General features: G+C 40.4%; 1 protein-coding gene across 1 annotated transcript; it reads left to right on the top strand.

The window, feature by feature from the left end:
* Nucleotides 1-10,502: 10,502 nt before the first annotated feature.
* SUSD1 (sushi domain containing 1) lies at nt 10,503-55,656 on the top strand. The gene is made up of 16 exons (XM_032206338.1): nt 10,503-10,641; nt 13,052-13,180; nt 14,393-14,548; nt 15,202-15,354; nt 15,901-16,077; nt 18,277-18,456; nt 20,484-20,663; nt 29,259-29,353; nt 31,413-31,602; nt 32,582-32,676; nt 33,843-34,029; nt 43,175-43,268; nt 44,382-44,637; nt 49,933-49,972; nt 52,813-52,906; nt 55,361-55,656. Exons 1-16 carry the CDS (start codon nt 10,503-10,505, stop codon nt 55,497-55,499), a joined length of 2,304 nt encoding a protein of 767 aa, XP_032062229.1. The 3' UTR covers nt 55,500-55,656.
* Nucleotides 55,657-70,531: the final 14,875 nt, after the last annotated feature.

The following is a 70,531-nucleotide window of genomic DNA, read 5'->3' as shown; positions in this document are numbered from 1 at the left end:
TAAGCATCTACCTTGGAAAATGGAAAGTTACTTTTAAACAGTATGTTTTTAAACTTTTCAGTACCAGAATTTATTCTTTTACTAACAAGCTGAAACAGAAGTGGCAGTAACTCATGAATATGCAAACTGGTAAGATCTTATACTACTGGGACCTTTCCCAAATGTCTACTCTACAGCCCCAGACATTTACAGAGTTGGGAACAAGACAATGTATGTTTAAAAAAAAACGAACACACAGTAAAAATAATAGAGCACCACACCCACCCACCTTGTATTTTGTTAAGTTCAGATATATTTGGCCAGTTCCAGAGCAATGCCTTTGCTGTCAACCATGGATTCTGCTTGGGTGATACAATCAATCAATCAATCAATCAATAAATAAATAAATAAATAAAATGTAAAATTGTCCACTCACAAAAAGGACAGACTTTTTTAAGGTAGCAACTTCAAAACTTACACGATTGAGACCCCTTGTCCTGTCTTTGACAAGTCTGTGTTTAAAAAGTTTGCGCACTTAGACCAAATTTCCTTTCTAATGGTCAAGAGATAATCTAAACTTTTTCTGAAAAGTTTGATCTGCCTGAAGAGTGACATTTGATCTATTACAGCTTTCAAGAACTCAGAGGTTTTGGACCTAGAAACAGAAGAAAGCTGGAGATGCAATTTCCCTTAAACCCAAGTCTACATTGGCCATACATCGACAGATAAGACTCAAACAATGATACCAGTAGGAGAGGTACGTTCCCAAATATCTTGAGTGGGAGACATCTGTTGTCCAGTTCTAGTTGGGTTCTTTTCTAATTGAAAACTTCCAGTTTAGCGTAGAGAAAAGGTGGAAATTAAGGTATTTAGATCTTATAAAAGAACACTGGAATGTCACTAGCTGATTTCTCAGCACTTCTCACCTGTCCTCTCCCCTCTTATTTCCAATTCTTTCCTATGGCCAAGTTGCCCAATAGCAATATGAGATTGAGTAGCTACAACGCAGTGCATTCAGCAAAATGCCATTCCTGTCTATGTAGAATTTAACTCATCTGGTCAACAAATTTGGAAATACCTTCTAAGTTCCGCAATTAAGGTTCCTCATTTACAAATGAAAGTAGTTTTTCAGCTGAAGAGCACATGAAGTTTTTGAGAAGGATTTGTTACCTGAGTACTCTATCATATGCATTGACCAGAAGTTGCTCTACAATTTCCTTACTATACAAAGTTTGGTTGCGTTATGTATCGTTTTCCTTTTGGCGTGTATTCTCAGAGTGACTGGATAGCTTCAAATTCTCTCTAGCTGAGGCTCTAGTCATCTTGACAAGCGCATAAATGGTCTCATTGTTCATGTTTTTTTCTTTGTGTGTTTCAACACATTTACAGCTTTTCTCAGAGACTTCAGTGGTCTAACAGGTACTAAACTAGTTAAATATTTTGATAGGAGATGGATCCCAATTTCAACCGTGTTGAAGTTCAGTTTCTAAGTTTGATGATACATGAGTGTCTTCAGTTTCAAGAGTAACCAGTAGTGGGTTATGCTGTTTGAGTACTTACCTTTAAGCTTCTCCCAGAATAAAAGATTTTGATGTTAATTCAACCACAGGAATATCAAGCTTAATACACAACACCATACTTCTTGATGCTAAGAGTTTTAATGGCATAAATATCTTTTTTTTCTCTTCTTGCACTGGATTGACACTTTTACAGTCTGTCTGCCAAAAGATGGCCTGGGTCAATTTCACCTCCAGGACGTCCTATAAATGCTTAAATACACAGAAAGGTTCATAAAGAACTTCCTTTATGGAGCCCTGTATTTAGCATTTGGTGCAGGACCATGGTTGCTGCTGGTGCAAGTTGTTTTTCTTTGAGGAAGCTGCTTGACTACCACCTATCTTTATCATTAGCTGTTATACAAGCTGCTTGTTGCTCAGTGGGACTTAGATTCTCCCAATTTTATTTTATAGGAAGGGTTGACATCAGATGGGAAGGGTGTGTTTATCAATCTTTATTGTGATGCACCAGATTTTAGTCAAGGTCCCTGAAAAATATTTTTACAGTAATTATGGCCACTTGTCATATGGAAAATAAAAAGATAAGCACAAAACTATTTCTGAAAGGTCTGGTACAACCATCAGACGTTAGCAACAACATCCTGTCTTGCCTGGGATATCTTTCTCACTTACTGTCTCATGTAATCTAACAGGAAAAATGCCGATAACTTTGCAGATCAATTGCATAGAAACAATGGGCTTGACGAAGATGCTGAATGTATGTTGAGAAATTCTGCTGAGTAATCTTGATTTTTTTTTCCCCCTCCCAAGTCCAGGATCCAATCTAAAAAACCACACTGCTAACCTTAAATATACATACCTAATCACTTACGCTCCCAATAACGGGTGATAACATCCGCCTTACTTTAAAACACTCCCTGGTTTTGACTAGGGAGACTGAAAGGAAGATCTAAATACTATGTCACATAACACACTGTTATATTAAGGCAGTTATAAACAGGGATGTTTGATTTATGTGTCTCTATAATGTTACAGATTAAATAGCTGTACTTCAAATGGGTCTGAACTAAAAAAAAAAAAATGTAACTGTAATTAGACAATTAGGTGGTTTAATAAAAACAAAACAAAACAATCGGTCTAGTGCAGGACTAAATAGGGAGTCATTATTTAGTTACTACAGACATCCATTATTTGAATCTCAAGTTCTTCTGGTGCACAGAAAGTTCTCCACGAAGGCAAAAAGAATATCAAGTGACAGCAGCTCATTAACAGAGCTGCACAGTAGCCATATCTTACCCCCATCAAGGTCTCTTTTACAGAGAGAGGGTGTTTTTGTTTGTCGGTTTCTGTTTATTTTTCTAGTTAAGGCTTATATTTATGGACTTTTTTTGCCTACAAAGTTAAAGGCTATGACAGTGCATTGTAGGACAGACCCTGATTTCTTGCTTATGTTTTTTAAAGGTTTAACAAGTCTCATTTGTCTAATTTTCCCTCTGTAATACCATTATAGGAGTTTTGAGATGAATTTTATACATGGTAAAAAAAAAATAAAAAGTATTTGCCTCTTCTGTAACTCTAAAGTACAATGTAATAACAAGGACAGAAAAGTAATCTAAGAACACAGTAGTTGTGGATGTATCATATTTTTATGTCTGCCTTTTCCAGTTAATTTGGGGGAAATGTTCTAGAATGTAAGCTGGCCATGCATTCCTCAGGAAGATAAGCTACAAAAAGTTTAAAACATGCCAAAGATTTTGATTTCAGTTATTAAATATTTACTATGGGTCAAAGTGTTCACTTTATGCATAATTATATTTACAATCATCAGTGAGAAGGATCACCAAGTGAAAGCTGAATTTCTGGGTTATATATATACATATTCAAAAAAATATATATTTAAATATATAATATTTATATAACAATAGAATCATAATGATGATTCAACCAAAAATGGTTGTAGTTTGGAGTAAAAAAAATATGCTCAGAAGGCTGTATTCCTAAGGTTTTGAAGAGCTGCTGTCTGAGATGAGCTGTGCTGGACAAATATATAATTCAGAGACCTTTAGAAAAGCAGAGTTGTTATGCACTATATTTCCATCACATAGTAACCTGCAATGAAACATTTCCACTGTCATTAGGGGACACTTTACTTGTACAAAGAGCTACAAAAAGAACCATAAAGGCTGGTAGGATGCTTCTAAGTTCATGATTTCCAAGATATAGCTGTTTGTCTTCGGACACAAGATAGGTTAATAATGCCTCTGTGTGTTTCTGTGCTTCCAATACACAGACGTCTCTGAGCGTCTTCCTGACAACAATGGTTTTTTTTGTTTGTTTGTTTTTGTTTTGTTTTGTTTTGTTTTTTCTTCAAACATTTCACCATTCATTGATCAAAATTAAGCAATAGCATACACACATTAATTTTTTTTCTTCTTCTATTCAACTCCTTGCAGTGCTTCTGCATTGAACTTTTTATCACAGGCAGGACTCCACACAGTAAGTTATTTAAAAAAACAAAATCAAAAACACCTTTGTTTAGCAGTTTTTTCAGAAAACTGTCATCTGTGATGATTCCCCGATTTTTTTCTCCTGCAGAAAGAACTAGGTAGGAATTTGCCCTGTTATAATTCTGTGGGGGAAAAAAAGAAGGCTTGATAAAGATATGGATGGACACCTCAGGGGTTCATTGTGGGACCAGTACTTTTTATAATCTTTAACAGTGACACAGACAGTGGGATCAAGCACTCCCTCAGCAAGTTTGCAGGTGACACCAAGCTGAGCAGTGCAGTCACACACCAGAAGGAAGGGATGCCATCCAGAGGGACCTGAACAGGCTGGAGAAGTGGGCCCACGTGAACCTAATGAGGTCCAACAAGTCCCAGTGCCAGGGGCTGCACCTGGGCCGGGGCAATGCCAGCCATGAGCACAGACTGGGAGAAGAGCTCCTGGAGAGCAGCCCTGCAGGGAAGGGCTTGGGGGCTCTGGTGGACAAAAGGCTCGACACGAGCCAGCAGTGGGTGCCTGCAGCCAGAAGGCCGACTGCGTCCTGGGCTGCACCAACAGAGGGGTGGGCAGCAGGGGAAGGAGGGAGGGGATTGTGCCCCTCTGCTCTGCCCTGGGGAGGCCCCACCTGGAGTGCTGCGTCCTCCTCTGGGGCCCCCAGCACCAGAAGGGTGTGGGGCTGTTGGGGCAGGCCCAGAGGAGGGCCATGAGGATGATCAGAGGGCTGGAGCTCCTCGTCTGCGAAGAAAGGCTGAGAGAGCTGGGGGTGTTCAGCCTGGGAAAGAGAAGGCTCTGGGGTGTCCTCATTGCAGCCTTGTCCAGAACAGGGCTATGAAGCTGGTGAAGGGCCTGCAACACATGTCCCATGAGGGGCGGCTGAGGGAGATGGGGTTGTTTGGTCTGGAGAAGAGGAGGCTGTGGGGAGACCTCATTGCTCTCTGCAACTGCCTGAAAGGAAGGTGTGGGGAGCTGGGGGTTGGCCTCTTCTCACAGGTAACTAATGATAGGACCAGAGGGAATGGCCTCAAGTTGCACCAGGGGAGGTTCAGGTTGGCAATGAGGAGACATTTCTGCTCAGAAGGAGCAGTCAGGTGTTGGGACAGGTTGCCCAGGGAGGTGGTGGAGTCACCGCCCCTGGGGGTGTTCAAGGAAAGGCTGGACGTGGTGCTCGGGGACGTGGTGGTAGTGGCATGGTTGGGCCAGATGGTCTTGGAGGTCTCTTCCAACCTTAATGATTCCGTGATTCTGAAGGGGGCTTATTTAAAAAAAAAAGATGGATAATGACTCTTCGCTAATCGGATAATAACAGAACAAGGAGGAATGGTTTTAAACTAAATGAGGGAACATTTAGATTAGAGGTTAGATGGAAATTCTTTACTCAGGGGGTGGTGAGGCCCTGGCACAGGCTGCCCAGAGAGGCTGTGGATGCCCCATCCCTGGAGGTGCTCAGGGCCAAGCTGGATGGGGCATGGCCAGCTTGATCTAGTGGGTGGCATCCCTGCCTGTGGCAGGGGGGTGGAACTGCGTGATCTTTATGGTCCCTTCCAACCCAAGACTTTCTATGATTCTATGATTTTTCATAAAGGTATGAGGTTCAAATACATTTTATGGTTTTCCTAGCTATTATGCCGTCTACTGTGACACTTACTAGCCTAATTTTTGAGATTGTGCCAGGAACAATTAAAGAATGGTTTCATTTTGGTACTATCTTCATATTTTAATCCTCGGCAATGCTTTAAAAAAATCACTCTGAAAGCCAACAAATACTTGTATTAAATGCTTATGTTCTGGTAATTTTATAAGCAGTACATTAAAATGTATTTTGACACAAATTTATCAGCAGTGATGTACAATAATCTCCATAATCTCAGGTCTGTAAAAAATAACTGACCAGTGTCGTTGTGTTTGTCTTCTCTTCAAAACTTTTAGGGCCATTTAGACTGATAACACCTATCTCCAAAATACTTTCTTCTGCTTCCATACAGACCTTTCCATCCTCTTTAAGCATATCTCTGTTCACTAGCTTTTATTTAGGTAATACTGATTAATACATACTTTTCCTGGTGGGAAGAAGCAGGTAGTAGGCAAAATCTCAATAAAGATCAATGATTTTCTCATTTAGCTATCGTATTTTTGTGGTCCAATAACAAATGTTCACTACTAGATAGAATTCAACCTTTAATATTGTGATAAATGGTATCTTATTGCCAATTTCTGGATAGCTGCATTGCTGATAGACTTGAAGAGTCTTGTGGGAATATCATAAAGTATTTGAAACAAGGATCTCAGTTTTGCAATTAATATCAAAAAAAGACTAGGTGACCTTTTATTTCCCTAGAAACGTCAATTTTATATCTTTATTACAATTTATGACAACACATGAATGTCCTCACCCAGGGTCTCTTTCTCTTCTGACTGCCAGTAAATGTAGAAATAATAGAGTTATACCTAATTGAATTTTGAAAGACCAAAGAGCAGAGCTCATGTTGTTGTTTTAACCAAACAAAAGCGCTCTCTCTTTGTATGCCAAAAAAGAATCCATAATATTATGAATCTGAGGCTCCAAGTCATCCTGTTGACTTTGTGTTGCCAGAGTCTAAAAATACAGTGACTTTGAGGTGCTTTCTAATTGAGATAACAAAGGTTTCTTTACAATGGATAAGGAGTATCTGAAAGCTGAATTGCTTATGAAACAACTCTGAGAGCAAAGGCCAATGTATTTACTATGAAAGCTTTGGTTATCAAATTCTTCCCTCTTTCTTCCATTGTACAAAGTGTTGATGCAAATAAACTACCTGGTGACAAAATATAGTTGGTCTGTTGGGAAAGAAGCAGCTGTAGGAAAGGAATCCTTAGATACCTGAAGAGAACTGTTTGGTTTATAGGATTTCATCAATATTTGTCTTCCTTTCTCATAATCAAAAATCCCATATGCATGTCTTTTCATGGATAACATAGTTTGGTAATTTGCCATATACCCCATCTAACGACTGTAGCACTTACACACTGATCTTGCCTTTAAATGCAGCAAAGCTAATGCTAAGAGAGAAGGATAGTACTTATGATGAAAGGGTCTTGGTTTTCTTCCTGTACCCGTCAAAGAAATTACCATGAATTGCTGCCATAACTAGAAGTTGTTACCAAGTTTTGCACAGCTGCATAACAAAGCAAAACTCTTCTGGGTGAACTCAGGAAATGTGGCAAAAGGAGCACTAAGATCATTGCTCCGTTCTTTCTCTTCCAATATTACCTGGTATTCCAGGATCAGAAAGGAAAAGATGTCTGTACATCTATCTGGAACTCTAGAAATCACAACCATGTTTTTTAATTTTGAAACGACACACGAAGGGAGTGCCATTTTGCATGGTACTCTGTTCTTTACTTTTACTTTTTGGCTCTCCATCTCTCCTCCTAACTATTAACCTTCAGTCAGCATAGCTGTCAAAATGACACAACTCACATACAACCACATGGAACAATCAGCAGCAGTGTCATGTCAGCAGCCTTCTTGCATGATTTTCCTAGACCCAGCAACACTAGTGTGCTTACACATAAACTGATTGAGCCTAAGTCTTTCTATCTGTCCTTATAGGTTAAAAATTGGGGCAGACTGTAGTAATATCAAAGCTTCTGTCAGAATAGCTTACATTCTACTACCCCAGACCTACTTTTAGGATATTAACCCTGGGGACACCCCTGTAGGAATATTTTCCCAGTTTCACAGCAGAGGCGGGAGGGAGAAGCCAAGACAGGCAGAAAGGGGTTATCTTATCTGAGGTCACAGTGAGCTTGTGGCAAAGCTCAGTTTGGGCTCCAACTTCTATGCTAAAACCCACAGATAGCAGCCCTTTTGCTCTGTAAAACTGCTTTTCTGATTAGCAGCAACGGTCAGCAGGCTTTATCACTAACATGCTCTTGCTATGAGATGTATATGGCATGCTCTGATGTCTATTTCATCCAAGGCCTATCCTCCAGGGAAGTGTTGCAGCAGTGTTCAATAATTAAGGTTTAATAAGGTTTGATCGAATTCAGGTATCTTGCACTTGAATTCTTTCACAAAGATCCCATTTCTGTGGGTTTTTTTTTTTTTTTTTTTTTTTTTTTTTTTGGTCTTGGCTTCATTCATCAGGACTTGAGACAATGGCAAAGATAATGGCATTAAATGGCACCTGAGAGTGCACACAGATACACTGCAAACAACTTGAGTGGTAATACTTGCTTTGTAGCAAAATGCATTACAGGACAATGCTTTTCCTCCATGCAATATTTACTAAAGCATTTCCATTATAAGCTGAAGGGGGACGGCCAATTTTTCAGTTATTTCCATTTCAACAACTGCAGTTGCCTATTCTGGAAATAAAGTGGATAACCAGAAAACAGTTATTAATCTGACTCATTTTTAAATAGGCTGGGAAGGCAGAACAAAACTCCTGTCAAGTTACCATTGCTCTCTTCTTTGCCAGCTGGAAAGAAGTGCTAGAAAGCAAGCTGTTAGAGAATGCAACTGCTTTATGAAAAGCTAAGTAATCTGTTAGCAAGGATGAATTATATTTATTTAGTCTGGCTGAAGATGTTTGCCGTGTTTTTTGAAATCTGATTGATGAAAGAGACATTACTATCGAATATTTTGTCTTTATATGTCAGAATAAGTAGTGTAATCTATGCTAAACATCCTTACAAAACGAATGTGATTTAAATGACATAGTGACATTCACTGTCTGAAAAGAAGACAGAACAAATACAGACAACTGAGAAGGTGTTTAATCCTGCTTGCCTTTTTTGATTTTTGATTATCTCCATTTAGACAGCTGCAAGGAAAAAGCCGCACGGGAAACTTCCATGTGTCTCTGGATGAATTCAATTACATTGACCATCACAAATGTTTTCTTATCACAAAGAGAAATGGAAGCAAATACTGGTATAGTTGCCTGCCGGGTAGTAAGATGTAATGCTGTTAGGGTCAAGAGAAATATTAACATTACAAACTAGATCTTTTAACTTTGACAGGGAAAAGATTAAAAATCTTATGCTCTCTGGAGCAGAAATTATGTATCTTCTCCTGTACTTTTATGAGACAGATTTTTGTACTAAATATGCTAAATTTGCCCAAGCTGTATGGATCAGCATATTGTGACACTGATCTACCTTACTCTCCTGAATCTTTGTCTTTGTAAATAAAGTAACTCAGCACCTTGGCAGGTGACCACAGACCAAATGTGATCTGCGATTTTTTTCAGTATCTGATTCACTTCTGGATCCAGATTAAAAAGACTGTTGGGAGTCTGTTGTGGACAGGACAGAGACTTACCATTTTAACTACAGGCTAAATTGAAACTTGGATTCCCATTTTCAGATTACAAACAGAGCAAAGTACTGGAATAGATTGCATGTGAATGCTGTGAATCCAACATCACCGTCATGGTAAAGATCAGGATAGACAAGAATGTCAAGAATCATTTCATATAGTCCAGCTTGTGTTAGAGCAGAAAAATGGATTAGATGACCTAACATCCTTTTGACCCTTATTTCTTATGATTGTGCTTTGAATGTAAATATATAAACAACATAGATGTAATTAAAGTAGCCTTGATTATTTTGTTCTGAAGTGTCTTAAACTAATCAGCAAACAAGTTTTTTTTTTCCAGTCTAGGTCTTGTATTTTCTTCAACCAATACATTTCCTTGTAACTTTCTTCAGAGAATGTTTATATGTTATATTTTTAATTTATTCTCTTTGTTAATATAATAATACTTCCCTCTTTACTGCGTAAAGTGTTTATAATTCTTAGAGGTTGCTGCTACTACTCTTTATGAAAGGAACGGTAGAAACTGAAGTGCCAGAGGATTTGTATCTTGGTCAGCTACTAAGGGAGAGGAAAAAATGTCATTTGCAAAACGTTTCCAATACACTGAGCAGAACATCTCCTCTCCGAATCACTTCTTATAGTGATAAACTACTTACCACCACTGCAAATGTGTGCCTTCAGCTCTAGTATCTTACGAAATGTGTGGTACCAGCATCTATAGCATGTTGTTCTAAAAGCAGGATCACTTGTAAGGCCTTTGGCCAATGCCAGGAAATCAAGTCACTTTGTGTCCTGGTTGAGATAACTAAGGGTAGCAGAAACTGGTTAAAAATGTATGCATACTTAAGCTGACAGAACAGTAACTGGGGATATAGGAAGTGATCACCTTATATAAATAAAAACAAAATAATAAAACTGGTAGTTTTATGAAACTGGATTTTATTTCCATTGAAATCAGATGCACAGTTTGGTCTCCGTTGTTGTAACACAGCAGATGCAGCAGTGAAAGATGAGTTTATGTTACTTAAACTCAGTCTTGATGGCGGGCCTGACTGCCTTAGTGGCATCAATGCAAAGCCAACACAGTGCATGAGGAAACTCCTTCAGGAAGCTCATTAGAGTGTATAAATGTTGCCTAAACCTGTCTTTGTAAGGCTCCCCCCATCTTCTCCTTGGCACTGGTGAAGTGCCAAGCGGTGATGAGCGTTAGGAGAATTATTGGTCATACACCAGAAACTGCTTCAGGCAGCATGGCTGGTGTTGATTACAAACATCATCTGGGGACAGTGCTGTACGCCGAGGAAGGCCTACAAGGGGAAAAGCTCTCCTCAATTCCAAGTACAGGTGTATCCTTCACAATAAATTTATGGCACCTGATGTGCCGGTGCCCCAAGAGCTGTTGCAGCCACCGCTCCCCACAGGCCGCCATCACCCAGGGCGCGGTGCCGCCATTTTGTGCCCCCTTGTGTGGGGCTCGCAAGGGGGCTCCATGGCAGGCGGGGGCATGGCGGGGCTGGCAGCCGGGGCGAGCTGTGAGCATCCCGAGGCGTTGCACCCCATTCCCCCTAGCCATAAACAACCCCTTCCCTGCGCTTCCCCGAAGGCTGGCCACCACCACGCAGCCCTTATCAGCGCTGCCACCTGCCCGCCTGGGGCAGAGGCGGCGTCCTGGGGAAGGAAGGGGTTGTGCCAGCGAAGAGAAAAAATAAATAAATAAATATATATATAATAAAAAGAAGAAGAAAAAAAAAAAAAAAAAAAAAAAGTTTTGTGGGCAAGGGCTCTTCGGCGGGAGGGAGGAAAGGGGCCTGCCCGAGGGGAAGGCCGGGGGCGGCGATAAGGGTCGGCCGCCCCGGGGGCAGGCGCTAGGGGCAGCGCGGCGGCGGCCGGCGGGGGGGATGCGGAGGCGCCGGGGCCGCGCCGCACTGAGGGGCTCGGAGGCGGCGGGGACATGAGCCTGGGGGGCGGCCGAGCCCCGGGGCTGCTGCTGGTGGTCCTGGCGCTGCTCCTGGTGCTGGTCCTGGCTCCCTGTGCGGGGCGGCGGCGGGGTAAGTGCGGCCCGGCTCCCTGTGCCGCCGTCCCGCAGCCGAAGCCGCCGGGAAGGGCGAGGAGGGGACGGGAGGGGAGGGTTTGGGGACCCGCGGTGGTGTCCCCGCGGTGTCCCCGGGGTGCTGGCACTCTCCGAGGGGCCGTGGCGTCGAGCAGGTGCCGTGCTGTGGGTTTGGGGCTCGGGTCCTGCGGGGACGGTGCCCTCAGGAGGGCTCCCGGGGGTTGTGGTGCCCCACAGAGAGACCCTGGGGGCTGCGGAGGGGAGTGGGGCTGAGGCTTCGTCTCTTAGAGGTAAGGAGGTGGAAACACCAAAAAAAAAAAACAACAAAAAAAAAAGCTTTTTTTTTTTTTTTTTTTTATCTCCCGGAGCAGCAATCTGAGGAAGACACTCCCATTTCTTATCAGAAGATTGAAGCGCCACGAGGGAGTTCTTGCCGTGGCTGTTTTTGAGGGTGGCTTTCCTAATCGATGTTGGCTGCCCTGAGGTGCTGACAGGTTTTTGTTTTCTGTTCTCGCCAGGAGCACAAACAGAAAAGTGCCTGCAGGAGCTGGGAAACGAAAACACTGCGCACGTGGACAGGGCAGCTGCCCTTCTGATAAATTTGGGGCAGAAAGAAAGCTAGCTAAGAGACTTCAGCTGCCTTCTCCTTCCAGTCATGCTTATGTATTTGGAAACTATGTAGAAACACACGGTTTCTTGTCAGAGGTGTAACATATGCTGGGAGATTTGTGTTTTGTAACAACCACACCATCCGTCTCAGTCCTGGCTGTCTTAGAAAAGTAAAAGGTCCCTATTGCTGCGACCAGCGTGCTGAGACGGTATCAACCTCTGCACCGTGTGTTACTGTTAAGAAACGTAAAACAGGTATAAACACATATAGACTTTCTGTTTGCGCTCAAACCAGCCGTTCTGAGGTTTGTTGCTTGGAAAGTGAGTGCAGGTCTGAAGATAACGGGAACAACTTAGCAAAAACAAAACAAACAAACAAAAACAACAAAAAGCAGAAATTCACATAATGCACAAAAAGTGTGAATAGAAATTGGGGAGTATGTTCTTATATTATGCTAGTTTCATGAATGTTTACAGCCTTATCAAAGTATGTAACTTAGGTATTGTGTGATAAGCTGCTAAATTACTAGTAAGATAAATTAATTTCTAAGATGATTTTAATAAAGTCACTGCTGTGCTAGCAGCATTCTCAACATCATTTTTATGAATAGCTTATATAACATATACATATGGATGATGTAAGTAGGCCAACAGGTAGCCCAAACATCCATGTGTAAGTAAGAGAAAAAAAAAAAAACAACGATGGAACAAACGAGGAAAAAGAAAAGAAAACCAAAAAAGGGGAATGAATAGAGCTATTCGTTACATGTCACATAAGCTCTGCTAACAACTGTCATGAAAAGCTGGTTGGTTTGTTGTGAAAGAATAGATGGAGAAAACTGTCTAGTATAGATATTTTGTTTATATATATATATATGTTTGTTTGTTTGTTTTTGGTGAGGCTCAATAATATGGCTATGGTTTTCCTGCCTGTTAGAAAGTGAGGTAGAAGGAGATAGGATTTTGTTCTATGTCTTCTGATCAGGATTTTACCTCCACTTCAAATTCTGTACCACTTACTCACAGCAGACCAACTTTATGTTTTGGTTTTTTGTTTGTTTTAACTGTTTATTTTTGTTCTTAAAGCAGTTGTGAACCGATCAGTTCCAGATGTTTGCGCGACTTGCCACATTCATGCTACATGTCATCAAGTTGAAGGAAAAAGTGTCTGTATCTGTAACTATGGATTTGTGGGGAATGGAAGAACCCATTGTCAAGGTAGGCTGTGTGTTAGTAAAATGGTAGGAAATTGTATATTCTTAAAATGTCCTTTCTTGGGCAGTATCACTGAATTCTTCAAAACACAATAAGAAATTTCTGATTTCGTGACAGAAATTCCAAAACATGGAATATGTGTGGATTGTTTTTTTTGTGTGCACGTGTTTTCTTTTTCTTTTTAATGGCCAGCCGTGAGCAGTACTTCACACGTACTGAATGTAAGTATTGTTTTGTACTCAGCTTTTGAGTTATTATTCAGTTTCTAGTCTATAATGAAGAATTGTAAATTCATTTTGTCTCAGAAAATGTGGGCTTTTATCAAACATTTGCTTTCAATATGCAGTGTATTGGAATGGGTTATTTAATAATCTTTTATCCAAGCTTCTAAACAAAAAAAAAAGTTGGTTCCACTTCAATATTCTTCTCAATCATTGTTTCAATCATTGTGAACTGAGAACTAGACAATAAAGCTGACAATTAAAATTAGCATTCTTCACTGATTTTTTTCCAGTTATTGCAGGTTACAGAACAAATAAAAATTAGCTTTATAAGCTGAAGGTCTATTCGTAATAACAGTGTGCCTATATACACAGATTTCTTAATTGTAAATACCTTACATGAAGAGTGTTGTTTAGCACTTTTCCATGGCTGTAATTTATATCCTCCTTTTAGTACTATCTCATACATGCCAAATCAGCGTGTGAATCAGAGGCTGACATCAAATAATGTGTCTGAGTGAATGTAATATCTTACCACTGCTTAGAGGGGAAGGTCCTCAACCTCTGATACCTTCCACTCTGTCTCTTCCCCTTCTCCACAAGCACTGACACCCACTGGGCCCAGTTCCCTCATTAAGCTGCTTATTTTGCCATGTTAATTCTCTGCCCATTTTGTGAGTGGAGGAAGGTCAGCCCAAGTTCCACAAGTGCTGCAGACAGCGCATGCTGGAAGGAAGCAGAGAGAAGAGCAGTCCTTCTGATTTCAACAGCCCTTAGGTCAATTTGAGCTGTGTCCCGAAACGTCATTCACAGTTTCAATCAGGGACAACAACCTCTATTGGTCTAAATACTCCATTTTTCAAGCGGTGTTCACCTCACAATTAACCCTGAAAGAAAAACAACAAGGGGAAGTCTGATTGCATAAGGATGAGCGAGATGAGGTGGGTATTCTAATTCTGAATATCTCTCTGATGTGTTTTAAATCTGCTTGTAGATAAAGACGAATGCCAGATAGGAGCCAACAAGATCTGTGGAAATCACACACTGTGTCATAACACGCATGGAAGTTTTTACTGTGTTTGCCTCGATGGATACCGGGCCTCTAACAACAACAAGACATTTATTCCCAACGATGGCACAAACTGTACAGGTAGACACACAAGGAATCCTGATCACCAGGAATCCAGAACTTCACTTCCTACTGCACAAGACTTTCTTGTCATTTCAGAACTTACTTCCTGACAGAGTACTTTCGGCTGTGTGATGCAAACACTTACTTGACATCTAACAGCTATGAATTGGTTCAGTTGTTCATTCTTTATTCTGCTACTCTAAATTACTGCTTCAAAGTCACACTCAGTCAATAATATCTCCAGAAAAAGAATCTAGGATTAAGAAAATAAGATGATACTTATCTTTCCCTCTGGAATGTCCTTGTCTTGTTTAATGCAGGATATTAGTCTGCTCCTTGTTAAGTTCATGGGCTGTTGTGATTAAGATATTTGCAGCAATTGAATTTTTCTGGAAAGAAAAATGTATTTGAAAGAAATGTATTTGAAACTATTTTTCAGGTGAAAAAAAAACATTTAAAAAACAGCTAGCTACAAAATTCTGAGAGTCTCCTCCTTCCAGATGCTTGAGCACCAGGCATGATAAGCTCCTTTGTTTCCTGGAAGAGCAAACAGGAGTTACGTAGAACTCTTCAGGGAATGCTGTAGTTGTGTTGTTTTGAAGTTGGGTACTATGGTAATTACTTTTTAAAAATCTGGCGTGACGTGCATATATTTTTCTCTGAACTTTTAGATATAGATGAATGTGAGGAGTCTGGGCTGTGTGGTCACAACGCAAGATGTGTAAATACTGAAGGAAGCTACAAGTGTTATTGCAATGATGGTTATAAATTAGAAAGTGGAGCACACTCCTTTCATCCAGATGGGAACAAAGATTCCTGCCAAGGTGAGAGTCCTCAGATGCTGTGTGTGCAAGCAGATAACACTGAATCTGACTTGATCTGGTAGTACCTGCCATGACTGTGCTTTTAAGCAGCAGGACAGAAGCCCTCTCCACTGTCGTGTGATTATGTTTTTCTTCTTCTTGTGTTCAACTTTCTCCAGTAATACCGAGATGTTAGAGTCACCATGGGATGTGATTGCTGCAGACTCTCGGCAGTCATTCAGAGGTGCAGCGTCAGAGAAGTTTAATAGTGCCATAAAGGTGACATAGTTAGTTTCTGAGCAGGGAGGCAATGTGGCATAATCCACTTGCCTGTGTAATCACACTGCTTGAAGGGAAAGGAAGAGAGGATAAATAGCTTGAGAGAAAGGTCAAGTGAGTAAAACAAGCCTAGGGGAGAGGAATAATAAAATAATAATTTACCCATCTGTTACATACTTGCCACCTGCATGAATAAACTGCACTGTTTATCTTGCTGTATGATGCTCTTACAGTGGCTGTCTGTTGTGATTTTTGTGCTGTGAAGGCTCTTAACCCAATCTTTTGCAGAAATTAGATGTGGCTCCCCTCCTGAAATGGAGCACGGCTACATTGTAGGAAACTACAGCTTGGTACCAGGCAGTACGGTTCATTATGAATGTGAAGAAGGGTTTTACAGCGATGAGGGAAAGCTCTCATACTGCACTGCAAACGAAGCTTGGGAACCTGCCACTTTGCGCTGTAAAGGTGAGAGGAGCTTTTGTCGTTTTAAATCTTTCATAAATTCTCTGCTAGAGGGGTATGTGGATGGCAAAGTGTGTTTGTGAAAGGCAGTAGAGATAGTTTAAATAAAAAAGGGGGGGAAGGTTATTGAACCTATTTTCATATTCAGTAGATTCTGAATTTGAGTGTACTTCAAAGTCAATATACCATTTGCAGCATCAACAATGAACTACTGTTTCTGTCAGTATTATTTACAAAGGTCTTTTACAAGAGCAGGTTTGTTTTCTAGTAATTGTACAGTAAAATCATGCCACCTCTTTTTGTTACTGTAAGGACATTTTCAATACTGGCCCTTGCATTTTTACAGCATGTTCTTGTGTCTGTGAGCTGAGGCCTAGCAAACATCTAGACTGCTCTAGCAATTTGTGGGAAAGGCCACCGAGTTGGAAGGTGTCAGTGACCTTTCAGGCAAAGACACGATTTCTCTGACAGCTTCTACAGGGGAGAGGAAGATTGTCATCCTGAAAATGATCAATTAGAGAAGAGAGTGGTCTACAGGTCTTCCCTGCTTGCTTTATTTTTTCAGAGTGGACAGAATGTAGTATTTATGCAACTGTGCATGAATAAGGAAAAGGAGGGTGTCTGGAAAAAGTGAAATATTAAACAGCACTAGAAAATTCATGAGAGAGAAAAGGTTAAAGGATTTAATATTAAATTATTAGTAGCCCTTACTGCTAAGTAACAAAATGCATTGACATGGAAAATAAATTAATTGAAATGATATTTTCCCCCAAATAAGGACAATGAATTAAAAAACAAAAAGGAAGTGCCCAAAGTCTCGAAAGGTCCCTAAATGAAGCTTGTGGAATATAGCTCTTGTGAATTATTGATAATGTGTTTTTTTTTTTTTTTTTATAAATATTTTTCATTGGTATTCTGATCACGTTATTTTTTGAATTCCTGCAGTCAAACAGTAGGTCAGGCTGGAGTTTCTGAGCACACTTCCAGTTGTTAAATGAAATAAAACACCTCAAAACCCAGGAAACAACCCATGGGTCTGAAATGACAAACTATTTCCCCTTTGTATTGCAAGCTCTTTTCCTGCATTTCAAGTAGAACTTCTCTTTTTGTAAAACCAGCATGCCTGATTTTTTTTTCTTTTCTTTATATCAGCACCTTAAGCTCTGACAGTTTCTCTGATGCGTCTTTATCACAGCTAACTGAAGATTTCTCCTGGCCAGGTGTAATGCTGTCTTGTTCAGCAAAATCAAGAAGTTTGTCTTCTGTCCTCCTTCCTATGCTAATTTAGGAGTTTATTTTAGGTGATGATAAAATTCATCATTGATGCTAGGCCAAACTTGGTAAGGTGTCTGACCTCACATTAAGACAATGAAAGTGGCACATACCCCTTTTTTGATTTAAATATATGTAAAATGTGTCTTCTAAGAGCACAGCTTCCCTCAAATATTAATAACATAAATTTGAGGTGAAAGGTTAGTTTTCTGGGAAGTTGTGTTGTGTGTGGAGAGGCGTAGTTAAACTGTTGAATAATGGTGTTTTGTCACGCTAACATGAAAGCCTTTTAGACAGTTGCTTACTGAAGAAAAATGGGCATGGTAGCAAACGTACTGCTTTTGACTTCTTGTTTTGTGCATTTGTAAATGCCAACTTACTGTGTTTGTGAACAGAGCAGCTGTTAATTGCAGTGTTTTGAACATCATGTAGACTCTTGCTTTAAGAAGAAGCTTCTGTCTCACGTGTTGCAACCTTTTTATGGCTTTGCATTTCTCTGGTCTCTGTGCACTTTTAAAAATTTCAGTTCCTAAAGAGTTTCTGCTTGTCTGCCCCCCTCTGACTCACTGCAAATGGTGTCGAATCAGAAGACCACCCTTAATCTGGTTGGCAACAGCAGGAGATTCATAAGTATAGTAAAAACCCAGGGCATTATCTTTGTATTAGCAGCCAGGTTGAGGAAAGAGTCAGAGACTTGCATGCCATACTGAGGGGAACAGCAAACAGAACTCACTCAGTTTGGAAGCAGCTCCAGAGTAGATGCAGTTTTGTCAGCTGCAGTGGGAGTGGCGCAGAGGACTTGAGGGAGATTTGGATGACTGCAGGAGAAGAGAATTAATGGATAACAGCAAAATAACCTGATAAACATGACTGCAGCCATCGTTACTTCTGGACAGAACAGTTCATTTTCCTCTTATGTCTTCTCCATAGGTGTGGATTGTGGGGATCCACCTTCTATCCTAAATGCACGTCCAGCATCTGCAAGCAAGACCATGTATGGAAGTAAAGTTACTTACAATTGTGTTCATGGTTATTTTATTGCAAGTGGCAATCAGACTGCAGTCTGCAATGCCAACGGACGGTGGGATGGTGCTGATTTGGTATGCAAAGGTAAATCAAATCTGCCTATGTATTAATTAGGATAGATGCTGTTTCAGCCATCACTATAAATAGGAGTCACACAGTCATCAGTTAGAGACACCTTCTGTGGGAGTATGGTTTATATGGTCTTGTGGCATATGAAGTACAATCACAAAGCAACAGCCATATTTTAAGCAGTTTTTAATCTGTGTTGTTAATGAAGTTGCAATAATTCTTGAATATTAACATTCTCAGGACAAAAGCTACATTTTCAGTATTGTTTGCATGTTAGACATTGGGATTTCCATGAGATGAAAATTCAGCCAAAACTGCTGCTATTTTCCTAGCTTAGTATCTATTCTGTGGTCAAAGCCACTCCTCAGAAATGGAATCATTATTAGCAGCTAGCCTCTCCTTAAAATTCCAGTACATCTTCCAGTTGCTGACTAAGATTACTGAACCGTGCTGTTGTTACTTGACATAACTCATAAATCCCTTCTGTTTTTGAAATTTGGAAGAATGTAGCCTAACAAGTTCCTTGTTAAGAAAGAAAAGTAACAGAAAGTAACATTAAAAAAAAAAAAAAAAAAAAAAAAAAAGTGCTTTACCCAGCAAAATTTCTAGTGATTGGTTACTATTGAGCTAATATTAATGACTATGTGACCTGGGGTTAAGTACAGTCTTTAGTCAGTTTTCACACTGACACGACTTCAGCATTCCATTTGCAGGACAATTAATGTCTCATCAGCTCAGTCTCATGAGGCCAAGTCTTCTGTTCATTGCAATTAAATATAGTCTTTTTTTTTTTTTTTTTTTTTTAAATGATGTTTCAGCCACTCTCTACTATTAAAATCTTCTTAATATTCTGGTTTAGGGTTACCACTTCAAATAAAAGGTCGTCTGTGTTACACATATACGTACTTCTGCATTTCTGCTTTTCAGTCTTGATTACTGGATAGCTATAGGCAGAGAGCTGTAGTTAAGGAGCAGTCATTTTTGTATCTCATCACATACTGTTCTTCTATATGTTAAGCATTCTACACATGTAAATTAGTTATTCTAAAGCTTTTTTCTGATGTTTAGTAAACTGATACACATATTCAGACACATTGACATATGGAAAGGTACGTAGTCATTATGGTAGATGTATTCCACACTGCAATACATACGATTAACTTTTACTCTACAGTCTTCATTTTTTACTTCATTTTCCTTTTTTCTGAAGTAGAATTTCAGAATCGCTTAAGGTCAGTGATTGAAGATGTTTAAAAGCCTTGTGTTCTGTGTTTAAGCTCTAGTGAAGATAAGATTTTAATTCTTACATAGTTTACTTTTCATAAATGAAGCAATGCAGAACTAGGATTTAAGGTTCCTTATTAATTAGAAAGGGAATTTTAACCCCAAATAATATTCTTCCATTGATTTGATATTCTTTTTTTTTATTATTCTTATAGTTCCCTGAAAACAGTCAAGTAAATGAAGTAATTTTGAAGCAGGTTACTATATCTTTCTAGTTACCTCTCAAGAGGTCTGAACAAGCCAGATTTTCTCCCAGAAGAACTATTTCTGCTTGTCTTTAGCAGCCTCTTTTTTTTTTCTTTTTTTTCTTTTTTTCCAAAGCTCAAGTTAAATCCACTGGCAAGGGGATATAAGCCTCTTGATGCTGTTCTTCCATGTCTCTCCTTGGACCATGTACCATTTTTCAGCTCTATTGTTACTCATGATTGGAAAAATTAAGAAACAAATAATGTGGTGGAGTGTTGTGGGAAGGTGGCTCCGTTTCTAAAAATTTGCTTAGAGATCCTTGTTCTCCATTTCAAAAACAGGATGATGCTTTATTTTACTGTTAATCTTGAAGGATAAATGCTTCACCTTTTTATAAATTTTCAAGTCATGAAATGCCAGGTTCTGAAACACTGACCTGACTGCTAGAAGTCATTAGGAAGTGAAAAAATGTGGTGGTGTTTTCTGGGACTATCCACATCTCCTTGAATTCTTTGATAGGCCATCCTTGTTTCCATTTTCAGGTTTTGTTATAATGTTTTTTTCTGTTCCAGAAATAGACTGTGGCAGACCTTCGCTGATTCCACACACAGAAATGATCTGGGATAACTCTACCCGTCTGTGGAGCAGAGTGTACTATCAGTGTAAAGAAGGATATTATTTTGATGGAGACAGGAATTTTTCAGAATGCACAATGGACCAAGAGTGGGAGAATATTACTTACGTGTGCAAAGGTAAGTATTACGGTAGGAAATTTTTGTAGGGGTGTGCTATTTAAATAGTTTCTAATTCCTGTTCTGAAGGTAGGGTAGATGAAAAGCAAGAAATGCCTTTTTAATCTGCAGTGTAGAGAACATGATATTACTTTCAGACAGAAAAGGCAAGGAAGAGAATGGTAAACATACAGTGATTTCTAAGGGATGTCATGGTTAGAGCTTGCTGTATCTGCCTTGCTTTTTATTTCAAACAGAAAAGGACTAATGCAAATGGAATTTGATTCCTGCACTGAGAACATCATGCTCTGAAGGACAGGGGAACATCATTGGTCAAGGAGGTGGCATTTAACAATATTCTCTTCTGGGCCTGATACACTAGTTGTGCTCAATCTTATAGTAGGGGCAGTGGACTTGAAAACTCCTTTCTTTCCTTCTCTCCTGATACATAGAGTAAAATTTGTTTGGAGCTTGTCTGGGGACCTTTCCAGCCTGGATCTCTGGCTTCTCAGAATTTCAATCCAGGAGGATTGTCCTACAAAAGAACAAATCCTGAGAAGGGAGATCTGTAAGGGAGGTGCTGTCATGCCGTGGGCTTGAAAACAGGTTGTAATGACATTTTAATAATAGCTAGGAATTAGCAGATGTTTTGGGCTGTGGCCGCTGTGCTCCTCAGTATTGTTTTGTGTGAAAGAGCTATCTCGATGACCGTCCATCTCTCGATTTTAAGTAGCATTGCTGTCTTCTGCAGGTGATAATGCTCCCATGGTTTTGTAGCAGCCATATGTTTTCCAGAGGGTCTGGAAGTGTCCCTTTGACCGCTTTGTCTGCTACCACCTCACAGACCAAACCTTTACGCAGAGCGTGGCCTCTCTTGCCTCACTTGATGCCTTGGGTACTCACTGCAAATGTAAACCATGCAACATCACTTAAAATGAGCACACAGACAAACAGGTCTCTCACTTCTTATCGTGCCCTAATAAAAATGGAATTGCTGATGTTAGAAGTCATGATTCATACTTTATTTGCATTGCTCTTCTTTCTGAACGCACTGAGCACTGCAAAGCTTTGAAGGGCCTGAACCTGCAGACTGCACTTGCAGGTTTACTCTGGATTTCAGCAGGGGGTTTGTGAGAGGCCAAAGGGTGAACTCCAGCTCTAGCTGTTGGATCAGACAGCAAAAAAAAGGTCATAGCTATGGACAAGTAGAATGGAAATGCTTTAAAATAAAATAGCTTAACTAGTCCAGACATATTTGAAAAAAATCATAAATAAGAAATTAGTACAAAAATTAATACAAAAGTCTCCAACTTCTCAAACTACTATCTTTTTAACACATTAGCAGTAACAAGTGTCTTCCAAATGAAATAAAATTGCTGATTTCCTCTGTAGAGTAGGAATGCATGGTTTCACCTATTTTTGTAGAAGAAAATTCCTTGGTAAATCTGGGAATTTTTTTATAGAGTGAAAATAAGATGCTCTTGTGAGAATAATGATTCTGCTTGTGTAACAGAAGGGCTTTGGCTATAAAGCATGAGAGCATGCAGCAGTGGAGTAAAAGATAGTCTAAAACAAGAAGCTTCATTTTCATCTTGTGACTTTCAGAGAAGAAATTGTCAAACCTGAGCTTTCTTGGTAGTAATATTTCTACGACCTGCAGAGGTTGCTCTGGGTATGTGCAGGAAATGTTACACAAGGTAACATTAGATTTACAGTTGCATTTTTTGTAAAAGGGAAATGTGTAAAATGAAACCTTCCCACTCTGTTCTTACTTGTTAGGTAGATTGATTGTAGCTGTGAGAAGGCTTGAAAAAAAAAAAAAAAGGTCAGTCGTGCCTTGTTCATGCATCTGGGATGCTTACTCCTAAATATTCACTTGCAAATGCAGTGTATGTTGTTAACAAGTCTGTAAGGGTATCTGTTTGAGAAAGCAGGGAGAGGAAACGGGGTTATTTGACATGCAAGTGTAAAAGGAGTTGTTTCTGTCTTTTAGTGAGCTTTGATGCAAATGTTTGACCACATATGTTGGGTTAGTTGCTCTTCATTATTCTGATCCCAGAAAACTCCTTCTCTCTGTCTGTTTTCTGTGGAGGTTGTTAATATTCAGTGCTATGTTTAGCAACTTTTGGTGTGGGTAGTGACAAGATAGTGCCTAAGAAAGGAAGACAGTTTACCCAATTTCATTATTTTTATCCAAAGAAAAGAAAACACAAGTGTGCCTTAAAGAATAGCTTCTCAGTATTTAAATATGTTTCCAGTAACCCCATTCTCTATATTTTTAGAAATGTATTGACTAAAACTTCTTGGATGTGTTAAGTGAAATACCGTCCTTGCACTAGAAGCAACTGCTGTACATGGGTGGGAAAAATACTTGGGTATGTAAAAAGAGTGGATTGGCCTGTGTGGGAAGGTGATGCACATTACTGGTGAAGTATTCAAACCTCCCACAGTACGAGAGAGCTTCTGGTAGTCATAAGGGAAATGTGGCCTCTGTGTCACTGTGATGCTAAGTCTGACAGCACAGGTTTCTCACTGATCAGCTGTGAGCTGCCTTCCAAAGCAGTGATAAGCAGTAAGGGCTGACAGCAGTTTGTAGGATTCTGATGCACAGAGGATGAGATGATTCAGTCCCAAGATGTTGTGATCCAGGAACTCAAATAGGAGCCTCCCCTGTTCTCTAGGCAAGTACACACTGCATCTGATCCTGATCTTGGAGCTTCTTCAGTGTCTTAACTGTATGTGCATGCTCTTTTTCACAGTGCTTTTTACTCAATGCAATACTGACCGTCTCTCTTTCACTGAAGGTTAATTTTCTGTTTCATTTCTCTGTATTGTGGCTCTCCATCTACAAACAGAGTTTAGCTGCATGTCTTCACCTCTGGTAATCGTGTTGAGATAATAACGTGGAACTTGAATATTACGATAATAATGAATATCTTAAAAGCATCAAGGGAATAAGTGTTGTTTTTGAGCCAGGTCCTATTAAATGTATGTTGTATACCAACGCTGAAAGTCCTAATGGATGGTGGATACTTGCTACATACCTGCAGATTTCTTATAAATGCTTCTTCTGACTTCTGAAGGCTTAGAAGGAGGAGCAGTTTGATGAATCAGTTCAGAGAAGGGACAAGAGATTGTCCATACCGTGCACTTTAAAATGTTGCAAAAGAGGAAATGAATACTTTTATACTGTGAAACATATTGAAAGAAATCAAAAGCAAAATCTGAACCTGGAATAAACAGGGCAGGACCATCTTCTGAGGTGTAAACTGCAGACCCAAAACAAAGATAATTTCCATGCAACTGAGAGGGTCTACTTACTCTCCTTTTTAATCAGAGATGTTTTTCATTTGCTTACAGTTTCCCTTTTTCTCCTATGCTTTGTCCTTAATCTCAATGGCTATTTTCCCCTCTAGCTAGATGTCAGGTTTTACACTTTCAGTTGTACAATGTAGGGATGATACGGAAAAATAGCTGGGATGTTTCTGTGGTGGCAGTGTCAGTAATTTCCATGCATCAGTGAATGGGTTAATTATCACTGTCCTACTAATTTCTGTTTCCAGCCATGTGTAAATAATTCATGTCAACAGTTGCAGGCTTAATAGAAAAGGTGTCACTCACATCTGTGGGCATTGATTCAAAACCCAGAAGGAATAAGGACCCCATCAAACAATTGGGATAACTGTAGTCATCAGTGAAAAGGACCTGATTGGCCTGAGTTGTTGTAAAGGGCTAATTTGATATGTTAAATCCAGATATATGGTAATCTGATAATTTTTTTAATTGCCTGGAAAAAGCACATGTGGAATCGGTGTTTTAGTAGGTGCTGCTCCTTACAACAAAGCGATGGAACCCCAATGATGTTAAAAAAATAATAAAATAAAATAAAATAATGCAGCTTTTTGCTCAGTAGGGCTATTTAGTCTTTTTGTTTGTTTGAAACCAAATTAGCTATTTCTCAGTTTGTGATGGTAAATAGCAGTCCTCAGAACCTCTTTCACCTAGGGAGTAAATTGTGTGGGACATCTAATTTGTCTAAAATTGTGTGGTGACATCTAATCTGTCACCGTTGACTAATACATTTTTCCTTTACACATGCTTACAGTTGTATCTCTGTATGTTTTTGTCAATCTGGTTCAATTACTGTACTCCTAATTGTCTCCTGGTAACATTTTTAGGTGAAGGAAGTAGTAAATCATCTGTCTGCTTCTTCCTAAATGATTGTCCCTGCCTGCAGCTTTGATGTTTTGTTTCTTTTCTTTTTTTTTTTTTTTTTTTTTTTTTTGTGAGTTTCCTCTATGTAAACTTAGGAGCAGAAGGTGGAAACCTGCTGAAGTTTTCAATGTTAAATAAACTGGAAGCAAGTGTGTTACCAAAAGTGACAGAACACCTTAAAAAAACTATGCTGTCCTAAAACGTACAAACACTGAAGATACCTCTTTGTAAAATAAATTGTAAAAATGCCTGCAAAAGGTACCATGCAAGATGAATTTGCCTGTTTGCCATGGAACAGGTGCCTTGAAACAGTCTGGGTGGAAGTTCCCTTTGAAATACACTTGCAGACATTTCATTTCTGTGTCTGAACATATGTGTACTGCATGTTAGTAGCAGATGGCATTTGCAGCATTATTCACAGCTTTTACAGGATTGAAAACACAAAACATACAAAAAAAGACAACATTTTTTTTTCTTTCCTCTAAATTGTGTGTATGTGCAAGGACGGGTGGGAAAAGCTCTGCACATGAATTCGCCTGTGTGGATGTTCTTTTAGCTACTTGCAAAAGATGAGATGACAGATGAGAGCTGGTTCTTTGTGCTTTCTGTTAAATAGCATTTTTCCATGCAAGTTCAGAATACTTCACTGGTAAAACATATCTCGAGCTCAGGTCAAGGGCAGTCAAGTGCTCTTCCAGCTGAGGACTAATGAATGAATGGTGTATGTGAAAGAATCACAGAATTGCAGGGGTTGGAAGGGACCTCAGGAGATCATCGGGTCCAACCCCCCTGCCAAAGCAGGTTCCTTAGAGCAGGCTGCCCAGGGAGGCGTCCAGACGGGCCTTGAATATCTCCAGAGAAGGAGACTCCACAGCCTCCCTGGGCAGCCTGTCCCAGTGCTCCATCACTCACCCCCTTAAGAGGTTCTTTGGCATGTTGGTGCGGAACTGCCTGGGCTCCATTTTGTGGCCATTGCCCCTTGTCCTGTCCCCACAAACCACTGAAAAGAGGTTGGCCAAATCCCTCTGTCTCCCACACCTCAGATATTTATATACACTGAGGAAATCCCTCTCAGTCTTCTTTTCTCCAGGCTGAACAGCCCCAGGTCTCTCAGCCTTTCCTCATAGGGAAGATGCTCCAGGCCCCATATCATCTGTGTGGCCCTCTGCTGGACTCTTTCCAGAAAGAAGTTGTGCTTCTAGTGACTGTTTGGACATACAGTCATCCGAGTGTTAATTTTTATTCTGATTCAGCATATAATAGTCCTGAGTACTGGCACCCAAACTTGCAAAAGCTGAAGACGAAGGTTGATCCATGCAGCACAGGGCAAGGGCAGGACAGCACCACAGTGCAGGTGATTATGCACTGGCTGTAATTAATCTGAACATTTTTCCATGCACTCGAGCACACAAAGGGGCCCTTCTTCCTAGCAGGGCTTTTAAGAATGGAGCAAAGAAGACATTAATCTTCTTTTCTTCTTAGAGTTAGTTTCTCTTGTCTTCTAGCGTGATTCCTCCCCCTCTAGTGCTCACTGCGCTGAGAAATCACTTCGTTGCTTGCTGTTTTCCCACTTGTGTTCTGCTTAACAGCACCTGCCTTGCCTGGAAGCTGGCAGCCAGGTGTTATTTGTGTCTCAGCCCTCTCCCAAATTTGTCTTTCAGTGTCTCATCCAGGATCTTTTCCCACCCTGCTGCTCTGATCCCCGTCCATTTGCACGCTGCTTTTAGGACCCTTTCGCTTGAGATGGGATGAGGGTTGTGCAGGTAACCTGAAGGTCAGTTGAGCAACAGTGGCATCCAGCGGCCTTCTTGGTTAATCGCAAGTTGAAATTTCTGAGTGCTGAATGAAGCACGGCAAAATTGAGGCTCTCCGTTCTCACATCTCACTTGTGAGTCTGAGTGAAAGACGTGGATTAAAATGGGATGTGCTGAGGACGAGGATGCCATCGCCTGCTAAGATATCTCACAGAGTTTAGGCAGGTATAGTGCTTCTCTCTCTAGGTGAGAGAATATTTTTTTATAACTACCTTGGTGCTGTTACTAAATACTGTGTTTATTTTAAAGTTTAATCAAGGCATTGTTGTCTATCTGACAATCCAACCTAAGAGTGTGTGATCAGAGTAAAGGAGGAGGATTAGTCTCTTCAGAAGGCCCAGGGCTTCTTTGTGCTGGGCTTTCTGTGCATGTTACAGCGTTCCTTGTTCTCTCACTCCTACCCACTCAGAGCATGAACTTTTTGGGAAAAATCTGCCGTCTATGCTGGGGATGTGTGGTAAATGTATGGTGACTTTCTCCTTGGGAAGGTGCAGAAAGCAAGGCAGAACAGAGAGATGTCATTACAGAACAAATGCTAACAACTCTGTTATCTCCCTTCCAAGAAGGCCATTGTATAAGGTTTGTTTATGCCTGAATACCTAGCAAAGTCACTTTTCTGTTCTTTAGCTCATTAATTTTTTATTTTTACAGAATATTTTATAAACTTGTGAATCAAATGCTTGATTTTCTTGCTGAGTGATCTCAGAGATTAAATATTTTTTTAAGTTGTTTTACATTTTAATTCAAATTTAATGTATATGTAAATATTTTCCCTTGGGCTGCTCTCTAACGAGGCACTGTTGCCATCCAGTCCTTTAATGAAAGTGTGTCTGATTTAAAGAATACAATAACTGAACATATTCTTTTGTTCTGTGTTGATACAACAGTCTTAATACTGTGGAGTTTCTAGTCATTGCTGTGAAACAAGTAATAGGAGTAAGCATTTAAATGCAATGAATCACACAGCCAACTGCAAGGGAAATGGTTTGAGAGGGCGTGCAGATCCTTTTTTTGTTGTTGTTCTGCAGAAGAGGGACGTTTATGAAAACACAATTATGAAATGGTAATGAAGTGTACTTATGGAGGACGGGGGCCCAGAGCTGTGTCTGCCTTTACTCCAGGGCATTACATCAACTTCTGTGTTGATAGTGATACTTCTGTGATACTTTCAAAGTATCAGCCCAGGCTGTTATATAAATTCCCTTCATATTTTCAGTGGCTAGTAAGGGCTTTTTAGTTTAGAATCTGTATGAGCTTGGATTTGTATGACCTTGGCCATGTGGTGAATGAGATCAGAAAATACAGCAGCAGGACAAAGAAATGGTGTATCTGAAGGACAGCAAAGGCAAGGAGAGGAGCAAATACCTTTGCTGTCAATCTAAATTGTGACCAGAAGGAGCTGGGCTCTTAGCTATGAGAGGATATTTGATTATCTTGTCATGTGAAGGCAACTGCTCCGTGTCTGATGACAGCAGTGAGAGAGCTGCCTAAAAAAAGAATGGATGAGTAGATCTTTCTGGCTGTTTTCTTTCTCTGAGACACAAACCAAATCTCAAACAGTTTGTAAATTAACACAGGTATGTTGAGGATTCTGTTGCTGGTCATTACAACTGTAGTCACTGCATGCTTAGTTCTGTGGGTTTCATTCCTTTAATCTAGTGTCTGGTGTGAAAAGTTTTCATGTAGCTATGCCATTTAATTTTTTTTTATTATAAGACAAGAAAAAATGTAGACAGCTTTTTAAAACAGAGGCCCAAGCAATGAACTAAAATGTTCATTCAGCTAAAACAAACAAACAAACAAAAACCTCTTTTCCAGTCTAGTACAGGTTTCCTAAAATGCTTTAATGCAGGTTATTGTATTCAGAGGAGTGATTTGCTTTGTCTTGTTTTCAGTTGGCTTATTGGTAGTCTCTTTTTCTTATGGACAGATCTTTCAAAAACAGTTTGAGTTTTTGTCTGCAGTTTAACATGACTTCTAATCCATGAAATTCAATGGTCTACAAAGTCTTGTTCATTTGTGAATGGCTTGTTCTTAAAAAGGCAGACTGTTGCATCTCACGGGGTCAAGATGCTGGCACCGAAATTCAAGGAGAGCACAGAACAAGTGGCAGCAGTATTGGAACTGGGGCATTGCTTCTTTACACGTACTTTGATATGCAGAAACGTATCAGAGGTCTGCTGGAGTGAATGAGCTTGTTCCTTTGCTTTCAGGATACTGTAATTCAGTTTTAACATCCTCTTCAAGATCTATCAAGCTGCTAGGATTAAAATAGTTCTAATTAAAATGCAGACCAAGCGAAGTCTTTTGGTTTTGTTTTTCATGTTACTTCATGTAATGTTGGCTCTGTTTAAGCAGCTTGCAGCCATTAGCTCAGAATATGCTTCTTTGCTTAGCTTTGTATTTTAATTTTAGGAGGCGCAATAGTTAAGGGAAGACTTGCTACAGAACTCCCACCTACGTGGTTTTATTTATCCTTTGTGAAAGGAACAGGGAAAAGGAGTAAATAAACTGTTACTCCAAATATAGTAAAATTTGTATGAGAAATAATCACTGTGTTTATTCTGTGTTTGTGTTTTGGTCACAGAGGAGGAATTATTCAGTAATTTGTCCATTTTCAACGAAACCTGCGTGAAATGGCAAAGAAAAACTGGAAGACGAGGAGTGCAGGAAACTTACACAGTAAGTGGGGCAGCCTTTGAGTCTGGGAGTAGTTTTGTCCTGGTTAGTTTTGGTGTGAGTCATTAGTGGAAGTAATTTCTGTGGGTTTGGTTTGTATTGTAAGCGTTTAGCTCACTCTTCCAGTGCACCTCCCTGAACCCTAACGGTGACTGGGTTAGGAAAGAAACATCTACTTGTCTGAATGTTACTTGAAAGACTCAAAAGCTGTTGGGAACTGATTCCAACTACTAAAGTATCTAAATATCTCCTTGAAACTACAAGAAGTGTTTCAGCACAAGTTTGTGTTTTAGTGAAATTCCGTCGTAGAGTTGGAGGTCACATTGACATAGAAAACATTGCACAACGTGGTCTCTGTCCCTATCCGTGAGGCAAACATTTCAAGTAAACAGCCTATCACTTACAGATACTGGATGTAGCTTGTTTTAGAGATGCAGGGTACGTATATAGACTGTGCCTTGCTCAACAGATTCAACCATCCTATATTTCAACATTTTTAGAACTGTTTTTCTTAGAAGTTGAAAGCAACCTTTATGATTACTATTTTTGTTGTCTGTAAAAGTAAGAATAAAAGTTAAGATACACATTCTTAGAAACAAATAGTTCGGTTATTGTAACCCAAAACAATGCAAGAAGAGTTCCCATGTTTTGGGAATAACAACAGCCCAGAGGCAGACTGTTTTTCTGAGCATGTCCAAATATCATAGATTCATAGACTAGTTTGGGTTGGAAGGGACCTTAAAGCCCATCTAATTCTAACCCCCTGACCCCTCCCACCAGCCCAGGCTTCCCAAAGCCCCATCCAGCCTGGCCTTGAGCACCTCCAGGGATGGGGCATCCACAGCTTCTCTGGGCAGCCTGTGCCAGGGCCTCACCACCCTCTGAGCGAAGAATTTCCTGCTTACATCTAATCTAAATCTACCACTTTTCGGTTTAAAGCCACGACTCCTTGTCCTATCACTACACTGCCTGACAAAGAGTCCTTCCCCATCTTTCTTGTAGGCCCCCTTTAGGCACTGGAAGGTCTCCCGGGAGCCTTTTCTTCCCCAGGCTGAACATCCCTAGCTCCCTTGGCCTGTCTTCACAGGAGAGGTGCTCCAGCCCCTTGATCATTCATCCTCATGGCGCTCCTCTGGACTCATTCTAATAGGTCCAGGTCCTTCTTGCGCTGAGGCCAAATATGAAAAAAATAAAAAGGGGATTACTTAGGATCTCCAGGGCTGAAAGATTAATATGGAAACTGTGTTCTGAAGTTGGGTGATGATTTTGGAAAACAACCTCTCTTCCTCCTGCTGTGTGATAAACCAATGTGGCTGTAGTTGGAGGGCTTTTATTGAGCACCAGTGAGATGGAAAAGACAAGCTCCAAATTATCTTAACGGTTCAAAACCAATGCTTTTCGTTGTACCCAGTGGTAAATGTCAAACTGTGGATCTCTGTTGTAATATGATCTGTGTACCAGCTTCTGCCTGAAATCAGTCAAAACTGTGGATGATGCACGCACAGATGCATGCCGTGAAGTTCAGAACACAGTCTGGACTGGACTGCCCCCAGCTCATCTAGATAAGCTTTGTCTGTCCCTTCACCTCGTACAAATACCAGGTTTCTAAATTCACAGTACTGAGAAGATCAGAGGCTTTTATCGTTGCTTGGCACTCAGTCTTAATGCTGCTCTGTAAAGCAAGGGTGAAAAAAAAAACAGAACAAAGAACAGGAAATGGTGAGCAAATGTAGTGTCCAGCTGTATTGCTGTACACAAGAATGTTTGCTTACAGCTTGCTTCGCATGTTGGAGGTGTCCATGTTTTAGATCCGTTCTATTTGTTGTAGAAGTAAACAAAACATACTCATTGCTTTAACATCCAGAGGAAATTAACAATCTAATTTACGAACCCATCTTGTTGCACCGGAACAGTGGGTCACAATCCTATTTTTTCAGTTGAGCTGATATTCTAAAGCAGGTGTTACCCAGATTCTCAAGGCTTTATTGAACTAGTGTTCTGAATTTTGGGGAGCTACAAACAATTGCAATATTACTTTTTTTTATTTTTAATCCTTTAATAGTTCCATATACTTGGCCAAAGATGGGATGAGGAGACATTCCCAGAGGATGTGATATTTAACATCACTACAAGTGAAGATAACCCAAAGGTGTGTTTAGATCTCAACTCTGGCAGTAACTACGTGGTGAATATCACTACCATCTCTTCCACAAACACCAGTGTCTCAGTTACAGTAGCAGTTCAAACAAAGGGTAGGTTTTGTTTTGTGTTCGCTGTGCTTGTAGAGCTTGCTGTGGGGCAGAGTTGTTTGGAGCCGTGCAGACCAGATCACAGGCTGTTTCCTAGAGTGTGTCTTTCTTTATACTCAGTACACAAATGTAGCTGCCACCACCATCCTCTTTTTTCTCAAGAGAGATGCTTTTTCTTCTCCTCACCGTGGTCATTTAATCTATGATCAAACAAAGCTGTGGCCGTAAGTGCCCTTGGCAGACTGCTTCAGGATTTGTCTTTTGACTAAAGCAGGAGGTGGTGCCACTGCTGGCTACGTGCCAGAACTTCAGCCCGTGGCACAGTGCTCACTGTTTTCCATTCCTTGCCTCCATAACCAGTTCTGTGGGAGAGGTCGCTGTTCCTGAGCTGTGTGATACCGATCTAAGTGACGCGAGCATTATAGATAATGCTCCTACGTTTAGCACTGATGAGCAGTGCTCTGGCAGGTTTTCAGTAACTGTAGAGAAGGCATGTTCTAACTGCAGGGTTCTGTAATATTTTGGTCATGGAAATTCAGGGCTTGCCTTCTGACACACTAATGAGACAGACCTTGAGAAATAATCGTCTTTGGAATCCACAAAATTTATAATTTTTTTTTTTCCTCAAGAGCTTTTTCCTAAAGGGCATCAGCTGTGACCAATGATTCTGTGATAACTGAATTTTCATCAGAGGGTCTGAACCACTGGATGTTTGTCATTACATCCTCCCTCAGTCTGAAACAAATAAGTCCTGCCTCGATTTTCCAAATAGCATGCTTGTTCTTTTCCCAAAAGCCATTTTCTTGGGAAAAAAAATATTTGCTTTATTTACTGTATTCATTTTAAAAGATAAGAGGTTCTGCCTCCTCCTCAGGATAGAATTAAAATAAAAATCTTCCTTTATTCTCATCTACTCGCATTTGATTTGTTGTAGAGGGTGAAGTCTTTGTAATAATTGTTCCCTTTTTTATTGTTTCTACAGTAAAGGAAGCTTTCAATAATGTGTTAATTTTTAATGACACCTGCTTGAGATGGTGGAGAAATATAAGGGGAGCTGAAACAGAAGACAGATACTCTGTAAGTGATAATCCATATTTTTGAATGAAAAATTCTTTTACCTTTCTAGAAAACAACTTGGTATAAATGGTGTATGTGAATAATCTGTAATTTCTGAGGCACTTACTGTCATCAGTCTTCCTCACTCTAATACTCTCATAAAAAGCCAGGGAATAAGCTTCATAGCAGCCTTCAAAAATAAATATTCTACCATGTTCTTTTCTAGTCTCCTACTTACTCTTTCCCCTATTGTACTGTTACCTGTCTGTACCTTCCCTATCAGTACTTTTTGCCTCCCCATCTGTACCTTCAGCTTCGTCACATTCAGGCCCCAGACAAGTCTGTTCCAATTCCACAGAGTCAGCACACTCTGCCTTGTGATATGCCTCCAACCTTCCCTTAGCCCAGCAGGTCCTTTCTGTGTGAACTACCTCTGCCTGGACTCTGACCACCTGCTGTTATCTCACATCTCCATGGGCTCAGAGTGCTCAGAGGTTATCTAAAGGCATGGGATCCATTTAAAGGAAAATAATCATGGCTGAAACACAGAAATCAGGTTAGTTTTAATTAACAGAAGAATGATCAGGAAAGGCCTTAAGTTAATAACTTTGTGATTGTTTTGGATGCCAACAACAAAACAAACACACCAAAAATCCAACTGAAACAAAAAAGTAATGGGTCTGTAAGTTTCCCTGGAACCATATCAGCAGAAACCTGAGGTTATGTGGCATTTTGACGTAGATCAAAATGGCTTGATTTTCACTTACTTTTCATAGTCAAACCAGAGATGTATGTATCTCTGGTTTGACTTACTGAGCTTACTTTCGTAGCTCATCGCCTTGCACCATGAGGATATGCTATGATGAAAGTGCGCCATTACTGGAAATCCGTGTGTTAGGAAGCAAGCAAGACTTGGGGAAAATTGTGGTTTTAACAGACAAGAAGATAGACTCTGAGGAGGACAGGTGAAAGAACTTGCATGCTGTCAGAGCTGATCAACAAGAAGGAGACTGCACTTGTAAAATTTTGGAAGCATTTGAATCAGAATAACTGTCAGTGCCAGTAGTTTTGGCAGTCTGTATGCAATGATGTGTTTTTCTGCTGTTTCCTCTGATTTAGAGATATGAACGAATGCAAGTGATCTATTAACCCATTACGATTTCCATGCTGTGATTGTTTGGTTTCAGTTCCATGTGCAAGGCCAGCGTTGGTATCAGAAGGGATTCTTGCATGAAATGACCTTCAACCTTACCACATACAAGCAGGCTCCAGAAGTTTGTTTTGATTTGCAGCCAGGCACCAATTACTCTGTTAACATTTCCATGGTAGCTTTGAATTTTTCACTGATGGTTTCCATGACAACGCGAATCACAGGTAGGTCCTGCCGTTTATGTTTTGTGTTTACTAAAGAACCCATGTTAAGTATCAAAAGGGCTGTTTCTGTGCTTGCAATTCTTCATCATTGTTCGCTTTCATGGATTTAACACGTTGACAATCCAGTGGTTGACAGAGGAGTGAAATAGGGTGCAGTGTTTCTGAAGCGTTGTTTTTACACAGTAGGGAAAAGATAGGTTGGTGGGCTAGACACAAAGTTAGTATCTAGGGGAGCGGGGTTCAGTTCCCTGCCCTAAGTGAGTTACTCTTTCAGTGCCAGTTGTTTCCACCATGGAGATAAAAGCAGAATAGATGTCACTGAAGTCTACAAGGGTCCAAAGTACAGAGTCCTGCAGACAGATCCCTTCATCTATAATTAGTAGAGTACAAAACATAAAAGGCATTTGATCAAAAAGCACACTGCAGGGAGATAGTCAGCTTCAGTATTTTGCAAGGTATGTGTATGGTACTAAAATGTTGTGATTAAAAAAAATTATCCTCAACTCATTGTTCAGAACAGTTTTGCACCATCCCTATACTGTCAGACTTCCTGTATTAGGTTATGATTGTTACACTGTGAAATGCAGTGCTGGGTGCTGGTGCCTATCCTTCCTGCTTGGTTGGAACAGGTAGGTAAGAAACCGTAAAGCTCTCTGCGTGTATGTATCCCTTTCAACCTGTAGGTGGAACCAGTTCTCTTCCGGCTGCAGATGAAGAACTAGCAATACAGTTTTTGAAATTCATAGTATTACGATATTTTCAAAAGTAAATCTAAAGTTTTTAATCTTGATTGACAGGCAGAACATCATGTTTCCTAAAGGTGCTGTGTAGGGTATACAATGATGTGGATTTTCTTTTCAATGAAGTTGCAGTAATGATTTGGTAATTGGTTTTTGTAAGTTGCCTAGCTGTGACTCAGAGCTAGCATCCATGAGTACATGTAGCTTTGTAAAAACTAATAAGCTGTCTCAAGAGTTTGGCTGACTGAGGTAATTATGAATACACACTCAGAGTAAAGGCGTTCCTCTTTTCTCTGTCATCCTGTCACATTTCCTAAACTCTACGTGATTGCATCAGGTCACTTACTGGAAAGAGCTCTAGAGAACACTTTGCAGGAGGTGCTGCATGGAGCAGTGTTTGTGGCTTGGCAGCTGGCACGTTTTCCCTCTTCCACTGAGTGCTTAACAAACACACTTGTGTACCCCCAGAAAAGATCTTCGCATAAAAGTTAGGTCATTTCCATTTCAAAGGGAGATCCTGCCACAAGCTATGTTACATCTGATGGTTACTTCTTCCAGTGAGCAATAAAAGGTGGGCATTGCTCTGCCATCTCTTCCTGAAGTGTGCCACACACACACACTTTATATCGTGCTTTTTCTTTTTTTTTTTTAATGAAAGCCATAAAGTCAAAATGGGTCTTTTTGTGGTTGAAATTGAGTGAAAATTACAAAGCCAACAGCGATCAGGCTGTTCACAAAACACACGCAAAAAAGTTCACGAAACAATGAGAATCTAACTAATTTTTTTTTTTCCTATTTCATCTGGTTTAAGATGAAAAGGAAACAGTTAAAATAGCTCTTTCAGCAATATCCCTTTGACTTCCGTGCCTTCTGCATGGGAGGGGAATTGCATTATCTTTACAAGCAACTTAATTTGTATAATAACTACTTACAATTTTAGAGTAGGTGTATAATTTGCTTCTTCATTTGTCCAGTTATTTTGTAATTATGTCCATTGTTGGACCAGATGGTTGTGTTTCTGTACTGGGTGGAATGATCTCAGTTTTTCTGCCAGCTTAGGGTTGAAAAGTGTCGTCTGTCTCTTGTGGTTTTCTGGCTAAACAGTACCGTGTAAATGCGAGATATGCCTTAAGCACAGAAGCATGAAAGAAGCTGAGACTTGCACAGATGTTTTACTGTTAATATGTTGGAAGTGGCCTGGTTTATTGTCTAAAGTTTCATGTAGCATCTGTTAACAAATGCACATTCAGTTGGTCTGTTTCCCCAGCTGGGGGCAAATCCACAGTCTGGTAGGTGTTGCATCTCCTTGACTTCCACATGTCTCTTGTATTTTGAGTGTTTGGGGAATCATACCTGCAGAGTTTCTAGTACTGTGAAGAAAAATATCACAGCTGGATGAAGATTTAATTTTCTGACAATGTGTATAAACTCTTGGGAGTGTTGCAAAATACAGTAAGTATGTAAATGCTAGCAAGAAGTGATTTTTTTTTTTTTCCAAAGAGGACTTGAAAATGCGTGAGAAACCTACTTCATATATCTGAAGCCAGGATGTATTATATTCGTAGTGTTTCTTAAGAGGAAGAAAAAACCCCAGAGTTTGGGACTCAGAAGCCTGCTTCTCATGCTGGCAAGTAGCATCCTTTAAAAATAGTTCTGTGCTGAGCACATAGTTGTTTTTGCCAATCATCTTGTGGATGGTAAATATAGTCTACCAAATGCTTGGTGGATCATTGAAATTCTGCTCCTTTCATACTTCCAGTGACAGACATCTCACCCAGTCTTTTATTTCTTCTTAGCTTATTTTAGACAAGCTCTCAACACCTGTCTACTCAAGATAAGAAATTAAGTCAATTATAAAAAGTAGTTAGGCGGCAATTACATTGTAGATGTGAAAAGATGGTAACAAGATTGTCTTTTAAACCAGAAGGGAGTTTATTTTTTCTATTTCCAAGGAAAAGGAGTATGTCTTCCGGGTGTACCTCGTCTTTCATAATTTCTGTCAGGGTTACTATAATTACAAGCAGTTATGTTGCTCTTCTTTTTGGTAGATTATTCGTAGGCATGCTGAAACAAGCCATTCTTCTTAGTTTCATTATCTGTTTTCACATAAGAACGAAGGAAAACTGAGTTTTATAACAGCTTTTAAGTGGTTGAAAAAGAGGATAATAGACAAAGAGTTAATGCAAGTGCTTTCACTTCTGATATTCTCAATAAGAGTAACTTCTTCAGTTGAGATATCTTGTAATAATACTGGTACTTGCTTTGGGCTACAGTCTTACCATGGGCATGTGACAAAACTTTGGGATATTTGCTAATGCCTGCTTATTTATGATGTCTGACTAATATTCTTTGATTTAGACATGGTCACTGTGACCCAAGACATGGTATTTGTAAGACAAAGTTTTCTGGACACTAAAAATAACTGTTTTGTGTCTGGATTACTAAATAGGGAAGTCTTGCATTTCGTTCTTGTAAAATTATTCATAATATATTTGGTGACAGTGTCTCATTACCCTTCCTACTCTCAGTTTTTTGCTCAAAATCAAAAGTATGTTTTGAATTTGCAGTACGGTTACTGTTCACACTTGCTGCCACGTCTTACTTATTAGTACACGCACCTTCTGCTGATTTTGGGTAGGTTTGCCATATAGCCTATGTATGCATCTCAGACAGCAGGAGTTCCTTTGGCTCTCAAATACTATTCCCTTCGTTTTAGTCCAGGGTATATCTGCTGGCCACATGCTCTTATAGGTGTATCCTCTCTCTCTTCCTATGAGCGTCTAAGTTGGAATTCACAAGCAGGGAGTCCAGAGAGTGATTTGAATTAGAGGAATGAGGTTCATAATGTACTGAGTGCAGTCTTCTGGAATCCTGCACTTCAGCCTTCATATGTGGAGAAGGTACTAATTCGACTTGACGATCTTGGCAGTCTTCTCCAGCTGAAATGATTCCATTAGAGATCAGGTAGAGGAGGCTGGTTTGTGAGTGTGCCCGTGGGCGTACAGGGATGTACATAAAGGATACGTTGTTGTTCTGCTCTGTTGTGTGATGGGAAAAGATTTATGCCTTCTTTCTGAGTTCTTTAAGGTCTGGAAATGGAGAGGGAAAATCAAATCTGTTTTCCAGTAAGGAAGTAAAAGACTGTTGGAGAAGTAGTGCTTTGACAGCTCTTACTCTGACAGCAAATTATATGCCTCCAGAGAGTCCATCACAGTGAGCTGCTTCACAGCACTAGTATTGCAAAGGAGCTTCTGGCTTTTGTAGCAGGGAAAAGGCAGTGAATACAGCCTGAGCATGAAAATTGTTCTTTTGTAAGGAGGAAATTAGCTACTGGTTCTGTAAACATTTCTATACAAATCCCATGGTGCGTGCTTTGTATTTATGCAAAGACTATTCAAATGCATAAGGTCATATGAAACCTACTTGTATCACAGAACGGCTCGGGCTGGAAGGGACCTTAAAGATCACCCAGGTCCAACCCTCTGCCATAGGCAGGGACGCCACCCGCTAGATCAGGCTGCAAAGGGCCTCATCGTACCCAGTCTTGAGCACCTCCAGGGATGGGGCATCCACAGCTTCTCTGGGCAGCCCATGCCAGGGCCTCACCACCCTCTGAGTGGTGAGAAGAATTCCTCACATCTCATCTAGATCTCCCCTCTTATAGTTTAAGACCATTCCCTCTTCTCCTGTCATTAACTTATATTTTCTAAAATGAATGAAACTGAAAAAGGTTAAAAATCAAGAATAAGCTACATTGAGGAGGAAGGTAGATTTAAGGCCTATCCAGCCATCATCTCATACCAGAAAAGTCCCCACACACACAACCTGCTGTTATTTCTCTTTCTACTATACAATATTTAAAGAAGATTTGTCATCGTTTTCTGTGGATGTAGTCTTGATTTATTTCCCTCCCTTCTTGCCTTCCATCTATTAATGTTTTTTCTCCAAACTAGAAATCTCTTTCTTAAAGCAATTATACTGGAATATATACAATAAACTTAGTTACTCTTCAGACAGCGGTATAAATAGTAACAAAAAAAATATATATATAAAAAAATCCCTTTTCTATTGAATCAGTACTTCTGTCTTATTGCTGTGTACATTTTACAGCAGTGTTTTTGACTTCCTTGTTTTAAAATTCAGTAACAATGTTTTTGGACATACAGCCTTGGAATAACCATTAAAAAAATAAAACCACAAAACCCTTCTTTTGCAATAAATAAGATCACACAAATGGCATAATTTCAGCAGTGGTTGTTTTCAGTTATAACTTGGCCTTAAGAGGGATCTTTGGTTTGACTTCCCTGAACTTGGGAAGAGTTACCATCTGGTTTTGGACTTTGTGATTTAGTTCCATTATTATTTTTAAAGCTGTATCACTAGCAGAAAATTATGAAGGGAAGCAGTAAACAGGACTATGCTGACCCCAAACAAAGCTTTTTTAATAAGAAACAAATTATCCAGCTTCATATGTTTTACACATAGACCTACTTAGCATGGTGTACGGATGGATTTGTGCATTCATTTTTGAAATGTCTGTAGAGGACAGATCAGTGCTACAGCTTTTTTTTTTTTTTTTTTTTTTTTTGCTGGCATTGCATATCCAAAGGTGCAAAGGTCAGATGGCAGGAAAAGCTTTAAATATTCCTGTTACCACTACTGGAGAATGCCATAGAACTGCCCACGTTCTTCATTTTGCAGCAGTTTGCAATTTCCAAGACTAGAGAAAAAATAAATCGTAGAAACATGGCATCATTCAGGTTGGGAACGACCTCCAAGATCATCCAGCCCAACCTCTAACGTAGCACTGAAGTTCACCATTAAACCCTGATGCTAAGTTCCACATCTCCATGTTTCTCGAAGTCCTCCAGGGATGGTGACTCCGCCACTTCCCTGGGCAGCCCTTTCCAATGGCAAAAAACCCTCTCAATAAAGAAGTTTCTCCTTGTATCCAACCTAAACCACCCCTGGCACAACTGGAGGCCATTTCCCCTCATTTTATCACTTGGTGCTTGGGAGAAGAGCCAGATCTCCACCTCACTACAACCTCCTTTAAGGCCATGGTACAATGAGGTCTCCCCTGAGCCTCCTTTTCTCCAGGCCAAACAACCCCAGCTCCCTCAGCTGCTCCTCAGAAGACTTGTTCTCTAGAACATCTTTACGGGTAAATGTACACACTCCATTGTGAAACACTTTCATGATGACTAATAGCAAAGTGCCCACAGCATGCTAGCTTTTTCTGAAGAGCATGATTACGGTGTAACAGGTTTTTTTTCTCCAGCATTGAGGCCTGTGCTGTTTTCCTGTGCTTTTGCAAGGGCACTTGAGAAAGCAAGCGCACTTGTTTCCTGCAGCCTGGCTTCATGTTCAAAGGGAGACTCAGCGCATTGATTCTTAATGTAGAAAATTAGTGTGGCGATGAAATGTCCAAGCACTCGAAGCCCAGCACTGCTGTGATAAGTGCTAAGAGCGGGACTGCCTCTGGACTTATTTCTTGCCATGTTTTACTGCATCTTCCTGGTGCTGCTACAGGCATTAGTCTGTTTTTTTGGTGAATAGTAAAAAGTAAACAAGCAAAACAAAAACACAACCAACCAACTACCACCATCAAAAAGCAACAAAAAAACCTTTACAAACGTTAGGTGTCAACAGCACCTGAACATGGTGGAGAATCTTGCTTTCTTCTCGCAATCCACCTGGTACAAGTATTTATCTGCTGATGGTCTTCCCCTTTTCCCTCCACCATTTCTATATGGTATTAAATCAGTAGTTCTTCCATGTGGATTTTTAACTCTGGACAGTATGATGTCTTTAGAGCAGGTATTTTTGGCAAATGCTAAATTTCTGGACGGATGTTTCTTTTTAAACATTCCTAGTGACCAAATACTGTGTACAGAGTAATTCCTTCAGAGTTTCCTTTCTGTTTACTGAAGCAAAAATGAAACACGTTCCTTTCATATATCATAATTACTTTGTATTTAGTTTGTATTGTTGCAAGCTGTTTGCTCTTCTTGCTAAAGCAGACAGTTGTCTTAATTGTGCTTGATGTTTGTAGTAATTTGTATTTCTTACCAACAACTAAAAATAGCGGAAGACACTGAGTGCTAAAACCACAGTAATTTGCAGATTTTGTTCTCTTTTGCCCCCCTTCTAGGGCTGTCAGTGGTAGATGTCTGTTTGTTTTCATATACTGCATTTTTCCCGTCGTTTGGGAACATATAATTGTCATGAACTGAGCCAGCAGTGGTTTTGCTGCCTGTTCCCCTTTGCAATCAATGCTTGCCTGAAAAAAAAAAGCAAAACCATTGCATGCACTGAACTTTCTACCCGGCATTAAAGAAGAAATTCCCAGTGAAGCTCCTGCAAAGCACTCAGACTTTGCAGATCTTATTCTCATCTCAATCCTAATCACTCATAACTGCCTTCTTTATGGGCAGTTTACCCATAGCCTGGTTTTGAAGAGGACCTGATAAAGGGAACTGCCAGAGCAAGTAGTTTAGCTAGGTAAATTAGCCAAAGGGTAGCTTTGTCAGGAGGGTCTCCTGAGGATGATTGCTACCAAGGGCAAGGTAGGGTTTTCCTTCATAGGGATGTATGTCTGGCCTGCTGTGTTTATTTTGAGCATGTTAATCTTACGTTGTTCCTTTCCCATCGTGGTGCTATCTATTTAAAGCAGAGATCATGTAGGCTCTCGTATTTCTTTTCCAAAGGTGTGAGACAAGTTTCTGGTTCCGTCTTGTAAGACAGTTTCTTCATTATTTCTACAGTACCAGTCATTCTCTGCGCTGGTTCGGTTTAGTTATGTTGGACTGACTGGAACTGCAGACCGCTGTGAAATTACCACACTTGAATCCTGTGTTGGTATTATTCTACTGTTACAGAAGTCTATTTTTTAAGCTGCAGTTTCTTTTTTTTTTTTTTTTCTTTTTCTTTTCTGTTACCACTCTGGTGACCTGGTGACTAACAGTCATTCTAAGGTGGTTTTCCTGCTACCCAAGCAAACTTTGAAAATACAACCAAAAGAATCACGTTCGTAGCCCCATGTATATCTGCCTTTCACGTTATGCTGTTGAATTGCATCCCTTTTCTTCAGAATAACAGCTCCCAAGTTCATTCAGTTCCTCCTGTGTAACATCCCCACACTGCTTTGGTCTTACACTGTCTAGCACTGTTTGAGCAGCATGCTCATCTCTACACGCCCGGATTTTGCACCATGGTTGTTAGCAAAATGATAGTCTTGGTACTCACTGCATTTAGTCTTGGAGGAACTGTCGTGACCTTTCTGCACACCAGGACTTCTGCCCTCAACGTTTTATCTTTTTCTAGCTCCCCGTTTACCAGTTCTTCTGTAAAAAAATGTACAGTTTTTCTGCCAACCCTCGTTGTTTCCAGCTGTACTGATGATTTTCTGTATGTCAAAATGTATGTACACCTGCTGCTATTCCAGCTGTTTGAAAAGTCCGCAAGGATTTGCCTGATGTGCCTTAACTTTGACAAATGTGCCTTGATTTTCTTGTTTGTCTCTGTGACGTTGATTATTCTTTCAAACGGCACTCTGAAGCCTTGGTTTTCCTGCAAACAAGCACTGCATTTGTTACTCAAAGTCATGTAAACAGCTTGATAGGCCAGTTTTCAAACAGCCTAACCATACCTGTAAACATCCATGCTAGCTCTTTTGGTTTTCTGGGGTAGATAGTATCCAAACTTCACACTTTACCCCCTCCCCCCCCAGTTGCACACAGTGAAGCTCTTTTCATTTTTGCTTCTAGGCTGATAGTGGTAATTTCCATTACCATAGCGCTGGTCTCTGTCAGCCTGCAGCTGTCATTGTTGCCATTAAAACTGGCAGCAGAAAGTGTTTGTTCAGTTTTGGCCTTGATGCAAGTTCCCACTAGAACAAATTAGAGCACGGTACCCATATCGAAATCCAATTTAAGGGGCTGGGTATTGCTAGCTGATTGTGTGCAGTAACTACAGAACTTGCCTTCTTGAAAGTACTTCTGGCTCTCATGGATTCCCCTTTATTCATGCTGACTGATTCCTCCTAGTGGGCTGTGTGCCCAAAGATCTATGTTTTAGTTCTCCTTGACCATTTCAATTAGTCTAATAAATAATACTGCTTCTTCCTACAGATCTTTCCTCTTCTTTGCAGTCTGTCCTTATTCTTTGCATCTCTGTTCTTCCCAAGTGGCACGTGTAATTCAATGCAGGCGTTTGCGTTAGGGTTGTTGCTGTTCCATTGTGCTCATATTTGCCCAGTGTTTTTCTTGACCAGGCAGGCTGTAGCCATTGGGGTTTGAAGTTTGGTTAATGGAGGAAGTCTGGGGGAAGAAGTAACTGGGAACCCTCATGCCTGCAATATTTCTAAAACCTCTCTGAAGTGCTGGTATTTGTTTACTTTTTAGATCCCCCATTCCCAGATGTAGAATTTGTTGCAGCAAAAGGTTCTGCACCCTTGCTCAGACTCCGGAAAGCAGAAGATCGAAATGGGCCCATCAGGTTTGTCTATGAGCACTCACTAATTACCCTTTTAAGAAACATTCTGCAGGTTTATGTTACTTGCATATTGGAAATTTTTGTTTGGATTAGATTTTTTTGTTGTTGTTAGTAATGGGAGAAAAGTTAAGCTGTAACTCCCAGTTTTGCCTCCCTTAGCAGAATATTTGGCCAAAGACTTCCGTACTTTCTGGACCAAAATTCTGTTTTTGATAATTCTGAGTTTTCAATGGTTTTTTTCTTTTCTTTTTTTTTTTTTTTCTTTTTTTCCCTTTATCCACAGTTAAGTCACACTACATTTTTATTGATGCATCCAAGAGCAATACAACCCCTGTAATTTTTGTTTTCCAATGAAGTCATGCAGCCAGAATTTTTTTTTTCTAGGACACAGAGGCAATTTAGAACAGTCTGTATTTATGCGTATGCTGAAGTAGTACTTTCACATTAGAGTATTACTACCAAAATATATTTCTAGAGAAAAAGGCTTTATATCTTGCTAAGTGCTGTTTGTGAAAGAAAGAGAAGGTAATTGTAGCTCAAAAATATATATATTTTCTGTAAAGCAGAAAACATTTGAAAGCTGATAATATATCGGGAAATGACTAAGTGTAACAGCTGTAACAATGACTCTTCCTACTTTTGAATACAGTAAACAAAACATTATTTTGAGAGGTTTGGAGACAGATGTAATTAATTCTGTACAAATGGGATCTGTCCTCTCCTTTAAACAACAACAAAAAAAATTACTTCTCAGAAATTAGGCATTGTTTTTAGAGGCCAGCAATGTCTTCTGTTTCACAGATGAACTTAGGTGTAAGCTGAGAGAAGCAAAAGGCAGCCTGCAATAATTCGGGTTGCTCTTCTGAGTATGAATGGACGTGTTCATTTGCATGTGACAAGGATTTAAATTGTGCATGCATTGATTTCAAAATGCAAGGGAACACATGCAGAGAAATATTTCAGTACAAGAAGAGTTTGTATTGGACATTGATAAAAAGCAGTTAAGAGGCTATATGTAGAAGAAATAATATGAAAACAATGAATATCTGTTATTTATAATATTGAACTGAGGGCTAATGTTTACTTTTTTTTGTTTGTTTGTTTGTTTCACTCTAGTCTTTATCAAGTGATTGTGCTTCCTCTGGGTTTGCAAAGTACTTTTATTTGTGAGTCCTTTGCTGCTGCAACTTTCTTTAGCAACACCACGGACACTAAGGGATACGTAGCAGCTGAATTTCAGGCAAAGGATGTTGCTGATAACATGCCAGTTGCTCTTGGAGACAGACATTACTACGGAAAGTTTTATAATGCTCCTTTAAAGCTGGGAAACGAGTACTGTGTTTTTTTGAGAATAATAAGCGAGTGGAATAAGGTAATGGATGTTCTAAAACCTTTTCTTTATACCAGTTGAATGAAGTGTTGCTGGGAGGAAAAAAAAAAAAGGAAAATATTAGCGTTGTGTTAAAAGGCAAACAATAGAAAGAGCTAAATATGAAGGGCCATCTCTTCCCTGCACAATTGAGGTTGTCTGTTGGGCCAGAACTTGGTGTGAGAATCTGAAAGTCTCTCCTGAGCAATGAAAAATTCTCTCAGTTTTGAATTGTAAATTATATTCCAGTTCTCCAAGTGATAAGGGAAAAGTGTATTTTGTCATGTGTGTTACCTTCTGAACAACAGAAAATGTCAACTCCATCTCTCTTGAGGAAACCTTATTGGAAAAAAAGCATGCTACTAACGCTACTAGCTTTTTTTTTTTTTTTTTTTTTTACATTTTAAGGTAAATATGTATTTTATTTAGAAACAAAACATTTCTTAACTATAGGTTTCTCTCAGCTGTTCAGTGTCTCGCCTCCCACGATGTCATTATGGCACTAGTTTTCCAGTCATTACCCATCTCAGTGGTCAAGAGGCTGTCAATCTTACAGTCTCAGAAGTAGGTAGTTTTTCTCACATGCGCTGTAATTTTGACATGCGTACAGTTCCTGAATGTCAAATGTATAAACAAAATAAACCATCGCCTACTAAACAAAAAACACCCAAAACACCTAAAAGCTGTCTCAGCCTGCTGTCCATAACACGAAAATAGAGTTCTGGGGCCTTGTGTATGCAGCACGAAGCAAGGAAAGAGGCACAAACTCATATGTGAGTCACTTGTAAATAATTCTGGGAATTTCTGGAAGCCTACACCCAAATCAGAGTAAGTGAATACAGCTTCTGGTAAAAAATGTAGCTGTTTCAGTCCAAACTGAGTGAAATAAAGCAAGTACATGTAAGAGCTGTTGCTGATACTTATTAACCAGTGCAAAGCATGTTTTTTTTTGCAATCTACCTTAATAATATCCCAGGAAGTTTTATAGCACAGACAACTTGGTTGCTGATCCTGATACAAGTCTGTTACTTGTCATAAATTTTTAATTAATTGTGTGAGGCGGTAAGTAGAGAAATGACATCTAAAGACATTTGTTTCATAGGAAATAAGCCCAAAATATTCCAGACTTTGGATGTCAGACTGTATTTTTTAGAAGAACTTACTCTGTGGAACAGGATTGTTATTGACTGAAGTATATAAAAGTTTAGCCTGTCTAAGCTCTCCTAAATAAGTCTGAACTCAGTTTATACATGGTAGGGTTTTTGTATTGGTTTCCCTAGCTATTTCCCTTTGATGTTTTCTGTTACTGGGGAATATTACCTATTATTATTTGTGTTTGAAGCTTTTTCTGCATATGACAGTGCAGATTGCTTAAGCAGCTCTGCAAGCTGTTTGTTGAACTGCTTCTAAGTTGTTCTTATTCTCTTTGATACAGAATATTTCCTGTGTTTGTTCATCTTCAGCATTGCCAGACATATTTTCTAGGCCACCCTTTTAATGGAATATTAATACTTTTATTTGTAGAAGTCACTCTTGGCTTCCTTTGATTCCACATTCACACACACACATTGTGTTCCGTGTAATGAAAGGAAGCCATTAGCTCCCTAATACACACTTTCCTGTATGTCTTTTCTTACTAAATAGAGTACATAAAGTTACAACAGTTACAAATCATCACTGGGATTGAAAAGACCAGACAACTTTGGTTCCCGTCCCTTCTTCTTTGAAATGGAACTTTTTGTTGTGAATGAATCAAAAGTATTGGTTTGTCTTCAATTCTTACACCACCATATTTTGCACAACTGTTGGTATTAGAGAAGTTCCAAGAATTCAGAATTCTAAACTGAAGACTTTTGGGTGCTGAGAATTCCTTACAGTCTAATTACTAAAGTGAATTAATTTGGACTCTAAAATTACATATTTAAAAATCTTTATAAAATCCGATCTTTAATTGGCCCTCAGTTATTATCGCATCTGAAATCAGGGCACTTCTTTACTGTGAGGTGACAGAGCACTGAGAGAGGCTGTGGAGCCTCCTTCTCTGGAGATATTCAACACCCACCTGGATGCTGTCCTGCACAACGTGCTGCAGGTGATCCTGCTCAGCAGGGGGGTTGGACTGGGTGATCTTCAGAGGTCCCTTCCAACCTCAGCCATTCTGTAATTCTATGCCTACATTTCTTCTTGAATACAGCCAAAGTGCCTTCTGGCTCCAGGTCCCTTCACGATGAGAACAGTATATTTTTTTATCATACGTGCTACAAAATCATGGCTAGGTTGTGATTTTTTTATCGCCATTATTCATCCATATACCCAATATATCTTCTTTGTAATAGAGTTGGGAAAATCAGTTCAGATAAAATCTTGTGGACACGATAAAGACAAGTAAGCTATTTTGTCATATTGAGTTCACTTTCATTTATCGTTTTCTCATATTTGGAGGCCCTGAGAAAGCTGTCTGCTGTGTGGTTTTTACTTTCTGTTTATTTTTCAAGGTGGAGGACTAGAAATGCATATTTCAGTTGTGCAAGGCATTCAGATGTGTTAAAAGACCAATCATATTTGAAGAGATCATTGGGAATGTAAAAGGAAATCAGTTAGGAAGTCAGAGATAATAGAAATTACCATTTTTCATATTGGTGAATTTGGCAATAGGAATATAGGAATGATGGAGACAAGGGGATGATTTGAGAATAAACAAGAAAAAACACTACTGAAGTGGAACAAATTCTCCACCCTTGGAAGTGTTGTTCTCTGTAAAGGATGTTTCTAATTAAATAGCTCAGCCCCATGTGGTACCTATTTTTGTCTCCAGTGATTACTTTATGGATTCCATGCTGTGCAAAGAGCCAAGTCTGAAAGTGAAGGGCCAGAACTAAAAATGTGCTTCGAGGTTAAAATTATCTGAGATTAATTTCTTCATGCAGTATTTTCAATAAAAATCTGAGGGATTTTTTTTTAATTAATCAAAACTGGCCTCTGCTGGCAGAAAAGTTTGTTAATACTAGCCCAATAAGATATAAGCCAAGAAAAGTGTATGTGTGCAAGATGTTTTCTCTTTTCTCCAGAAGTCTTTTTAAGTATCCATCTCTGAAAGGAGATCCTATCCCCAGTTTAACAAGTTTCAGTGTAGAAAGTTGAATACCAAGGTTGAAATCTGGACTTTGAGATCTGTGGATGCTTGAGTATTTGCAGGAGTAATTTGACTAATAATTTTCTGGAAGGGTGTTGAGGTTTACTGTTGTGACCAGCTGCTAATTCAACAAAGAAGGGGATTGTAATTTGATTTAGTGTGAAGTGTAGATCACTGAACTTCACTGCAGGTGTGGTGGTTTTACTCGGGTGGGTGGCCGAGCTCCACCACAACTGCTCTCTCACTGCCCCTCCTCAAAGAGGAACGGGGAGAAGATACCAAGAAAAGGGCTCAAGGGTTGAGATAAGGACGAACTGAGCCTGTGGGGGCTGCCCACAGGCAGCAGCTCTTCAGGACCTGCTCCCACACGGCTCCGTCCCACGGGGTCCATCCATCCATCCCCCAGCAGCAAACTGCTCCAGCATGGGTCCCCCACGGGTGGGCGGCAGCTCCCCCCAGACCCCCTGCTCCTGCGTGGGCTCCTCTCCACGGGCTGCAGCTCCGGCCTGGGGCCTGCTCCTGCGGGGGCTCTCCATGGGCCGCAGCCTCCTCCAGGCCACATCCACCTGCTCCACCGGGGGCTCCTCCACCCATGGGGGGGCTGCAGCGTGGAGATCTGCTCCATGTGGGACCCATGGGCTGCAGGGGGACAGCCTGCTCCACCAGGGGCCTCTCCACAGCCCACAGGGGAACTGCTGCTGCCTGCCTGCAGCACCTCCTGCCCTCCTGCTGCACTCACCTGGGGGCTGCAGGGCTGTTCCTCACTCCTCTCACTCTCCCAGCTGCTGTGTGGCACAGCGTTTTTTTTCCCAGTCTTAAATCTGCTCTCACAAAGGCACAAAACAACATCACTTACTGGCTCGGCTCTGGTCAGCAGTGGGGCCCTTTTCTAACATGGGGCAGCTTCTAGATCCTTCTCACAGAAGCCATCCCTATGGCCCCCTGCTACCAAAACCTTGCCACATAAACCCGCTACAGCAGGGATTCATGGCAGCTCTCTAACTTCTCTCACAGGCAGGAGGGCACTGATTTCCTGCAAAACAGAGTATGTGGCAGGGGCAGCTATCTCAATTTGATGGCACTTACATGAATGTTTGCCAGAATCTGGCATTTGGTTGAGTTTTTAAATCCACCCCTTAATATTTATTCTGACTTTCCTAATAGGATTTCTTTTGATAGCATTTTGTCATTTTAAATGACCAGAAAATTCTATATAAAAAGTACTTTAAGAAGCACTGAAATTCCACACTTCTTCATGCCAACACACAAAAGGAAGATAATGCATACAAATGCACCTTTGTCCTTCTATGCAAATGCTTCAAAACGTAGCCTTCGATTTCATAGGAACATGTCATTATCCAGAGCAACATAATATGTATTTTGCTAAAACACACAAAAAATTGTGTGTATGTATTTTAAGAAGGTCTGTGAAAATCATTTAGCTGGAAAATATGTGCAGAAGCCCTACAAAAATAGACTTCGCAGTGATGATAAAATAGACAGTAGATACTAGAACAGAGGTGGCACTTGGGAGTCTTCTTGTATGAGTATGAGTGTGAAGTGCAGGGGGGAAAAGCTATACAGGGAGCAAAACTTAGAGGAAAAAGCAAACTTGTTAAAGAGTTGCAAAAGAAGACCCTTAATAAACATTTATTCAACTATTGTAAACATTAGCCAATGTAAGTATTGTATAAAAATACTTTAAAATTACCGAGCAAGTTGTCATACTGTGGATATGGGGGAAGGGGGAGTGATGTAGTATTTGAAAACCATGTCAGTAAGTATTTCAATGTATATGTGCTACATGGGGATCGAGTTAACACAGCACATTCAGCCTTATCTTGGCATTTCATAAATTCTGAATTCGTATCTAAGCAGCTTCAAAGATCCTTTGATGACATTTACCTGCATAGGTTGTAGAAAGAGAGGAAGAATGATGATCTGAAAAATTAGAGCTGGGCTTTCATCGAAGCTGTATCTCTAATCTTATCTTTATAGCTTATAAAATTTATAGGCAACATAGAGGCTGCTACCAAGGAGAAAAAAAAAAAAGTTCATAAAAGTAATAAAATTCAGTATGTAGTGGATGACTGCTCTTGCGGAGTGTGTAAGTGATAATAAATTTCTCTCATGAGAAAGAGTAATTTTTATGCTTTCATTTTCAGGTGAGAACGCAGTCCTGTGCTGTATGGGCACAAATTAAAAGTAAGTCAAGTTTTCCTTTAGTGAAAAAATAGAAGGTATTATGGCTTTGCTTGGCAGTGTAAACAAATAATTGCTGTGGCTGTTCTTTCATTCTCCAGTAATAATTGGATGACTTTGAGGATGGGAGAGGTTAGAGGCAAAAAAATTACTTTTCACTTTGTTATCTGGATTATGATGTTCTGAAATGGATTCTCTGCTTGTTTTACAATATTACACTTTCTTTGCATCCCATCTAAACCTTACAGCAACATTTGTGCACAAAGGACTTGAAGAATAGAAGTGAAATCTGAAAAACTAGTTTTAAGATAGTTCTACATAGGCTTTGAGATTATTATTATTTTTTTTAATATCTTCTGTCTATCGGGAAATGCATTGTTAATTCCACCTTGGTAGTCCTTGGAGGATTAAGTCCTTTTGTGAATTTAGGAAAACAAAAGACATGATGCAGAATTGAAAAATATGGATAATTTTTGTTCTTGTAAGTACAATTTCAGAAGGTATAGTGGCAAAACTTAAAAAGCCAGTGGGAGAGTGTAGCTTTCTCCTTGTTTTTCTTTTCTACTGTAAAATGTTTCAGAGAAAGAGTTTACCTCAGAGAAGAGTTTGGAATCAGCTCTAAATCAAGTTTTTCTCCTTTCCACCATAGTAGAAAGTACTTTATTAATTTTGTCATGTTTCAGCAAAAGCAAGCACTTGCCTCTCCCGACCAAAAAAAGACACTCCTACAAACTCTTCAATTCTGCTTTTGAGTTGAAAGATTCATGAACTGGTGTTTGGAAATTCAGTGGCACTGGAGAGTGAGATAGTGCCGTAGAATGATGAGGTGCTTGTGTTGCATTTGCCCCACTGTTCATCAAAAACCACATCTGACTCTTACTACTAGTCTCCCACTGACAAGTGTTTATTTATTTCTAATTTTTTTTTTTTTTTTTTTTTGTGGTTTACTCTCAGACTGGTTCATTTACCACCACACGTAGAATGTCACTTAGGCAGTTGTGGTTATGAGATACTCTGATAAGCTCAAAGATTCAATAGGCTTGATGGCTCTGTTGCTGGTCCAAAAAGGCAAGAGCTGTAAAGTAACTCTGAAAAGGCAAAAAAATTGTCCTCTCTGAACTTGTTTTTTGTCAGCTTCTGGAGCATTGTCAGAGATGGTCTTACGTGTAGGTGGCTTTTATTTTGGGAAAAAGAATGGGCAATGGCATGTGGGAGTAGGATAGGCCTTTGGTTTTCTGTTGTAAATGCATTTTCCTCTGTATTGTACAGGCTTCCAGCCAAGCAGTGTCCTTGGCCTAATGTACTTCTGCAGTTGGAGAAGCTGAGAGTATTTTTGGCTTACTGAAACCTTTAAGGAGTTATACTTAACTCAACCTGTGTGAAGGGCAGATCTGTAAATTAAATGTAAACTAAATTGAAAGATTTCAACTCCCACATAGACAAAGGTATACATCATTGGATAAATCATTGTCATAAAAAGTGGTAGAAAGCTATTGCAAGCGTGCTTACTTCTGTTACAAATAGTTGTCTGAGTAAAGTAGATTTCAAGTTTTTTTTTTTTCACAAAATAGACTACAATGTGTAGGGAAGGCAAGTCTTTCGTTTTTATGGAGGGTCAACATCTGTTCTGTGTAACTAACATATGGAAACTAGCATTATAGTGATGTAAGGACAGGAGTAACTTGTACCAAAACCGAACGTGCTTGTAGGTAGAACAGATTTCCCTCGTAGGGTCTCTGTCTGAAATTATTTTCCCAGACTTCAACCAGCAGGTGAGAGTTGCCACTCAGATACAAGTCGTGTTTTATTGAGGAGACATGAGCAAAGATGGTTAACTGATCAAGTGCATCTTACGGACTTGTACGATTATTTGTGCTTCAGATGAGTTCTTGAGGATGTTTGGGGTCAATGCCCAGCCAGCTTTGTGTTGGTACATTCAGATGAGTTAAAGTAAGGTTTCCACTTAGGTAACAGAAATTGCTTTTCTGATGTTTGGGCAGTCAGGTTCTCATTGTAGACATATACTGCAATTTCACTGAGTGTTGTTTCTGCAAGAATTTAAATTCTTGGTGAGACATTAAATACTTGTGCTTGCAAGATTTTAACAGCAAGTAGGATTGTGGAATCTTGCAGGAACAAAATCCATTATCCCAGATATATGTGGGAAATTGAGAAGGAAATGGGTAACCCTTGACTAATACTGAAAATGGGAAGGAGGTAGCTGGAAAGGATTGAATTTTCTTTTCTCAAGGAACCTTTGCAGGTAGTTCTTAGTAATTCTGGTTTCAATTGTGAATCACTACAAGCCTTCTGTTCTGTCCTTCAGTGCTTTGTGGTAAGATAGGCTTGGATAAGGCTATCATTGCCAGGTTTATTTCTGTTTTGTTTTGTTTTGTTCTTTTTTCACTTGGGAAGAAAAAAGAATGGGGAAGGGAAATCCACGCCCAGATTACAAAAACTTTGAAAGAGATGCATCAAGCCATTTAATTAAGCATGAGATCTTCCTGTCACAAGAGGCTACCTTGAAGGATTTAGACTGAAATTGCCAGTGGTGAGAGGGGAAAATGTGGACAGTAAATATCTAATTAAAAAAAAAAAAGTGGGAAACTGATGGATAGAGAAGTATAATCATTTTTGAGAAATACACTGTTAAATCTTGTATCCTCAGCAGTCTGGTAGCTGCTGAATAGTCAGCTCTATTGCTGCTTGGTGGCCTGGCAAGTCCAGCACAGGAGTTTTGTTGCAGTGCTCCAGCTTTGAGCAGACTCAGTAGCTCCATCGCCAGACTGAAGCTTCATTACTTGCTCTTTGTTCATTTGATCTATTTGATATTTTTCTTTCAGATTTACCACCTACTCTTCAATACATGACTGTTGTTGTATTTGGGTCACTTGCTGCTGTCTGCCTTATACTGTTCCTGTCATTCTCAGCAGCACGGTACGTATAAACTCCAGTTAAGCCTTCCTCCAGAAGGCTTACATGTTTTGCTTTTCAGGTAGTCTTTCTTGCCAACCTGCTTGTTTAAAGCCTCTTGGCTGGGTTATCAGTTTTATGAAGAATTCCTTCAGTGTCCTCTTACTCTGACTTGGCTTAATTGATGCCTTTTATATCTTTGCAATCACTCGGGAAACATCTGAAAAGTATCGGACTCATAGTAAAGGAAGGATTCACAAAGTGAAGAGCATGAGGAATTTTGTTCAGATATGTTTTGATTTAATGGTAACTAAAAGTTTGTCAGGTGTGCTACTCCAAAAGTGAAGTCATGCCAACAGAAATGTTGCTGTATATTACTTATTTAAAGAGCCAATTTACAGTGTTCCCACCTTCCTTCAAAATGCCAAGGAAAATGGTGTTTGAGTCTTAGCTAAAGGACACGATAAACGCATTTTGGAAATCTGATTGATTTCTTTATATTTTGTGATCCTTCATGCAATGACTTTATAACTTCTCCTTTCAAAGGTAAAACAACTAGGAGCCTTTCAGCAACTGTGTATGCCTGTGTATGTGTAAACTCTCTTGCCTACAAAGCAGGTCTTTGTTGTTGCTTTAATATGTTCAAGAATATTCTTCCAATTTATGTCTCTTGCATGGTCAGGAGCCTACAGTTTGGGGAATGCATGGAATTTATGGATTTCATAGAATCATAGAAAGATTTGGGTTGGAAGGGACCTTAAAGATCATCTAATTCCAACCCTGCTGCCATGGGCAGGGACACCCTCCACTAGACTGGCTTGCTCAAACCCCAATTCAACCTGGCCTTAAAGGCTTCTGGGGTTATTATTGTCCTGGTGTCTCACCTTGCAGGTTCTGGCAGAGGGCTTATTGCAGTGTGAAGCACACCCCTCATCTGTCGTGGTCTGAAAGGCTCCTCAATTATTTCAGTTTTTGTAACAAAAATGTGACAAGTGTTTTAAAATACTTTTAAAAATCATTCTCAGTCAATTAGTATCACTGTGGGAAGGGAGCTATTTAAGATAACAGATAGTTCTAGAAGAATTGTGTGTGTATGAGTATGAACAAGTTGTGAATGAGTATAGGGAAGATTAGGTCCTGATCTTCCATTTCAGCCTTGCTTTAAAAGTAACGAGAAAAACAAAAATAATACTAAAAAAAAAAAGAAAAAAAAAGTGACATCCTTAAGGAGCTAAGTACATTTGACAGAGATTATGCTGCCGTGTTTACACACTGTGGGGGCTGGGACTTGGTAACTCATCAGGTATTTTGTAGGCCCTTGTTCCCAAGTGTAGTTAAAGTCTCAAAAGCATTTGCCTGTTTCAGAGAAGATCAGACAGAATCCCCGGCAGAAATCAAAGCTGCCACCTGCACGGTGGGAGGCAGAGGATGGAAAACCCAGGTGACATTTGTGATATGAACATTCTAGTGCTCACAAGTAGCTGCAGTGACCATAAATAACATGTACTCTTTCAGTTTTAAACAAGCATCAGCCTAACGCGTTTCTGAGTAAAAAGGTAGGTGGAACAAATATGCAAAGTCAGCCTCCTGCCCTGTCCAGCTGTAAGGCCACAGTGCTCCTGTGCACTCCTGAACGGTAGGAGAGGGAGGCAGGGGACTAGGTTGCTGTGAATGCTGTGAAACTCTGGCTCCTGTAAGAGCAGGTTAAACAAACATTTGCCAGGAATGACATGACTGCAGTTGGTCGTGCCATGGGGTCAGCTGAATGGTCTCGGATTATTTCTTGGGGTCCCTGTAAGCTTGATTTCTCTGCAGTTTCTGTCACTCAGGTTCTCTGTATTCAGGTGCTCACCAGCTTGCCATGTCAGCTGTCTCGGGAATCATGTTACTGCAGTGGGACAGGTCATGAATTCCTACTGTCATGGTTGCTGACAAGTTTTAACTGATCCTCACTGAGTTGGCCTGGCACTGAATTAACAAAGTACACAGCCTGAGTGCTCATGTCCTTAAATATTATTAACACTTTTTTCATTTAAGTAAGTGTATTAGCCCTTAGTTGTTATTACTGAGATACTTAGTCACACATTCACCTTGCTTCATTCCTTCTAATCCTTTGTTTCCTTCACTATGTGATGCCCATTCAGATGTATAAGGACAGGGACAAAATTTCAGTTCTGTGAAAATCTACATTGGGCATGAGCGTTGTCATTGCCAAAGTTAACCTAGGTCAGGCAGTCATCTGACACTATGGGGAAGCTTTCCACTTACCACATGCTAGCTGTAGTGCTCAGAATTATACCAGCAGCTGAGGTCTTCAGAGAAAACCCACCGAAACTTCAGAAAATGTGGTCTACCCCGTCAGTGTCACGAGCTCTGTGTCAGACCTGTGCTTTGGTTTTAAATGTTTATTTGCAAGGTTTTTTTGGTTGGTTGGTTTTTGTTTTGTTTTCCTAACTGGCTGTTTCTCTCTTTCTTCAGATCTTATCTGCATAGTGCAATGCACTCCCCACCTGCTGCTTTAGCCTGCGAGGGTGTACGTTTATCTGCTACCATGGATATGACACAAGCCAGGATTGCATCGTCGTCCCTAGAGACTGAAAATGTCTCTCTTCTCTAATGTGTTATCCCTCAAAGTCAGCATAGAGAAAGTGCAGTCTCCTTACCAAAGCCAACACCTGTCAGGATGTAGCTGTAAGGCACACCTGTGCTATAGCATTGACAGTTGAAATGTGTTTGTTACTGAGTTTTTTATTGCGTCCCCTTGTTTTCTGACAGCGTGGTGTGTAAAGAAAAACCCTCCGTCACAAAGATGTGTCAGAGACGTTAGCATGCATCTCATGTGTCGGCCACAGGCTTTAGCTATTCCCGCCACATGGATGCCTGATAGCAAGTGTCTGTATCATACCTGATGACGTGAATAATCCCCGGATCCAACTGAGACTGTCTGAGGATTAACTGCTACTTCAGATGCCTTAGGACACACAAACTGACCCATTACGAGAGAAAACACAGATCAACTTTTACCTCAGATTAAGTGCCTACTGTCTTTCCAAATGAAAACGTAGATTTCATCAGTCTCTCGTGGGTAATGCTACTTCAGTAACAAGTACAGAGTGAAGTTGTCACGTGAAATAGTGTCACCAACACATGCTCCGTAGGTATTGCAATCATTGCTCATGGCAATTAGGAATGATCGCAAATAGTGCACCAATTTATAAAACTGCAGTTGCAAAAAAAAAAAAAAAAGAAAAGAAAAAGAAAAAGTAGCTTTAGTGTCATGTGAAACTACTTTAAATCAAGAGCTACCTGTGTTAAGTGCAGTTTTATTCATCTCTGTTTGATAATTTCAGTGGAATAAAGACATAAAAATCATTCTCTTCACAGATATGTAACATCTGGTTAAAGTCAGTTGATAAAGTACAGTTAACCAATTTCCTATGGCATCCTCCCAGATAATATTTCTCCCTCCTGTAAGAAAGAATCAATTGTAGAAAGAATCAATTGTCTGTGCTTACTTCCACTCCTGTTCAGAAGATGCTTTGAGGTAATACTAGAAAAAACATTCTGTTAACTGTTGAAATAAAAAGAAGTTTTGAGTTTTAGTAATTTAGTCACTTTTTTGAAGTTATGTTTTGTGTCTCACCACTTTGAATATGTGATATCCCTTTTTGGAATTCTAAATGTTTCTGATTCCTGTTGGCTTTTATTTTGAATTTTTACTTATTTCAGGCATGCAGTCTCTGGGTGGTATAATTTCTTTTTTGGTGTTCAAAGGGGATATTTTAAAGTGTAACAGCAGACTTTGTAGTTGGCAAAGCAGAGAGGAATTAACATAAAATTGCAAATAGCTAGGAATATTTTTCTGTGATCAGGGCAGGAGCAATACATGGGTATTACTTCTGTTATCCACCATTTCCACTGATTACTACATCTGCCCATCAAGTCAGTAGGTCTTCAGTAGTTGGCAGCTGAGTAAAAATGCCTTTGTCTGCATTAGTGATAAAGGGTTAAACCGATTGAGAAAGAATAACAAAACTGTTCTTGTTGGGCTACTGTCACTTAATTTTGCGGTTTCTCCCGTGGAATTCATTCTCACACGTTCTGTTCTTAATTCCCTTTCTCACTGGGTTCGATTGCCAAGGTTTGGTGTAGCTGTATAAAGTGAAGCACTTCATTATGGTTCATTTTCCTGACACTCTTGTCCAGCAGGAATTCATAAGCAGCTGTTCCTAAATAAGAGAGACCTGAAGAGGCAGGAGACAATTTAAAAGAGACATGACACACCATCCTCTGTGAATGAAAACTTCTTGCACACATGCTAAGACCAGCAGTTACCGTATGTTGTGTTGGACCAGGAACATGAAGTTCATCTTGTTGGTGTCTGGAAAGTTGGGGGTCTTCGTGTATCTTTGGGCAAATATTCTCTGATCTCTACCTAGCTTGTCTTTTCAGGATATGAGCTTTGTCAGAGCAAGTCTTCTTTCTTAGTAAACCACCACACTTCTGCTAGCAATTACATACTGTATTTAATGATTCATTTGGACATCTCTGCACAGTAGAGTGGTGCATCATACTAACGTCCATGAGTAGACTGATAAAGGAGAGGCGATGAGGCAGGATAGCCTGCCAATGAAGTTCTCCAAAACAGCTACAGCCCTGCAAGATTTCCTCTTTCTCTCTGCCTCCCTTGTCACTCCTGGCAGCCCTACCTCTGGCTGGGAGCCTGTCTTTGTCTGTTGTGTACTTATCTTTTTTTCCACGTACATCTGTTACAATTTAGTGTTGGAAGCATAGAGAAAAATAATTTAGCATTGCCCTCTTCAGATAATTCTTTTAAGTGTTAACATTTCTCTCGTAAGAGCCTCTGATGCGACCAAACTTTCCAATGCTTTTTAGTATATTTCAGGAAAATGCAAGTGGTTTAAACAGTGGGAAGTTAAGAAGTAGCTATAAGCAGGTTCTTAAAAGTTCCACGCACAGCTATTGCTGAAATGGACTAAAAAGACAACATGAAATTTTACTGGCCATACTTATTTTTGTCTGTTATGGAAACAGGCTTGTACAATAAAGAGAACGTGGTTTAAGAGCACTGCTAATGAAGGCCAGCGCTCTGGTATATCCATTAGGAGGAAGTATGCCATTATGCTAGAAAGGTTTTCACTGCAAGTAGGAACCTCCATGCTTCTGATCAGATAATAGCGAGTTTACAAAAATAATTCCTCTTAGAAGGTAGTCCTAAAAGATGCCACTTTTGAATGGGGCTTTTGAGTTAAAAGCATATGTCTTCAGGGGTACTTCTGTTATTCGGGTTTATAATCCTTATAATGAAATTCATGGAGAGACACAGCCGCCCTGAATTTTATATGTAGCCCCCCGCCAATCTATTTGCAGCACTGACATAACAGTGCCCTTACAATTCAAGAGGCTTAGGAGACATTTCTAATGATCCTTAACTGCTGTTCCTTCTGTTAACAGTGAAATACTTGTGTTGCTTTTTGCTTTGATTCTTTGGATGTGTGTTGATTTTACTTCTGGTTTGTTAGATGTTCATGGTGCTGTATTTTGCAACTGTTTCAGATATATATGAATGTTTGCATTATCTCGGAAGTGTTTTCCTCTGCAGAGGAAGCAGGAAATTGTTAGCACTGGGTAACACACTCTGTGTAAGTTCAAGGTAAACAGGTTTTTAATCTGTTGTTATGTAATGATAAGCTAACGTGCAGGTTCCTGTAAAAACGCAGCATTTCTGCGTGTAGTTGTGATGGTGTTTCAAAGAAAAAAACATTATTATAAGGCATGCTTCCTGCTACATGTCACTTATGAGTCCTTTTAATCTTTCTGCTTGTATTTCTGTGTTCTGGGCAGGATAGAGGCAGTCAACAAGCCATCTGGACGTTTTTGTTTCTTTCAGTGTTGCTGGCGTCAATCAATTGCATTTTAGGAAAAGGGGGTTAAATGTAGTTGCTTAAATCATCTTTGATCACTTTCTTTCCATGTAAAAATAAGTTTAGATCAGAAGAAAGCTTCCAGGACACACAGAATCACACAGAAGACCCACTTAACTGAATGTGTGGGTTAAAAAATAAAATAAATCACGATGCTAACATCTGCTCTGTGTGCCTACAGGACCAGATATGTGGGCAGGTACGCTCCTTATTTCTGCATGTGATGTCAGTTTTAACTGTTTCCAGTCACTGTTCTTGTTCCCAGGTTTTCCATTATATTGCAGAGCCATATCCAGCAGAATTCAACCAGAGTCCAGCATGAGCTGGTAGGCCCATGATCTCCAGCTTAGAAGGAATTGTTTCTGTCCAGTGATGGCATTCCTAGGAAACTGTGCAAATCTCTTCTACAGGACAGAGATAAACCTGTTGAGTTGCTTTCAAGGATGGAGTTGGTGCCTTCCTATGACATTCTGAGGACTCTGTGAAATTAGTTGGTGATCTCAGTGCTGAGCTGTAGTGGAAAGAAACAGGTGTCAGAGCATTGCAAAATCACCTCTGCAACTGCAGCTCCTGGCAAGAGTAGAAATGACTCTGTGGATGCACAGACACTTGTTCCTTTCAGCTCTGTCAGAGGGGGCAGGTCTGAGGAGGCAAAGGTTGAGGACAGTATTTGTGGCATAGCTGTTATGTAGCAATTTCCATTTTGAATTTAACAAAAATGGCAACTTTACAGTCACCGAAAGGAGAACCTGCTCTGAAGTTACATTTTTTTCTTCTGCTCCACTCCCTGCCCTGCACTGTTTGTGTTTGTTTTTCCAGAAATGCTGCCTTTGTCCTTGGAGTCTTGCAGCTGAATGAGGAAGTGTGACTTTCCATTGGTGTTTTCCCACCTTGAGGCAGCACGGTTAGTGTTTGTCACTTGCAGCTGGTTTATGCTCCTTGGTGTCCATATTACATAATCAGCACGTGGTAAAATACTGCATATGTTATATATGTGTAATTTGTATATATGTCTATGTGGAGTTTCTTCTCTTTAATCTATTTTACTTTAGAAGTGTCTGAACATACAGACAATTTCACAGCATAGGTGGGAACATTCAGTTTCTGTCGTGTCATCGTCCTCCCCTTCCCCCTCTCCCCACAAGTATAAAATAAATAAATTACAGGCTGGGGAGCAACAGAAAAAGGATTGTAGCAATAAAGACGGTTCACAGGAGAAGGTAATTTCCAAAGGCCCTGGTTTTCCTGAGCAGCTTTTAAGCCTGGATGGTTTAATTTAGTGATAATTCATATAAAAGTGTTTTCCACAGCCATCCTGGGACAAGTGAAAAGAAAGCTGAATGGCTGGGAGTAGCCTGATGATGATTTTTAAAGCTTATGGGCACAGATCAGCTATGCCAGTACACTGAATAAAGCCTAACATAACAATGAAGCAGAGGTGGTAGAAGCCAGTTCTCAGCTTTCTGTTTTAACTGTGTAAAATGACCTACTCAGTTTGGCTCTTGGCTAATGAAGATGTTAGCAAGTTCCATTTCGGTTTGCATTCCTGTGACTTCTGACTCATTCTGGATATTTTTATTTCCACATGTACAATTGGCCAGTCCTTTCCTATAACCCGAAATATTAATTCAAGCTCACAAAAACCGAGCCAGGTCAATGCGGAATGACAAATAAGTAGCAATTATAGATACCTCCTGAGAGGCAGGAACATAGCATTTCAGCCTCATACTGGCAAACGAGTAAGATTGTTGTATGATCATGCAGCATGTTTCAGAATGATGATATAGGTGTTGTGTGGCTAAATGAAATCTGGCTTTATCCAGTTCCTTTAAATACTGCCTTGCTCCCTTTGTTCTTCAGGACCTTAATCTGACAGATACTTCTTTTTTATTACAGAAAAATAGGCTCTAATTGGACATAATCAGATATTCTGAGAAGTTCAGCTTTCTTTCCCAGATTTTCATAAAATTCCCATGAAATTATGGAATTATCAGCATTCCCACCCAGTGTCATTTAGCATTGTTTTTTCCAAATTTAGTGCAATGATATGTGTTTACATTAGTTTAGAATCTGCTCCTAGGTTTTCACCTAAGACAGAGAGAGAGAGTCCATAGAGACAAATGCATTGTGCATTTTCATGAGGAGATTGAAAGCAGTAGCTGCAAGAATGTTTCCTAGTATGGCCACAGCAATGTACAGAGACTCTCTAACAGCACTGTTGTTTATCCATTGTTTGTCTACACAGGAGGTTAGTGTGAGTCGAGGTAGGTGGGAAATTCTAGCTGCACATTGTCTCTGCGGTGATGCCCTGTCTTGTTCAAAAACTTAATCCTATTTTTGTTTCCTTCTTAAAAGATTTTTCTCTTCGTGAGTCCAACAGCATTTGAGAATAGGTACTATTGTTTGAGTGAGTTAGTTTGGGATCCTGTTGGCCAGTTGTGCTTTTTTTCCTGGGAATTCTTTTTTTTTTTTTTTTTTTTTTTTTTCATCCCACATCCCTGCCAGTAATTATCACAGCAGGGCTGATTTATATTTTTCAAACAGGCCAGACTCTTTGAACATGTATTCATACAGTGACTGGGCATTTTGCAATGAGAAGCTGTGCTGCCTTTGAGCAGGTATAACAAGCATTTGTTATACAATAGCATGGCTTGATACTAACAGTAGTTCAGGCTTTCTGCAGGTTCACTTCCAAAACAACAGGCAGTGTTAATGCATGGAAAAGGGTTGCATTTAGAGTGATAAAATACGACTTAAATGACAGTGATTTCATAATCACAGGGGTGATGAACCCAGAACAGTTGGTAGAGAGCCCATCAAGAAGCAACAATACTGCCTTAATACGAGAAATGATCCAATTTAATCCCACTTAGATGTCACTCAATTTTGCATTTATCCATAAACGTGTCCCAGCAGATGACAGTAAATCAGTATGATAGTGAAATACTTCTGCCTCTAGGCTTTTTATTTGGTACCTGGAAGTTCCCTTCCCAGATATTTTCCTCATAAGTCTGCCTTGGGTATTGAATAATCGCTTCCTGTGTTTAGTCATATCTTAAAGTGCCCTTTCTATATGAATAAAATCTTTGCAGTCAGGATATGCTTCTCCACAGGGAAAATGGCCACATAAAAATTGTTTGAATTGCTTAGTTACAGTGTGCAGAAATTGAAATTACCTTAAAAGAGACCTGATTTCACAACACCGGCCCTCTGCTCTCTGGATATCATAGAATCACTGAATATCCTGACTTGGCAGGGACCCACAACGATCACTGAGTCCAGCTCCTGGCTCCACACAGGACAACACAGAAATCTGACCCAGATGTCTGATAGTGTTGTCCAAATGCTTCCTGAACTCTGGCAGCTCGGTGCTGTGCCCACTGCCCTGGGCAGCCTGTCCCAGCGCCCAACCCCCTCTGGGTGCAGACCCTGTCCCTAACCCCCATCCTGACCCTCCCCTGTCCCAGCTCCATGCCGTCCCCTCGGGTCCTGTCGCTGTCCCCAGAGAGCAGAGCTCAGCGCCTGCCCCTCCGCTCCCCTCCTGAGGGAGCTGCAGGCCGCCATCAGGCCTCCCCTCGGCCTCCTCCAGGCTGAACCTTCCCAGTGACTCCAGCTGCTCCTCACACGTCTTCCCCTCCAGACCCTTCACCACCTTTATAGCCCTCCTTTGGACACTCCCTAACAGTTTTATGTTCTTCCTATACTGTATTGCCCAAAATCACACACAGTGCTTGAGGTGAGGCCACACCAGCACAGAGCAGAGCGGGACAATCCCTTCCCCTGGCCAGAGGCAGTGCTGGGCCTGAGGCACCCCAGGGTACAGTTGTCCCCCCTGGCCGCCAGGCTCCCTCCTGCTCACATTCAACTTGCTGTCGACCAAACCTCCCAGATCCCTTTCTGTGGGGCTGCTCTCCAGCCTCTTGTGTCCTGGTGTTGCTCCAGGGCTGCCCAGTCCCAGCTGCAGAATCTGGCACCTGCTCTTGTTAAACTTCATGTTGTTGGTGATTGCCCAGCTCTCTAATTTGTCATGATCTTTCTGCAAGGCCTCTCTACCCTCAATGGAGCCAACAGCTCCTCTCAATTTAGTATCATCTGTAAACTTACTCAAAACTTCTTCTAGCCCTACATGCAAGTCATTTATGAAAACATTGAAGGGACCTGGCCCTAAAATGGAGCCTTGGGGCCCTTACTAGTGAGTGGCCACCAGCCTTTATGTAACCCCATTTACTGTCACCCTTTGAGACTGAACCATCAGGCAAGTGTTCACATATAATATTATGCATTTATCTCCGTGTGCTGGACATTTTGCCTGGAAGGACACTGTGAAAAACAGTATCAAAATCTTTACCGAAATCCAAGAAGATTGGCTTCCCTTGCTCAGCTAAGTGGGTGGCTTTGTCATAAAAAGAAATTAAGAAATATCATGTCATCCTCCTACCACTTTTTTATTTATTTTATTTTTAAAGGTTTCGTGTCCCTTTTGAAAATCCTAGCACTGCACCTCTGTATCTCTCTTCAGTGTTAAGGTATGCATTACTGCATGTGGCATGTGAGTCAAAATTTATATGCTTGGGATAGGTTTGACTAAGTTCATTTGCGTTAGCTGAGTTGTTCCTTCTACATTAATTACTGTAATTAGCTCCATCACAGTTTCACTATTTTCTAAAGAAACAGATTTGACACAATAAAACTGTGTGTTCCCCTGTAATGTCTTTGTCCATAGAAATTCAAGAGCAACAGGAATGAAAGTAGTCATGTTGTAAGACTAGTCAAAAGGCAATTGAGGAAGGCAAGCATCCACTCCCTGTTCTTGTCAGATACCAGAAAATCCACATGCATAAATGATGCTAGGAAGGTTTTGCCTGTGCATTAGGAAGCTGTACAATACAAAAGAATCCACTGCTCAGTTTATTGTCTCTAACTCTTGCATTCAAACAGAAGTGGAAACCTTTTTACTGCTCAATATGTGGTTCTTCCCCTCTGTGCTAGGAGTTGTGTTCATTTTAAGAGCGATTCTCAAGTACTGTTAGAAATTCAGGTCAATCACAAGACACAAATCTGAGGAAAATCAGGTTTTGTTTAGCCCAGTGTTCATAGATCATCTTGTTATCTAAACTCTTTCAGCATTCCTGCAGGCTGTTCTCTGAAGATAATGTAAACAATTATAGAGCAAGTGTTGTGTTGGTTGGTTGGTGGGTGGATTGGTTTTGGGATGGCCGTGGATTTTTTCATTTGCTTTGGTTTCTTTGGTTTTGTTTGCTTGATTTTGTACTTATTTGCTGCCTGTTATTTCTTAAAGCTTGTTATGAGCATCTGAAAATCAGTGGAGCTGAAGACGGCTGTCATAGAGAATAACAGAAGTGTTTTTCACTGGAGAAGAGCAGTGACATTCACTGAACCCACCTCTCCGAACTGAACAGAAGAAAATCAGTGTAAACACAGGCTCTACTTAGGTAGGTTCTTATGCAGGTCCAGGCTGATGAAGTGTAGGCAGAAGGAGGTTGCAGGCAGGCTCAGTCTTCTTCTAAGAAGCATGTTTTAATGGTGTTCTGGGAAAGATGGTCACAGCACAGACCACAGCCAGGAAATGCGGAGTGCACAGAAGATTTACAAGCCGAACGTCTTCGTGTTCATATGAGTAGAGGAAGCAGAGAGGTTTATGCAGTTACACTGTAATGAGCTGAGCAGTGCTGAACATTTTACATGCAAAGCAAGATAACAATTGGATTCATTAAGTTAAGAAATAACTTTGACTTGAAATGACTTTGACAGCTGTTTTTTAAAGGTGATACCTAAAACAATTCTGTTTACTTGTGCTCTTATACGTCTTTCTTTCCAGGAGCAATGCAGAGTTGGCAGGTACTGTCTGTAAGGCTCTGTATTAGAGGCACTTATTAGAGGTCCTAGTGTGTTAGCTGCAATTTATTATTTTTTTACAGGTCATAATTTATATGCTAACTCTGCTGTTGCCTGTCTCAAGCAAAAATTTTCATGAGAAAATAGTAATCCGGGAAATGTCTCCACTTTGGTCTTGGCCTTTCTCAAAGAGTAGGTTCTTCCTGCAGCTGTAGAAGTCTGGCTACTGGCTGTTAGGAAATCACAGGCTACAGATAACAAATCTTGAAATTGCAGAAGCAGCAGGTTTCTTTCCAGCCATCCTTGAGTGCAAATCACTATAATCGGTCCTTGTTTTTCCAAGTAAACAAGCAGCTTGCAAAACCAATATACATCCTTTCTTTTCCTGCCTTTGACACCCTTAACCTTAAGCATCCTGAACACGCTCTTCCTTGACTTTCACTTTGTTACCTTTTTATCTTGCATTCATTTTCTCTTATTTTCTATATTTCATTTATTTCCCTTTGTCTTTTTCCCAGTGGAGTCAACATCCTGTGGGAGCATATAATTGCATTTCTTCCTGTTTGAAGGAAGGGGGGAATGATGACTCTGTTCTGTTGGAAAAACATTTTTTTTCTTCAGTTAAAACCCTGGGAAATACATAATATTTAAAAGATCTTCCAAGCAGAAGTAGAGACCAGGATTTCAAATGTGCTCACTCCGTCATTTGTTCTTTTTGCTGTGTTCCTCCCAGGTTTCAAATCAAGACAGCAAAGGTGTGTGACTGCACTTTAAATTTGGAACTTCCCATCCAGCAGTGGGAAAACCACAGAGAAATACAAAGGTGCTTTTTATCTTTAGGTTACTGAAATCCTTATCTTGCAGTCTGACACCAATACAACTTTCCTGATTCTTTGTGATAAATGATTGATCCAAGAAAAATCCTAGAGGAAGTTTGTACTTTAAAAGTACAGGGAAGAGGCAAATTCTCCCAAACTGCTGGAGAACAACTTTCTTTGTCTGTTTTGCTGTCTTCCTCTGCAGTCAGTCTTTGGTCTCTCTTTATTGTGACTCCCTGCAGTGATGCATGGCCATTGCATATAACAATATATTTTACAAAATCATAGGATCTGCTGCTTATCTAGGCTTTGCATTTCTCAGTGACAATCTTTTTGAAAAAAATACTTGAAATACTTTTTAAGAAAAGTAGCACTCATGTCAAGACCTAGTATTTCTGTCCACTAGATCTCCTTCTAAGAGAAGGTATGCTGTTGTTTTGAAGCTGCATTTTCTAAAGATACCACAACTGGCTCAAGGAGAGACTTCGTCATCTAATTTCTTTTTTGCTGTTTCTTCTTAAAATTCCGTACCTTTCCCACCTGACCTCCTCTGTGTGTGTGCACGTGTGTGTGTATGAAGCAGCAAACTTGATTAGGAGAAGAAAAAGGTAGACAAGATCTTAACACATTTCTGGAGTAAATTAGGTTTGTACCAAAGCAGCAGTGGTGAGTTTTGCTTGGAAGGTGAGTCTGGGGAATATACCTTTAGAAAAAAGGAGAGCCATGCTGCTTTTGACATGGAACTTGGATGCACGTCTGTGGTCAGGGTTTGCTCATTTGTTTATGCTGTTCCACAGCATTGAAGCATTTGAATCACTCATGGGTTCATTTGTTTGAAAAATATGGAGAAATGTGTCTTGTCAGAAGTTTCTAAAAACTTAACAAATATGGAGCTCTGGTTAAAAACAATTAAATCACCCAATTGTGCTAAAAAAAGGGAAACACAGATGGTATGAACGAACTTCTTTGTTTTGTTTGTTTGTTTGTTTGTTTTTTCCTTCTACATGCATTTATTTGTTTTTAAACAGCTTCTCCTTTATACTTGGCAATAATCCAATAACCTTGTCAGTACCCAATGCTATTTCTACCTTTTGTACAGCAGAAGACTTTTTACAGTATTTCCACTGCAGGTTACCCAGGATTAATTATCCCCATCTCACTGGGGTGAAGAACCACATCTCTGAACATAGGTAATCATCTTACTCCCACGTCTGTCAGTCTCTCCCTGCCTTCACTGTCTGTCCTTTACAGAGAACCTGGTTTTTTTTTTTTTTTTTTTTTTTTTTTTTTTTTTTTTTTTTTTTCCTGAAAACTCGAAACACCCTGCCACAGAAAAGTGTGAGGAACTGAGAAGTGACGGGTTGTACTGGCTGTCACAAAGTAAGTCAGTAGAAACATAAAACTGGATTTGTTATAGTCTGAGTGCCAGTTTAATGTCATGAGCACTGATACAGACAATGCTATCCCTTTATCTTCTGATAATTGTGCTCTGTGGCTCAGGAAGTGGGTCTGCCACACCTACTTGTCTGGGATCAAGACCTGATTTTCAGCAGTATAATACAGATTGGTTTTGCATTACTTCATCGAATGATGATGTTGCATAAGGTGTTTGCTGATATGGGGCTATTTCTCACGGATTTTTAGCCACCTTTGTGTTTATGATTAGAGTGACACAATTTGAGAGCAAGTGGAAAATAACAATATCCCATGCTGTAGGAATGCAATTTTTTAACTGTTTGGTGAGGACACATTACATCTATGAAAGGAATATTAAAGTCTTGTGTACTTTGCAGCTGTGTGCCTGAAAGTATTTCTGGGAAGAGGCAACAGGCCTGTAATAGATCTGTTAGCTTGCTTACATAAAGAAGCTACCAGCAGCCTGCGTTTTGTAAAGGTGGTGCCAACACCAGGCAATGTTAATGTTACTGATCCCATCCACAATCGCAGAATCATCTAGGTTGGAAAAGACCTTCAAGTCTTTGAGTTGGATCAAGTCAACCTAACAAGTCTTATCACTAAACCACGTCCCTTAGTGCCACACCCACAAATCTCCCTTCAGAGATGAGGACTCCACCACCTCTCTGGGCAGCCCATTCCAACCCTAACCACTGTTTCCATGAAGAAATTCTTCCTGATATCCAATCTAAACCTCCCCTGGTGCAACTTGAGACCAATTTCTCTTGTCCTACCATTTGTCCCCTGAGAAAAGAGACAAAAAATGCCCTTACTGCAACCTCCCTTCAGGTAGCTGAAGAGCAATGAGGTCTCCCCTGAGCCTTCTTTTCACCAGACCAAACAACCCCAGTTCCCTCAGCCGCTCCTCATGGGACTTGTGTCCCAGGCCCTTCACCAGCTCCGTAGCCCTGCTCCGGACACACTCCAGGGCCTCGATGTCCTTCTTGTAGCGAGGGACCCAAAACTGAGCACAGCACTCGAGGTGCGGCCTCACCAGAGCAGAGCACAGGGGGACGATCCCCTCCCTGCTCCTGCTGGCTGCACTGCTCCTGACACAACCAGGATGCTGCTGGCCTTCTTGGCCACCTGGGCACACTGCTGGTTCGTGTTCAGCAGACTGTTGACCAGCAGCCCCAGGTCCTTTTCTGCTGGGCAGTGAATTTCCAGCCACCCTTCCTGTAGGCTGTACCACAGGGTGGGGTTGTCGTGGCCCAAGGGCAGCTCCCAGCATGTGGCCTTGTTCAATGTCACGCGACTGGACACAGAGCACTGACCCAGCCTATCCAAATCCCTCTGCAGAGCCTTTCTCCAGCAGATAAACAAAAACTGCAGTTATGTGGTCATTTTAATTTCTGCTCCTTTGGGTTGGATGCCAGATAAACACAGTTTACATGTAGTACTGTGGTTTCCACAACTCCAGAAGTGTAATGGGAGGGGAAGCAGGGCAGTACTTGCTGTGCCACTTCAGTGGGGTCATCTGCTCTCTGGTACTCTGCCTGCTGCTCTGTGGTACACGTTAACAGAAGCAGAGATTAGAAACATCAGCAGTATCTGTGAGCAGGGCTTTCAAAGACTTTAGGCACCTAGATAAAGTCTGAGTACTGCAGCTGCTGCTTGACAGGTGTCTGAAATGGATTTGGTCCTGTGGGTGAGTAAGAACAACAAATTCAGCCCACCTTAGGGAAACTGATTTTTCCTTTCTCCTCTTGTGTGAGAAAGAAATCTTATGGGAAATTGCACAACAATGCTAAGCTGTAGCTAACACTCATCTTTTTGGCCCATAATGAAGTCACTGGTAGAAACTACAGGCATGCTATGCTCTAGGGGAAAGGATGATTATTACTGAAGAAAACCTTGGTGAGAGGCCAGGGAAAAGTAGCCCTATCATGAGAGCATGAGCAAGGAGGGGAATGACTTGCACAAGAGATAAAGCAGACAGAATCTGGGAAGAGATGTATGCTCCACTTCTGCTTTTTGTGCTGTTTTCTTTGTTTGTTTGTTTTGTTTTGTTTTTGCAATACCCATGCTTGCTGCAGTCCACTACAACCGTGTTTAGCTGTCAGTGTCAGCCAGGGGTAACCAGACAAATCGTTTGCAAGTCAGCAGCATGTGCGTGGCAACTGCAACATGGCTGGGTACTTTGTGTGTGCTGGTGGGGGGAGCAGGAGAATTTGTATTTACTCAGCAAAACAGGAAAAAAATTGGGCAGTGGGAGGGGTGGGGACAGCTGAAGCATCCCTTAGGTTAGAGGTCAGCACAGAGACAGCCCTGAAAACACTGGGATTTTTTTTTATTATTATTCCATAAATATGGAATTTCTGCCCAACTTAAATTTTGCAAAGTTCAAAGGGGAAGCAGACACCAGTAGACATCTTTCTAGCCTGGAATTGGGTCATCTATCAAAAGTCAGATCTTTTCTTTGTCCAGTAGAGAGAAGGAGCTTCAGCTTGAATCTTGCCCTTGCAGAAGTCTCTGAATACCACAATCCTAGGGACTTCTGTAGTCGCAGCAGGGGAACAGCTGGGGAGAAAAGAGTGTCCCTTAAGAAACCCATGGCTCTCGTGGTACCTCTGTGCCAGACCAGGGTTTAACCCTGACATTCAAAGGCAAGCCTTCAGCCTGAGGTTCTCTGCTGAGGTTTTTGTCAGTGAGACACTGTTGAAGGTGTTTGGGTACTAGCAGCTCTGTCAGGTGCAGGCAAATTCCTATAAACAGGTCTAGCTGTGTACCTGCAGCCTTCCAAATGAATTTTCCTGAGGAAGGAGCTGTCAGGAGCCTTCTAGATGAAGGAGGCATGGATGGGCAATAGCTCCTTGCCTTTCCTGCAAGGTATGGATGAGATACAGGTGCCAAAGAGAAACATCAAGGTGACACCAACAGGCCTCTGCTGGAGCCCCATGGGGCTGTGGAGAAGGCCCCTATGCCACCACCATGAAAGCTGGGTGTGACAGAAGTTGGAGAGGCTGATCTGGACCAGAGCGACCCTCTAGGGATTTTCTTCCTCACACGTGGTGCTGGTGAAAAGCTGGGCCAAGAGTGCAGGTCTCAGCAGTATCAGGCTGTGAGGCACAGGGAAGAGTGTGAGGCATTTGTTTAATGCTCGTGTCAGGCAGATGAATAATCCTTTATAGCCACGGGCATTGAGGGAATGGGTGTTTGCCAGTCTCTGCATGTTGCTTATATAAATATACATTTACATATGTACGGATGCTGCTTTTCCTTGTCTCTGATAAAAGGTCTTCCTCACACATATACAGGCTTTTGACTGCACAGAATTACTTTCAACCCTTGAAGACAACTAATTTGTAATCTTTGCCTTCCCTGAGACAGTTTTGAGAGTCATAGAGGTATTTCCAGACAGCAGAAAGTCTTACAGGAACCGAACACAACAGTAATTAGTACAGGTACTGCACCCAAGCCAGAAAACTGATAGCCTGTAAAGGCCTGGCACATTGAGTGAAAAATGGCCTATTACTTACCATCCTACAGGGAAGGGTCAAACAAACAAAATACAGCCAAAAGGGTGTGAGCCAAAGCACATATATGAAAAGCGTCATTCCCTTTAGCTCCAACAG

Source organism: Aythya fuligula, chromosome Z, assembly GCF_009819795.1.
Source record: "Aythya fuligula isolate bAytFul2 chromosome Z, bAytFul2.pri, whole genome shotgun sequence".
NCBI classification, from domain to species: domain Eukaryota; kingdom Metazoa; phylum Chordata; class Aves; order Anseriformes; family Anatidae; genus Aythya; species Aythya fuligula.
This window is presented reverse-complemented; position numbering and strand designations above follow the sequence as displayed.

Excerpts from the sequence above, each read along its gene's own strand:
- SUSD1 (XM_032206338.1), top strand. The coding sequence starts at position 10,503 with ATGAGCGTTAGGAGAATTATTGGTCATACACCAGAAACTGCTTCAGGC. Across the intron at positions 16,078-18,276 it reads TGCCACTTTGCGCTGTAAAG|GTGTGGATTGTGGGGATCCA; the intron begins GTGAGAGGAGCT and ends TCTTCTCCATAG. Across the intron at positions 52,907-55,360 it reads CTGTCATTCTCAGCAGCACG|ATCTTATCTGCATAGTGCAA; the intron begins GTACGTATAAAC and ends CTCTTTCTTCAG.